General features: G+C 41.5%; 1 protein-coding gene and 1 pseudogene across 2 annotated transcripts; one reads left to right on the top strand and one right to left on the bottom strand.

Moving 5' to 3' along the window:
- The first annotated feature begins 6,551 nt into the window (after positions 1–6,551).
- SERPINB7 (serpin family B member 7) lies at positions 6,552–59,555 on the top strand. 2 transcript variants are annotated; one of them, XM_043559048.1, is made up of 8 exons: positions 6,552–6,641; positions 37,751–37,936; positions 43,909–43,959; positions 44,531–44,647; positions 50,060–50,177; positions 54,027–54,169; positions 55,491–55,637; positions 58,359–59,555. In XM_043559048.1, the coding sequence occupies exons 2-8, from the start codon at positions 37,769–37,771 to the stop codon at positions 58,755–58,757; spliced, it is 1,143 nt and encodes a 380-aa protein (XP_043414983.1). In that variant the 5' UTR covers positions 6,552–6,641; positions 37,751–37,768; the 3' UTR covers positions 58,758–59,555. The 2 variants fall into 2 exon arrangements, with proteins under 2 accessions (XP_043414983.1, XP_043414982.1); XM_043559047.1 differs by lacking the exon at positions 6,552–6,641 and adding an exon at positions 32,742–32,799.
- On the bottom strand, positions 54,112–54,249 carry LOC122471100 (annotated as a pseudogene).
- Positions 59,556–71,600: the final 12,045 nt, after the last annotated feature.

Genomic DNA, 71,600 nt, shown 5'->3' on the forward strand with positions numbered 1-71,600 from the left:
CTTTGTATTACTGAACACCTTTGAGGAGATTTTTTTTGGAGATGATGCAAATCTAGTCTCCCCTCAAGCTTTGCCCACAAATTTTAGCATCTTTTTCTGCTGTACATTGCCGTATGATCCATTTGGCCCATCGCTATACTGTTGGCCTCAGTTTTTATTCTTCTATGACCCTCTAGGTACTTGCACTGGAGTGTGGATAAGAGACAGTAAAGTGTGCATATATTGTACATCTACTACCTATTTGCTGGTTCAGATAAAGATTATTTTACTGACGTGTAATTAAATTCCCCAACTGGATCTCTCTGGACCTCAATTTGGATATTTTTAAAGTAAGAAACTATGCTCTGAAAAAAATATTGGAAGCAAATTTCAACAGTAATGAACGGAATAGGATCCACCCTCTTATATCCATTGAAAATTTAAAGAGACATTGTATTTGCAAAAATTTACCCAGTGTGTAAACATTAGAAATCATAGGTAATCATAAAGAAAAAAAAAACCTCATAAATTCTTCCTTGAACTCTAACCTTTGTTAAGATTATGCCAGTATCCTTTATAATTTTCCTATGTATATATACACATATATTTAAATTTCTGTTTTAAGAAGGCTTATATTGCATATATCATGTTAAACTTGATTTGTGTACTTAAAACATTAAATGATTCTTAAGAGCAGTACAGTATTCATTTACAGGATGCAGCAGGATTTCTATAAATAATTCCTTATTATTGTATATTTTCAGTTGGTTTACTTTTTAAATTTTAAACGTGTCAGATGATAGTTTGCGATAATATTTGAGGGCTACTTGCCCCCTTGATGTCTCAGATCCACCTCTAGGCTTTCTGTGTACATAGGCTTCATGAAGAAAGAGAATGCTCTGGGCAGTGAAGGGGTTCCTCAATGGATTTTCTAGTTAATAGCCTTGAAAGTCAAGCTTTTGTTTGCATATACCTGAATTTGGGAGACCAGGCTTTTTGAATTTCCAAGATTTGGCACTAAAAATGCAGGATGCAAACCATGAGAGAAGCAGAATATGCAGTTAATTTGACACGTGTGTGTGCATTTCTGCTGAGTACGTATATAGTGCTGAAACAGCTTATGCACAGACTTATAATCAGTTTGAGATACTGCCAGAGAGTATCCCAAAGTAGAGTTTGCACCAGCAATGTATGAGAAGTTCTTGTTCAAATCTTTTGCACATTTTTCTATTGGGTTTTCTTTCCTTTTATTACTAATTTGTAGAACACCCTTCATGTATTTGGATAACAGATCTTTGTCATAAATATTTTTTGCAAATATCTTCTATCAGTTTCTGGCTTATGTTTTCACTCTCTTGAAGGTGTCCTTTTGATGACCAGAAAGCTCTTAATTTTAATGGAATCAGTTTATCAATCTTTTCCTTTACGGCTAATGCTTTTTGTTATCTGTTCAAGAAATTTTTGTCTAAACCTAGTTAATGAAGATATTCCCCATTGTTATCTTCTAGAAGTTTTAGTGTTAAATCATTTCCCTTAAGAACTATAATCCATCTGGAATCTATTTTTGTGAAGGCTGTGAAGCATAGGTCAAACTTCATTTGTTTAAAAGAAGTGTGGCTATCCGTATTCCCTCCCTCTTCCGCTACTTAGTGGTGTCTTTGTTTTAAATAAAAATCAAATTGGTTGATCTGTTTCTAGCTTCTCTGTTCTGCTCTATTGGCCTGTTAGTCTGTCCTTCCACCAATACCACTCTTAATTTCTATAGCTTTCTAAGTTTGGCATCTCCTAATGGAAGGCTCCAACTTTGTTTTTATATTTCAAGGTTGTCTTCTTTTATGTATATAAATTTTTACATTTGTATATAAATTTTAGAATTAGCCCATCAGTCAAGGGGAATTAAGGAGGACACTTGTGGGGATGAGCACTGGGTGTTATATGTAAGTGATCAATTACTAAATTCTATTCCTTTTTTTTTTTTTTTAATTTTTTTTTTTCAACGTTTATTTATTTTTGGGACAGAGAGAGACAGAGCATGAACGGGGGAGGGGCAGAGAGAGAGGGAGACACAGAATTGGAAACAGGCTCCAGGCTCCGAGCCATTAGCCCAGAGCCCGACGTGGGACTCGAACTCACGGACCGCGAGATCGTGACCTGGCTGAAGTCGGACGCTTAACCGACTGCGCCACCCAGGCGCCCCACTAAATTCTATTCCTGAAATCATTATTACACTACATGTTAACTAACTTGGATATAAATTTAAAAAAAATAATAAAAAAAATGGGCAGAGGACATGAATAGACATTTTTCCAAAGAAGACATATAGATGGTCAACAGGCACATGAAAAGATGCTCTTTATCACTAATCATCAGGGAAATGGAAATCAAAAGCTCATTGAGATACCACCTCACACCTGTCAGAATAGCTAAAATCAAATACAAAAAAAATAACAAGTGTTGGCAAGGATGTGGAGAAAAAGGAAACACATGTACTGTTGGTAGGAATGCTAGCTGGTGCAGTCACTGTGGAAAACAGTATGGACATTCTCCCCAAAATTAAAGATGAAATTACCATATGGTCCAGTAATTCTGCTACTGGGTATTTACCCAAATAAAAGAGATATTATGTGCCCCTGTGTTTATTTCAGTATTATTTATAATAACCAAGTTATGGAAGCCATCCAAGTGTCCATCAATAGATAAATGGATAAAAAGATGTGGTTTATATATACACATACATACTATGGAATACTAACTACTCAGCCATAAGAAAGAATGAAATCTTGCCCTTTGCAACAACATGGATGGAGCTACAAGATATAATGCTAAGTGAAATAAGTCAGAGGAAGACAAATACCACATGATTTCTTTCATTCATATGTGGAATTTAAAAAACAAAACAAATGAATAAAAGAGAGAGAGAGAAACCAAAAACCAGACTCAAATATAAACAATAAACTGGTGGTTGGTTGCTGAAGGGGAGGCAGGTGGAGGGATGAGTGGAATTGGTAAAAGGACTAAATACACTTATAATGAGCACTAAGTAATATACAGAATTGTTGGAATCATTATATTGTACATATGAAACTAATACAATACTGTATGTTAATTATACTTGATTTAAAAATGTCTAAAAAATTTTTAAAAATCAGCCCATCAGTTTACAAATACATACACATAAGTTACTGGATTTTGGTTGAATAGCAAAAAAAAAAATCTATGAAAAAATTTGGAGGAATTGACATATTTCCAATATTTAGTTTTCCATCCATAAGCATAGTAAGTCCTGCCATTTAGACTTTCTTTCATGTCTCTCAATTACATTCTTTTAATGTTCTGTGAGGAGGTCTTGACCATTCTTGGATTTTGGGATCCCTTTATAAATGTCATCAATATTCATATTTGCTAATTCAGCAAGGAAAATGTCAGGGCAGACGATGAAATTTAGAGTCATGGACAAGCCTGCTAGGGAAGACTCATTTCTGTGCCGTCCTGTCTCTGTTTTGATTTATTTGTTTTGCTTTTTTTCTTGTGGTGGTGGTTGTTTTTCAATGCCTTGAGGTAGGTGTGGGATCCTCTGTGGCCAAGTATCCAATCCATTTTTGAGTAGAAGAACCCTGTTTTATTCACCAGTTCATAACAAAGCCACCCTGGGAATTCACTCTTCGAACACTTTGCCAGTGGTATCTTGGTGTAACTTCTGGTACCCCTGGTTTTTAAGACCTTTTTTTTCATGAAGTTCCTCACTCTAACATGTCTTCTCATCTCAGGAAATCTCCTTCTAGGGGCTTTCTGCCCTTGTATCCATCTGAATTTCTAGGTTCCACTGAAATGCTGCTTTCCAGTTCCACCAGTCTGCAGCAGCAAAAGAGGGTCCCTGTGAAGCCATTCTCCACTGGTCATGTCCCCTGATTCTCTTCCTCCACTTCTTTCTTCTATTTTCATGTCCAGGAGGGGAGTGCAGGGTCCCATCACTTACTCCCTCTGAGTCACTGCTCCTTGTGATAGTGATTTGCAAGTGAACCCTGTTTATCTTTCCCTGGCACTTCTGGTACTTACATAACTCTCTTCCCTGCCATCAATGATGTACTTTTCATCATTACAATTTCTTACAGAATTTCCATTAACATTATATGGGGGATGGGATGCGGGGGTGAGAATTAAATGTATGTTTTCAAATCTCCTCTTTTCCCACAGCTTTAAAACCGTTGTACTAGTTAATACATTAGAATCTGGAGAGGTGTTATCTTCAAAACTCTTCCACCTGCTTCTGATGTTGAAATCTCTTAAGGGATCGGGGCGCCTGGGTGGCTCAGTCGGTTAAGCGGCCGACTTCGGCTCAGGTCACGATCTCGCGGTCCGTGAGTTCGAGCCCCGCGTCGGGCTCTGTGCTGACAGCTCAGAGCCTGGAGCCTGTTTCAGATTCTGTGTCTCCCTCTCTCTGACCCTCCCCCGTTCATGCTCTGTCTCTCTCTGTCTCAAAAATAAATAAACGTTGAAAAAAAAAAAAAGAAATCTCTTAAGGGAAAAACTCTTTCCGCCAAGATTAGAGAGATATCCAAGTACGGGTTTCTTTGGGAAAGTGATTCTGATAAAGGTTCAGATTAAGAAGTAATGGCAAATATCCCTGCTTTTGAGGTAAGAACAGGTTTTGTTACTGGGGAAGGGGTCAAAACCTAAGGGAGATTTGGAGGGCATTGGGCATTTGAATGGGAGGGAATGAGGAAAAGGGATGTACTCATACTTATACCCTAAGTCTAGCCTTGGCAATGGGTCTGACTCTTCCTGTATCCATAGGGGTGGGTGTGTTTGTGGTGAGGGGGTGAGGGGGTACAGGGGATGTTGTTTCTATAAAAGACTAGTGACCTTCAGATAACTTACTGTATTATGCCATGCTTACCCTTTCTAACCTGGAACTTACCCATGGACCAGGGCATCCAGTAAGATGGAGACTGGGTATCCCCAGCCCAAATAAATGGAAATAGAGAACAGAAGTGGTTCCATAAATCAGTGATGCTGGCTGACTTTATTTAACACAAGCAGGGATGTCTCCTTATTTCAGCACACAGACACGACATCTCCATGTTCCACTGTCACAGGGCCATAGCTGTATTTAACGGCAAAGGCAAAATGACAATAATTTTGCGAGGTGGATAGGATTTTTATTTTCCATATAGATCGTGGTGCAATGCAAACATGAAAAGTCTTCTTTCAAAAATAATTTAGGAAATGTGCAGGTGGATATGAAGGATGTTTATAGTCACGGCCAACCAAAAATACTGCTTGGACCACAATTAATTAAGTACATATTTTTCAAATGCTTACCAGGTCTCTTACGTTATATTAAATCTTTGGGATTTTAAAGTAGCATGGCTTGCTTTCTGTGCTCAGGAAAAGATCTTATAGGAGGGACTTAGAACTGACAAGGTAAAATTGTATCTAAAAGGTAGAACATTCAGTAAAATATATGTTGAAAACATATTATCAAGGATGAAAGAAATCAATATGGGTGCATGCTCATATAGAAGATGGTGAAAATGGGGAGACTTGACATGGACCTTGAGTAGTGGGGTAACATGTAGATAGAAGAGTATTATAGGTACAGTTCTCATTATAGATACAGATTTTCCAGGACTGCCTCAATCTGTTATTACGTTAATAACACATTTATTAAATGCCTACTATATACTAAGTACTTTGCGTATGCTACCTATAATGCTCTCAACCATTAATCCTCCCCGTTTTTCCCCATTACCAAAATCTTCCCCATTTTTCAAATAAGCAAAGCAAGACTTAGAGAGCTTGCCAAAGGTCACATGGGTACAAGGTGAGGAGCTGGAATTTCCAGTACACCACACCCTTCTGTATTCTGCTACCAAAAGTGTGCTTCCCAGAAGACATATCCTGACATCTGGTTCGGAGTATATGGTCTCTGCCGTGTATTGGGTCATCAGTGTTTCTCCAGAGTCGCACATTGCTATCTGTCATTGGCAAAAACGATCCATGTGTTGCAAGCTTATCTTGAGATCTGGGACTTGAGTCGTTTCATCTTCCAGGGACACCATTTGAACTCTAGATAGTGAGTGCCCTCGGAATGGTCTCAGTCCTGGGCAGAGGCCAGGACTGTCTGAGTCCTGCACCCGGTGCTTGGCCCCTCTTGGCTCTGGCTTACCCTCATGTGCATCTCTTCTTTGTGTTCTATTCTGCTGGCTCTGATTCTTGGCTCTTGACTGATAACCTGCCCAACATCCAGGTACATACAGTTTAGATGGGGATGTTTTCTTTCTGTGGTTTACTTGCTCATGAACAAATAGTAGAATGAATAACAGACACTATGGCACCACCCTAGGCTTCCTGCTGAGCAGGGGGCTGCCCTGTGCCTTCCTGAGCTGGACAGGGAAGCCTAGTTGGTATGCCTCTTTGGTGTCCCCTCCATGATTTTCGTACTAGTGCCGTCTGGGAGGGGGGAGGGACTTCCGTGCATTGCTGTCACTACTGCTGCTGTAGTCACCGGCCTCTCCCTCAGGGGTTGAGCCAGTGGGAATTCTGGAGAACTTTCCCTGGACCTTGGCAGAGGTGAGGTGGGAGGAGTGAGGAGTCAGGAGGGAGGAGGCAGGCGGAACCTGAGCCCATCAGTGCAGGTGGCAGAACTGCAGTGGGAGGAGGTAAGTGGCGTTCTTATGCATGCTGGGTTATTCTAGAGTATTCTCAGATACCCTAAAATGGATGACAACCCCCAGAGCCTGAGGGCTGTCTGTGTGAGCATTTATCTGCCTTCAGAGGAACAGCTTTGCCTCCAGCATCTGGGTTTCTGGAAGCCAGACAATGACTTGCTTGGTAAACCTGTAGCCTTCTCTTGCTTCCCTGAAGGCATTGTAAACTCCCCTGTCCTTCTGTATTCTCTTCAGGGTTGTTGCAGAGTGATTTTGCGATGAGGATGACAGTGAATGGCAGCCTCTATCCCACTGGCCGACATATTGGATATAGGAAAATCAGCTTTGTTCTTTACTGTGTGTGAAAAATGCCTGCCAATTGCAGAACAAAGCCATGCTTATAAAAGATAACTTATGCACTGAATGAATATACTTAATGCTTGCATCTGGGCTTTCTATCCCCCAGGCGTAACGACATGAATAAATATGTGTGAATGAATGAATGGATATTTACAAGCTAGTGTTTTCTACTTTTTTTTTTAACAGCAAGTGATCTAAAACCCTGATGACAAGTTGCATCCCCCCCCAAAAGTCTGCTATGTGTTAGATGCTCCCTGTTGATGATATTTTCATTATTATCAATGATATTTGGCAACTTCTAGCAACAATGGTGAGAGGCTTGAGCTTGTTGTTGTTGTTTTTAGTAATGTTTGGAGCTTTTGAGTACTTGATAAACTTATTCAGAATCAAAAGTTCTCCAAAAAAAGCCAAAGCTGGGTACAGCTGAGCTTTAGAAGGCCTCTGTACTGTAAATGTTGTCTTCTATAATAATTTATAGCCTGGATATCTCTGCTAGTATTTTTGCATTCGATAAAGATGGACTAGGGAGTGGGCTTCTCATGGGGCCCCCAAACGGCATGACACAAGAGGAGAGGAAGGAAAAGGACTTTTTAATTTGTGAGGCCCTGACATCTGCGGTTAGAGCAGAACTACAACAGGAAACCTTGCATTTAATCAAAGTTGTAGCTGGAAGATTTTGATCCAAAGTCTATGGTAGAGTTTTCAATGCTAACATATTTGAAGGGAAGCTTATATTTATATCGATAAATCAAGTTGCATTTATTCCTTGACAGGGATGAAGTAAAACTATTCTGGAAGTTTATCTTAGAAAAGAGATGTGAAGTCTTTTGTCTGGCTGAAAAGTGCTTGGAGATCCATATAGAGCAGACTGAAAACCTCAGTTTCACACTAGGGAAGTGTGCTATTCTATTCATGTTTCGTGACAGAATATGGGGTCTGGGTTTGCTCCAAAGCAAACACAGATTTCCTCCTTTATTCTTTGAGAAATAATCAGATTATGTTTTCCCGTCTGAACTTGGTAGTGTTGCCATAGGTGATGCTGCCTGGAACACCAGCAAATAGATAAAAAGCTCTACCTGTGACATTTTCTAGGTACAAGCCCTCTAGTCTTAGAATGTTCCCCAGAGGTGCAAAGATGGGATAAGGCTGGTTGTCCGGCCCATCCAGAGAGAAGCTGGAGCTCCAAGGACCGTAGTGCATGAGATTCTCTGTGCCCAAGCCCTTCCCTCCAGCTCAGTCAACCTCACTGGCTTCTCTCCTTCCTTGTTCCAGAAGGAGTTGGAGCATCATCTCTCCTGGAAAGCCTCCTGCAGTTAGTTGCTCTGCCTGCCCCAAAGCTCTTTCCAAGTATCTCCAGCCATCACAGAGCATGGACTGTTGGAAGGAGGCAGGGAAAATGTTAGTAATTTCCTAGTGCCCACAGTGTTTAATCTGAATTGAGGTGGCATTTCAGGCCATAGCTAGAGGCTTCCTGTTTTGTTTTGTTTTTTTTTTTTCCTATTTCTGAAATGAAGAAAAACAATTTTTCTATACTTCTTTTCTTCTCATTTCCCCTCCTCTCCCCCACCTTTTTCCCCCCAATTTTTCTTTTCCTATGCGAAGTTGAGAAATTTTGGGGTTAGAGGAGGCATGAATAGGGACAAAAATCAGGGATAAGATGAGAAGGACCCTGATTTCTTTCTACTGGTCCCCTTGGCATTACAATTAGCCTGTTTTAATGGCAGACACTGGAGTTTGCAGGTTGACTGAACAGAATTCACTTACAATAGTATCATTTTAAAGGTGAGTTAGTGAGGCAGACTTGAAGAATTTTAAAAATCTTTATTCAACTGTGGACAAGAATTGTATCACATCACCAATAAAAAGCCTACAGTTCTCTATATAAGGTCATTGAAATGGTTGACCAATATGTTATTAGCTGTCGCCAAAGGTGGAAACAAATAGCAATAACATTTATTGAGATAAATATTAGGGATTTATACACGAGCCTTTGAAGTTTAAAAGTAGGAAGGTACTCATCTCGGGGCACATGATGTTATGTAATGAGAGCATGCCGTAGGGGATACAAAGTAAAGACCAGAGCTGTTTTCTCACACCTGTTGCTACCTGTTTTCAGGCTCAGATTATGAACTTTGCTGTGTGCCAGGTCTCATAAAATCATTACGCGTAGTGGGTTTATGAAACGTTTCAGCAAAGTGGTTGGGAATGTGTGTTCCTGCACATGGACAGTGACGGGCCATTTCTGTCCGTGGGGCACAGAGCATCCATTTATGAGTGGTTTGCTCCCAGCCACACCCGCAGGACCCGCAGAGGGATCCAGTGACAACACCACAATCTAACAGCAGTCCCAGCCCGGTCTCTTGTTAAAGGTTGTGAAAGCCAGGCAAGCCATTCATCTCATATGACAAAGTGGGTCTGGACCTCCGCTCCATCGCAGTTGGAATCAGGGTGGAGGATAAACAGAGGTTCCTGCTCAGTATTTTGGGGGGAGCTGGTGAAGGAGATTCTGTGAGATTAGAAGGCATCAATTACCTAGGGTGGTCAGGCCTGGCACTCCAAGACTTCCTGGCAGCTTCCTCCAAGACTCCTGTCCTACATTTTAGATTTTGCCAGTTATTTCCAGAGTTTTGGGGGGACTCAGAGTGTTTGTGTGTGTGTGTGTGTGTGTGTGTGTGTGTGTGTGAGAGAGAGAGAGAGAGAGAGAGAGAGAGAGAGAGAGAAGGAGGAGAAAGAGAGATGTGAGGAAATGGAAACACTTACAAGGACTCTGATTTCTTTGTAGTTGTCATAACAGTGAATTAAGTCTTTCTTTTCTCAAATTCTCTACTGCTTCCCAAGTTAGTCACCATTACCATTTTGAAAGTTTCTGTTCCGTGTTTCGAGTTAGAAACATAGAAAGTTTATCTTCCTTGCCTAGGAAATTTAGTTAGCTACAAAACAAAAATTTGGATTCTGGATTTTCTGATTCTTATGGAGTCAAATGATTGTGCATAAATTCTATTTATTACAGCATGTGTACCCTTGGAAAAGCAATTGAATCGCTTGAAATTTTCAGCTGAAAATAGGAATACCAATAGTGACAATAATAAAATAACGATATTGAGGGATATGCTTGTGAGGGTCAAGAGAGAGGCTAATTTGCCGTTGCCTTTTTATAGTTTTAGTTGGTGTAATAGTTTTAAGTTATAAAGTTGGATAGAGGTCTGTCAAGAATCAATTGTGTGGTTTGCCAAAGTCTTTAATCTCATTGATTTCCAGAGGGCCATTTAATGCTTTAGGGTAGGAGTTGGCAGACTTTAGCTCTCAGTCCAAACCTGATTCTGTAAATAAAGTTTTAGTGGAACATAGTCATGTCCATTTGTTTCCTTACTTGCTATGTCTGCTTTCACGCTACAACTGAAACATTGAGCTGTGAAAGATGGCCATATGGCACACAGACCCAAAATATTTACTGTCTGGTCGCTCGTAGAAAAAGTTTGCCAACCTCTGCTCCCAGGAGTTCCTGATGAAATAAACGGTCTCGAAATTTCTGCACTGCAATACTCAGTCTTTCATATAATTGTCAACACTGGACACCACACTTAGCAAAATATCAACAGAGCTCCTCTTCAAGTTCACAGTCTAGTTTGCCTCTCTGGTAAGTTTTAGTTTCTGAGGGGTGCTTTCCTGTTCGCTTGTTTGTCCCTCAACTGCAAGTGGCTTTACCAGGAGGGTGTGTTGCCCACATATTCTAGTAATTACTTCTTCAGACCTTCAGTGTCACATTGTCACATTCTCACAGCACCTGGCCCCGCCCCTGTCATGCACACACTTTGTACAACTGTCATCGCTAACTTTGGCCTACGTGGCAGGCAACAAATGGCACGATTGGTGTGACTTTAAAATATTTACAGATATAAAGCCCCAGAAATCTTTATTAGTATCATGACCACAACTTAGCCCAACTGCCTACCCGTGCCCAGAGCCTGACACACCATCCGTGGAGATGAATTCTTTTTCCTCAGATATTTGTGCATGTCCTGGCTGGTGAAGAGTGGCACATGGGACTTAAATTTTATAATAAACAAATGTTCACTGCCTAGAATGGATTAGTTAATATAAAGTGAAGCAAAAAGTCATGAACTCCTTTCTTAAAGATGCTACCTGATTCACCGAAGCCCTCAGAAATAGAACCACTGTCTAGAAACTGGCTCTAAACACCAATGGCTTGGCTCTTATCATCCAGTCTCAAATCTTCTGTGTCTGGCCCCTGGAGAGACAGTGGTTGACTGTAGAGAGAAGTTTCTGGGACAGTTACAGGGAAAAGATGCTTTAGTGCATGGGCGCGTTTAAACAACCAGATCCTCCTAGCATCTGGATTTTTGGTATATGTGACATACACAAGACTGTCATGGAAACCCTGGTGGCTGTGTGTGATAGGCTTCCCTCCCTGACCCTCCCTCCAAGGTGAACGACCACTATGGGGCCCCTCCTCCCCACCTTTGGCACAGAGCCCAGCTCTTCAAAGGCATTCTCCCAGCATCCAAGTTCACTTAACAGCAAAGAGCAAGAATTTTACCTTTTTGGCCAGGGTCCAGGAGCTTTAGTAAGCCCTAAATATTTAAGAAAGATTTCAAAGGGATGCCAAGACTTGATTGGAATCGTCACTGGACCCACTTCTTGGTGGGTGGTTATTAAGCAATTGTAACTGTTCACATGCATGGGTACCCATGCAATAATACTTGCCCTTCCTATGAACAGTGCTTTATGATCTATTCTATTTGTTTGTTCTCATGTGTCCTATACTATTCTGTCTTATCATGTACCAATGTATTTCTTTTTTTTTTTAATGTTGATGTCCATCCACTAAATTTATTTCATTTTCCCCAGTGGATTATAATCTGCAGTTTGAAAAGCAACGTTCTAGGTACATTACTGACTCTTGCCTACTAAAATTGATGGCTAGGAAACAATATATATTTTCTTTCACACATGACACAGAATGACACAGGGACCTAATGGAGCACTCAGGCCTCTCTGGACATACACAACTTTTTTCCTTCTACAACTGGATGGGTTAATTTAAAATCCCGATTGTCTTTTTAATTTCATTATCTAGCTTTTTTCTCTTCCTTTCTTATTTCCCCTAGTCTGTCTTTTTTTTTTTTCTTTTTTCTTTCTGCCTTTGACCAGTAGTTCCATCGGCCACTTAAAGGGTTGCCATGTTCCCTACCGTCCCTGAACACTTGCATGTGTGGCTCTGGCTTCCTTTCTTCCCCTCCAGACTGGATCAAGTCCACTTGTCTCTGCTGGGTTTCCCTGCTCCCTCTAGTTCTCAATGAACTCTATTTCTTGGTTGTCCAGACAACACCCCCCTGTGGCACTTTTCATGCTGCCTTGTAATTGCTCATCAACTGTCCCCTTTACCAAACTTTGGGCCCATTGAAGGCTGGGACGGTGTTTTAATTTACCTACCACGGCATCCCCACGGTGTGGCACAAGCCTAACATCCAGTTGGCTGGCGCTTGATGAAAATTTGTTGGATCAATGAGTAGATAATTTGGAACTGCTGACTGGAGGGGGAAGAACCACTAGATGAAGGATTCGAATGGGCAACCTTATTAAAATAAGTTCTATGGGGCGCCTGGGTGGCTCCATTGGTTGTGGCTCAGGTTATGATCTCACGGCTTATAGGTTCCATCTCCACGTCTGGCTCTGTGCTGACAGCTCAGAGCCTGGAGCCTGCCTCAGATTCTGTCTCGGTCTCTCTGCCCTTCCCCTGCTCATGCTCATGTTCTGTCTCTCTCTCTCAAATATAAATAAACATTAAAAAAAATTTGGTTCTGTTAATAGTCTTGTTTGGTTTTGTGAATGATGCCAAAATGTCCATAGAATTTCCTCCCAAAATAATACTGTGAGGTTTTTTTCCCTCTTATCTCTGGTGTAGTCTTTGCATCTTCATTCAGGTCATACTTGCCCAAGACATTCTACTACTGCTGAGTCTGACTTAAAGATTGTTATGTGCATTAGTATGTGGATCAGATGGTAGGAGACACAGTGGCCTCCTAGACATGTTTATGGGCTGCAGGGAAGTGGGAAGAGATGATATGCATATTAAGGATCCTAGCTTCAGGCACATTCATGAAAGACTGCATGTGCCAAGGATCTGATCTGCATGGTTTTCATTGGCATGGTTGTTGATTGGGTATCGTGGCTGTCTCAGCCAGTGCACATGGGGGTTGGTGCATGCAAGCAACTGGGCTTGTTCTCCAGCAGATCAGATATCTAAGAGGAAGTATTTTCCCTTGCAGTGGCATTTTCATCTCAGATTTTGTATCGATTCAATTGAATTAATCCTATACCTATGGAATATAAGAATATAATTCATTTTATCAATATTTAGTTAAAATTTAACTTTAATATGGTTGATGGCTTTCAACTAATTCAACGTGGGAAACGCCACTTCTCGGAAAACTCACCAACAAAAGGAGATTGTTTAGTCCTCTCTTCTTTCTGTAATTTCATTTATGGAAGGACTGTTGTTAGTTTCTACTAAGATAGAGGTTATTGTAGTGATACAGCAGACACAGGCATTGCCTTCATGGGGCCTAAAGTATAAAGGAGAGACAGACATTAAACAAATACACATATACATAGTTTTAAGCTCTTATAGCTTAAGAGCTATAGTTGTCAGCTCTAAAGGCATATAAGCAATGATGGTGGTTTGGACTAAGGTAGTCCAGGAAGAGATGATAAGAAGTGGATAGACCTGGGATAGGTTTTGGAGTAGGAATTCACTGTAGGACTTGGCAATGGATTGCATAAGTATGGGGGAGATGGAGAATTCAAAGGTTACCCTCAAAATTGTGTGCTGAACAACTGGACTGATAGAAGTTCCATTTACATAGAGAGAAGGGCTGAAATCGGAAGAACAGGTTTGGGGAAAGATCATGAGGGAAGATCATGAGATGCTTGTGAGATGTCCAGTAGACATTAGAATATAGGAATTAAAGGAGATCTTGGGTCTGGAGATGCAATTTTGGGAGTCCTCGGTGGTAGGTGACCATGGAAGTAATGGGATTGGCTGAGATCTTCCAGAGAGAGGGTGGGAAGAGAGGACCAGAATTTACAGCACGAAGCAAACAGGAAGATCCAGCAGAGGAGACTGAGGATGGGTAGAGGCTCCACTAGGCTTTCATCCACCTCTGAAGATGTCCGAGGGGCAGGAGCACGCGCAGGAGACAGAGTGAGAGGCCTGAGTTTTGTTGATCCATTTGACCCTCACTTGTTGTGTGGTTTTTGAGCATCTTCTCTCTTCACAACCAACTGCTATGAACACTTAACTTTTTAAAACAGATAGGTAAAATAAGGGCTCTATTAAATGTGGCCTCTCCAGGTATGAATATTTAGGAAGAGAAGAGTCACTTAACATAATGACACGTTTCACTATATTCAGTGGCACATTCTAGATTCATTTTTATGTATTTGACCATAAAACAATAACTATGTAAATATCATAACATTTTAAATTAAACATTGAATTACTCTCATGCCTATAATATTAGCAGATAATTGTGAATTAAGAGGCTGATAAGATATGTTTGAGGTTAGGTCATATCCTTACTTTCAGACTCCATCAGAAATAAAGGGAGGGGGGCCCAGCTACTATGGTCTAGTGTTAAACATATTCTATAACCTTGGGAATTGGGTGGATGAGGTTAGCCACAGACTCACTTTGTAATTATGGAAAGGAATAAAAGGATGGATGAAAGTCCAACTCCAGAAAGAGATTGAGCACCCTAACCAATATCACACAAATCTCTGCTTTTCATTATCAAAATATAGACATCATTTTTCTGAACTGCTACAGGGAATTGTTGAAATCTTTATGTCTTCTCTATGTAGCTTTGTGCTACAAACTTCCTTGCTGCTTATGTTTGAGATAGTCTAGTTTCAATATTGAAAAAACTGGTAACTAATCCACTTCAAATTTATTAGTGGGTCTAAAAAAGGCCCACTCATAAATAATTTTATTTTAAAATAATCCTGGGGAAGTTACAGCCAAAACTAAATTTGGTAATGTTCCAATTCATCAGCTGCTTGACCTGAAGGATTATTACTTGTCCACATTTTAAGTAGTTGTTGTTAAGGTGTTAAGGGAATATAAAGCATTTATGTAGAGTACTTTAAATAACAGAAAGTCAGAGAAAGGTTAGGGGCTGGAGCTAGGAGAGTTGCAGGTGTTAGTGATAGCTTTGATTTGGGTTTCGTGAGGCAGAAATTAGTGGCCATTGGGCAAAGAAGACTATAACTAGCTTCCTTTGTTAAAGATCGTGTCCTTGGAACATGCACTAAGTTATTTTACTAACATGCACTAAGTTATTTTACTAATTTTTGGCAGCTTGAATTCTATCATCTCACCATGCCATGCTTTGGGACTTGGGAACATATTCCAGGCCAAGGAACCCAGAAAAGAACAAGTTTGACCTGTGTTTCTAAATGGGTCACTATAAAGAATTGCATTACAAAACAATTACAGTTGTGTAGTATTTCCCAAGTTATGAAAACAGAAACTGCGTGCCATTTACGTGGTATGAACTGAACTGAAGGCAGGCCCAACAGTGAAACTTACCCAACCTTAAGGGTAAAAGAAAATTCTCCCAAGACTTGGACTCTTATGAGTGATGGATGATCTGACACGTTTGGGTGAATTGTTCTCCGTCACTTACAGCCTTGGTCCCAGGATCTGGAGTAGAATAATGTGAAAGCAGATGGGATTTGGTTATCTAACCTACGAAGATGCCACCTCTGTTCTTCTGCAGACTGTACCCCAGTGACACTGTTTTTGGATGTTTCACGAGACCAAATTTGTTTTCTGTCTGATTCATATTCAGGTAAACATGGAGTGACTGAATAGTCTGGCCCTTTGAAGGAAGTCAGGTCTCTGCTTGTTTGAGTTCTGTCTCTATCTCTTTCTACATCCCTTGTATGTTCTTTCCTGCTCCTTCCAAGCTGCTGATGGAAGTGTCCTGAGGAGCCTTCATACTAGTCTTCCAGGAGTGGCTGTCATCAGAGAAACAAGGCTAGTCTCCTTAAGGAACACATGACTCAATGTATTTTTAAAATCACAGACATTAATTCCACTATACTCTGTAATGGGATGTTTTTCTTGAAAAATAAATCTAAAATTCTGTAGAAAATTTAAGTGAATTGAAAATAGTCAAGACTGTTTTGAAAGCGAGGAGCAATTGGAGGGACTTGCCTTAGCAAATACTGAAACACACTTTCATGAAACAGTTTTAATTCACTGCAGAGAAATGGACAGATGAATGGCATGGAATAGAATGCAGAAATAGACTTACATAGTTAAAACTTAGCTTGTGATGAATGGGACTCACCCAGATTTGGAGGGAAGAGCGTTTAAAGGAATACTAGTAGGATAATTGATTATTATCATTATTAAATAGTAGATCTTCATTTCATACCAAAAAATAACAGAAAGAAACAAAACAAACTAGCAGAAGACATGGGCAAGTAGATATTGAATCTCAGAGCACAGAGGGAATTTTTAAACATAAGAGCAGTAGAGGAAATCCTGTATTTTTAATTGCATAAACATTTAAAATAGGAGTGGGGAGGAGGGGAGGGATGTGTAGGCAGAGCACAGAGGATTTTTAGGGCAGTGAAACTGCTCCGTATAATACTATATACTGGTGGCTATGTGTCATTATACATTTGTCCAGCCCACAGAATATATAATAAGAGTGAACTCTAATATCGACTATAAACGTTGGGTGATTATGATGTGTCATTGTAGGTTCATCAGATGTAACAAATGTACCACTTAGGCGGGAGACATTGTTTGTGTGGGAGGCTAGCTATGAATGGGGGCAGGGTGTATACGGGAAATCTGGTTACCTGCCACTCAGTTTTGCCGTGAACCTAAAATTTCTCTTAAAAAAAAGTCCATTAAAAACATTTCTTTTGTGTATGAATTGCCTGGTCACGACTTTTCTACATTTTTTCCATCAAGTTTTTGGTCCTTTGCCCTTCACATTTAAGACTTCTTTACATATTCGAAGTATAGACCTTTTGTCTGTGGTGTATGATGTTAATGTTCCTATAGCTTGACTTGGTTTTTGGTATTTTCTGACACGCATTAATTTTAATTTTTTAGTCACATTTATTAATCTTTTCTTTTACTGTCCCTGGATTTTTACAAAGCCTTTTTCTTCACAGAAGTTAAAGAGCAATTGACCAGTATTTTTTTTTTCTAGTACTTCCATGATTCAGTTTTTTACATTTAGATCCCTATCCATTTGGAGTTTTTTCCCATAGATGGGGTGAGATATGGATCTAATTTTATCTTTTTCTACATGACTACCCAATTGTCCCAGAGTTGCTTATTTAAATGTCCATCTTTATTCCATTGATTTGAGATGCTGCCTTTATCATATTCGGATTTTCCATAGGTATTTGGATGTAACTGTGGACTTTCTTTAATGTTTCTTTTGTGCCTGCTACTTCATTGAATTCTTTAATTGTTTGATTTGCTCTTATTACTGATTACCTATGGCTGTCCAGCTATACTATTATAGCATCTAGAAAATACAGGTGATTTAACTTATTTTTTTCATCCACTCTTATTCTTCTGATTGAGGTCTCTTGTCTAAGGGAATTTGCTTCTACCTTCAGTGCAAAGCTGACTAGTAGCAGAGATAGTGGACATCTTTTTTTTCTTCAGCATTTAAATTATTATTTTTTTTAATCACGAATGGGTATTAAGTTTTGTCAGTGGAGTTTTCATCATATGTCCAGATAATCATAATATTTTTCCTTAGATTTATTAATATGGTATATTATAGCAGTAAAGTTCCTAATATTGAGCTAACCTTGCCTTTCTGTAATAAATTCCACAGGGTATTGGCATATTGTTTTCTTAGTGTCGTATTGGATTCTATTTGCTAATATTTTGTTTAGAATTTCTGCATCAATATTTGTGATGTGTGGTATGTGTCCCCTCCCTGCCCTACTGTCTTCCTCTGGTTTAGGTATCAATGTTACACTTGCTTCAGGGAAGGAATTGGGATGTTTTCTTTCCTTTCAGTGTTCTAGAATAATGAGCACTGGGACTCTGGTCTTTGGAAGTTTGGTAGAATTCTACTGTCAAACCATCTGTACCTGATGTTTTTTTGTGGAGTCGTTCCTTAATAATGCTATTTCTCTAATGGAAATTGGTCTGTTTAAGTTTCTCAGCTCTAATCTGGTTTTAGTAATCTGTATGTCTTTAGGGAATTATCCAATTCATCTGGATTTTCCAGTGTATCTGCATTTATTTGTGTGTTTTCTATTTCTTACAAAAGTGTTTGAAACTGCTAGTTGTAGCATCTTCTAATAGCTGTTTTAAAATCCTCATTTGGGGCACCTGGGTGGCTCATTCAGTTAAGCATCCGACTTCGACTCAGGTCATGATCTCACAGGTCGTGAGTTCGAGCCTCGCGTCGAGCTCTGTGCTGACAGCTCAGAGCCTGGAGCCTGCTTTGGATTTGTGTCTCCCTCTCTCTCTGTCCCTCCCCACTCACACACTCTCTCTCTCTGTCTCTCAAAAATAAATAAATGTAAAAAATATTTAAAAAAAATAAATAAAAATGAAATCCTCGTTAGATAATTCCAACACCTGTATCATCTTGATGTTGAAATCTATTAATTATCCTCTGTCATGTGAATTGGGATTTTCGTGGATTTTGGTATGATGATGAATTTTGAATTGTATCCTAAACATTTTGAGTATTTTGTAAGGAGGCTCTGGTTTCATTTCAGTCTTCTCTTTGGTAGGATTTAACACATTTATTATTACAAAGCACGTCCTGGCTCCCTTCGGTAGGCTGTGGTTTTAGTGTCAATTTAGTTGCCACAATCTTTGCAGTACTATTCTGGTCTGCCCCACTTCTGCATTATCCAGAGGCCTGTGTGAAACTGCACCACAATTCCCTTCTCCCAGTGTTTGCTTTATTGATTCTGTTTGGTTTTACAGATGAGTGGAACAGGGGTGTGTGCCTGGGGCTTCATATACAAATTTGAAGGATCTTTTTTTTCCATCTCGTGCCTTTGTGTGATCCTTCTCAAACTCTCTAGTTGGGAGAGGAGGGGGCTACTTGTTTGTTGGTTATCGTATTCTTCATTTTCCTTCCTTCAGGGTGGTCAGAGTGGACAAGATCCCACCTCAAAGACTGTGTTCTCAGTGGAAATGGGAGGGAGTAGGGTTCTATTTTCTGTGGCTGTAGCCACCGCCAGTGGCCAGACGTGTGACTTGAGGTAGGGTGGGGACGCTCACCGTGGTTTCACCCCACTGTTTCTGCCGCAACCAGGCCAAGGTGAGGGGGAGTTGGGGCGTTGCTTCCTTCATGATAGCTGCCTGTAATTGTTTGGGTGCGGTCTAAAGGGCTCTGTCCTGCCGGGCTACCCTCTTCCTAGACCTCTGGCTGGAGAGAACAGGCTTTCCTTCAAGATTTCTTTCCTGTCCCTGGTAGTACTTCCAAAGTATGGAACACAGGCTGGGATGTATAGGAGGATAAAGACCCAGCTGTGCCTCTAGTCCTGAGGTTCTAGCCTTTCTTCCTCCTTTTTTTCCCACCATTCACAGTCGTCTCATGGCTTTTGTCCAGGGATTTTAGTTGTAATTCATAGGAAAAAATGGGGTGGGATATGTTTTTCCTATTCTGACTAGAACTGAAAACCAGTGTCATTATTATTATTATTATTATTATTATTATTATTGTAATTTCAGTTTCTATTTTCCCTTTCCCCTAGGAGTTAACAGGACGTTTACTATCTATATGGAAGGGTCTTTTTGTGCTCTGTTTTTGTTCGTAAACTCTAGTTGTGCTGCGATGGGATCAGAAGGTGTTGTTTGCAGTATTCCCCTTGTTGAAGCCACTGATGGATGCTTTCTTCGTGAGCCAGTATATGGTCAAGTTCTATGAATTAGCCATGGGCACCTGACAAGAGTGTATTCTCTGTTCTCAGGATATAAAATTCATATAGGTCCATTAGATTTACTCTGATGACTATGCTGTGTAAATATGTTAGCATCTTACCTTATTTTATTGCCATTTCTTTCTCTGTCTCACACACACACACACACACACACACGCCAAAGAATGTTACCACCCTTCACCAGAATAAAGGGGGATGATAGTCTCATGAAATGTAATCAGAGCGGGAGGGAAGCTGAACTTCCAAAAGATGTGCATGCACTTCGCATGGTGGGGAGGAGCGGTGGGTCCCCGCCGTTAGGTGTTCCGTGGGCGGGGATACTGCAATCTTGAGTAAAACAGGAAGGGGTGAATGGAAAGTGGGGCATAATCGTGGTGAGGAAATATGTATTTGTGATACAGGGAAGGATATTTAGCTGCTGCTGTGAGTGAAAGTTTGGGGGTGGGAAGAGAGATCTAAAAAGGATCTAGGAGGGACTTTTTGTGTGGCAGGCTTTGCGAAGTCCTTAGAATGGTCTCTTTAAGGAAGCTAATAAATGGAGTGGGATATGTGTTTTCTTTGAATGTGACTTTTTCTTAGAGTTTATTTATTTTGAGAAAGAGAGGGAGAGAGAGAGCAGGAGCAGGGGAAGGGCATGGAGAGAGGGAAAGAGAGAGAATTGGGGCCCAATGTCACAACCGTGACATCCTGACCTGAGCCAAAATCAAGAGTTGGATGCTTAACCTACAGAGCCGCCCTGGCGCCCCCAGAACCATGATGTTAAAGGATGAGGAAACAAAAGGTTATAGAAAAACTAAATACAAAGGTTTCCCCTGCTATCCTTTTTAAGCTGAAATGGCCTCAAGCGAAGAAGAAGAAGAGGCGATTACTATTAATTTACATGGCAAATATTTGAGTATTCTCTGACCCCAAAATAACCCCTGTTAGGCTTTCCTGGTACCTCAGGACACAGATGCACCAGTAAATGGAGACAAAGCCCAGCTGCTCACACACACAGTTCAAAGGTCTGGGGCTTGCTGCTGAGACGCCTTGTGCGGTTCCCCGGAAGGAGCTGGGCAAGTACCACTCTCGCTGCTAGGTTAGCGCTGCCTCTACAGTGGCTCCTGCAAAACTCATTTTGTACCTTTTCTCATAAAAGAGAAACTCCTCTTTGGAATTATTTCCGTTAGACCTACTGATGCAGGTCTTTCCTTAAAAGCCAAGTGGCTTAACTTGGAGAAGTGGGGGATGTCTGTACATCAGTTATGTTCAACTTGACCACCAAAGTTGTTCAAAGCTTAATGAGTCTGCGGATTTAAAATCTTTATTTTTCATGAAAGATAGGTGATATTCCAGTTGGGGTGAAAATATAATCCAGGAAACCAAATGGGGCCGATTATTGCATTTATTTGGGAAATTGACATTCTGAGATGGAAAAGTGGACTCTAATTTGCTTGTTAAGAAGCTAGAACTAAAAGAGTTCAAATAGGCAAGGTTACTAAGAAGCAACAGTGATGACTCAATTCTTTGGGAACTTGCCGTTTATTATTCTGTTGTTTGTGACCATGACCCCGGTGCAAAATGACATGACAGAAATAAGTGGAAACCAAGAAGGCCTCCACTATTTGAAATTCTCATGGGAAAAGATTGTAGGACGTTCCAATGACTGCATTCATTGAAATGTCGGAGGAGAATGCTCCATCACGGTATTTATGGCCAGGTGAGAGCTAAGCTCGTTCATTTCATAAATAAAAGGGGGAAGAAGAAAGTGGAGGAGGAAGAGCGAGAAGGAAAGATTGGGTAAATACTGACATGTAAATAAGAGATGTAGACTAATGGAATTCTTTTGTGCCCTGCCCGTCTCGCAACAACAGAGAATACAAGAAATAAAAATAGACCTAGCATTCAAAGCATTTAGGATGAATTAACCGTGACGCAATATGATATTAAGCCATGGAACTTGCTGCTGCAAGGTTTTACTCAAATAGATAACTTAGATTAGAGGATTCGATAGGGTACACACAGTTTATAATAAAATTTCAGTGTCTGTAATTCAGAACAAACGAACGAAACACCAAACAAAACAAAACGCAAATGACTTCAGCTTCCAGGGAGGGAGTGTCGTAATCTATTTTAAGATGTGTAGGAAATTTCCCTTAAGTAATGTTTTATTGCTATGCTTTTTGATGGATTTTAATAATAACCTCCAAAACTAGTGCTGCTGAAGAAGAGGCAGAAGCGATGCAGTATGAATTCGTTGCTTTTCAAAGGAAGTGGCCACAACTGTATTGTAACAGTTAAAAATCGTGTAAAGAGAAACTTCAGGGAGAAAAGGTGAAAACATCGTTACGTCAGTAAACAGTTTAGTGTAGTGAGAGGACTAAGCGTTTTGGAGGTCTGCAAACTTCCTCCCAGTTTTCCTCCCACTCTCTCGCCTCTTGCTTCTGCCTTGATTCGATCGAACTGAATCCTACCTAGCCCACCAACGAGAATTCAGCAAGCCCGGGGATTGCAAAACATAAACCTGAAATGACAGGTAGATCTTGATTAGACTATTTGCATACCTCAGAGTGTTCCCTGCCACTCACAGAGGAGCTCACAGGAATATTTGATGCTGAAGAGGGTGACGATGATGGTTGTAGTAGAGGAAACAGTCAAAATACGGCAGCCTAGTCCTCAGGGGTCTCCTACAGGTCTCTGTCCCAGCTCTCAAACTTGACCTACACATGAATGCTGTAAGGGACCCAAACTGGTCTCTTTCCCCTTCAAACAGTGAGGACATGAAATGTGTATTTTATCCTTTTTTTTTTTTTAACTTGATTTAATGGTGTACTATTGTTCTCTTCCTAGACTGTCGTTCCAGTAGACATTTTAAATTGTTGTTGTTGTTGTTTTTAATATTTAAGAGAGACAGAGACAGAATGTGAGTGGTTTAGGGGCAGAGAGAGAGAGAGAGACACTGAATCCGAAGCAGGCTCCAGGCTCCGAGCTGTCGGCATGGAGCCCGACGCGGGGCTCAAACTCACAAGCTGTGAGATCACGACCTGAGTCGAAGTCGGATGCTCAACCGACTGAGCCACCCAGGCACCCCTCCAATAGACATTTTAAAATTACATTTTATTGTTTCTGAAGCACATGCAGAGACAGAGAGAGAGAAAGTAGTCTGAAGCAAACCCTGTATCCACCAACCAGATTCAACAGATTCAACACGTGGCCAGTCTTGTTTCATCCCCATGTCATTCTGCCACATCGTGGAGTTATTTTGAAACAAATCCTTAATAAGGTGTCAATTTTAATGCTCAGGTCAGGTCTTACCGATGCGAAAATCCTCTCCCGGAGTAGCCTTCCTGCTTCTCTTCATTCTAAACACACAAGTTCAAAACCGGCATCGTCCATGCCGCAATCATGACAACTTCAGACTGCGAGGATCTCAGCCTCTGTCCACTTAGACTGTAAACTCTATACACTTAGACTGTGTATTGTCAATGCCACTCTGTATCTCTCCTTCTTTGTGTGCATTTTAATGTCCTTTCACCCTAAGTATACTGAAAAGTCCATGAGGACAGGGACTTCTCTTTTCACTCCCCGTATGTGCTTTTATCATGCCCCTTTTAGAATCTTACTATGGGAGGCACGTAATAAAGAGTTTTTGTTCTGTTCCTTGGGAAAGTCAGCACTAAGCCGTAGGCCAGTCCCCTTTCGGAGCACCCTTCTAGATTTGCACCCTCCAGTATGCCCTCCCCGTTAGTATTCTTTCACCACAGAAACTGTGTCTTCTCAGCCCAACTACAGAGCTCTCTAATCAGAGTTCACAGCCTCCTCAACCCATACCTCATAGAATCCTGAATTTATTCTGAGTACTTGCTACAAATTCTTCTCAATGGAAGCTGTTTACTCCCTATGAACTCCTTATCTGAGGCCAGGAGAAGAAGGTAGGAGGTTTACTCTGGCTCCCCACCATCATTTTCAGAGAATTTTTCTATCTTCTTGTATTGCCCTTTCGCCTTTCTCCCATCTGCCAGATTCTTAGTTACCCCCTTAGAACTCTAGAGGACTTTGGCATCTTAGTTACTGTTTTTGATTTTGCTTCCAAGCGTTCCTGGCTTGAACATTCATGTTGGTATGCCATCTAATATCTAGCTTCCTGTCTTCCTCAGCTGCCCATTTCTCTGAGCACATGTGGACCTTGTTATCTGCTGAAGAGGGTCCACTTCTGAAGTTTTGAGCCCTTTACCCCAGTCACATGTACTGACCTTTGTGTGGCCCACATTCCCAATAAACATGCTTAGTAACATCTTGTCTTCCAGCATAGTGATGTGCATAATCTTATGTTCCATCATTTTCTTAATAAACATTTTAAAAAATGTTTATTTATTTGTGTATTTATTTATTTATTTTGAGAGAGGGAGAGAGCACACCCATGAGTGGGGGAAGAACAGAGAGAGAGGGATAGAGAGACAAGGAGAGAATCGTAAGCAGGCTCCACTCTGTCACTGCAGAGCACAATGCAGGGCTTGATCCCATGAACTGTGAGATCATGACCGGTGCCTTAACCAAGAGTCGGATGCTTAACTGACTGAGCCACCCAGGTGCCCCACATTCCATCTTGTCTGTAGCCCGCCAAGGCTCACCATGCTCAGGGCAGTTACAGGAATTTCGGGTGGGATCTTCATGTGTTGATGTCCATGGTTCTGAAACAGTCTCTGCTCTGGGATATTGTGAAAACGGTCATGCTCTCTCTTTACTACGCTATGTCTAACCTGAACTTTGTGCTCCACCATTTCAACCACACTTTCATCAACACTAACTTTGAATCCACCTCATCTGCATTTAAAATTCAAAACCCAACCATTTTTTTTCTCTGTGCTGCTCTTGGACTTCCTGCTGCTACTGTGGAGAAGTCACGAGACCTTGCTACTTAGCTCCTCTTCGGGTATTTAATTTCTAGCCACAGTTGGTTGCCTGGACTTTGTAAGTCTCATTAGGGGTCTAGATCCTTGCTGTGCCTATCTTGTGAATGGAGAAATGTCTCAGGGATCCTTCCCAATGAGGTTTTAGTCTTCTTGCTCTGGACCCTTTGTCTGGTAATCTCAGTCATGGTTTTAGTTACCATCCCAGTGTCAAAGATTCCTAAATTCGCATCTGCATCGCCAACTGCCTCTTTCATAGACAGACCTGAATTTCCAAGTACTTTTTTTTTTTTCCAGCTGGATGTCCTCTAGGCATCTCAAATTCAACATATCAAAAGCAGACCTTGTTACCTCTTCTTCTCCTGTCCCCTATACTCTTCCTGCTGGGTTCTTTGTCTCTGTTCATGACATCGTCCGTCACCTATCCAGGCCGCAGAGCCTACGGGGCCTCCAGCCCTCCATGCCACCTCACTAGGTACTTGCTGGGCTATTCCGAGAGCACACTGTGTACAGCACTTCCCAGGGGCTTGCACTCCTGCTGTTCTGTCTCCCCGGAATGCCTCTCATTTTCTCCATTTCCCAAGATCCAGCTCAAATGCTTGCTCACTTCTGAGGCCTACTTAAGACTCCTACTTCCGGGGCGCCTGGGTGGCGCAGTCGGTTAAGCGTCTGACTTCAGCCAGGTCATGATCTCGCGGTCCGTGAGTTCAAGCCCCGCGTCAGGCTCTGGGCTGATGGCTCAGAGCCCGGAGCCTGTTTCAGATTCTGTGTCTCCCTCTCTCTCTGCCCCTCCCCCGTTCATGCTCTGTCTCTCTCTGTCCCAAAAATAAATAAACGTTGAAAAAAAATTAAAAAAAAAAAAGACTCCCACTTCCAATTAATTATTCCTTCCGTAGAGCTCTCACTTGTTTGCTTTTCTGTCATAACATTTATTTTACCCTAAGCCCTTTCATTAATTCAATAGTATTTATTAAGGCGGAATGAAATACCAGACGCTGTCATAAACATGAGGGAAGAAAGAGAGATGCCTTTGGGTCTAGATAGACTACTTTGTTTTATTCCCCAGACTTCTGTTGGAAAGAGTGGGCATTTTATTCACTTTATATTATGCCTTTAAAGAGAATATATGCCTAGTGGGCCATTTGAAGATAGTAACAGAAAAACATGCTTCAGATAAAGCCTTTGTATTAAATGTTAAAGATAGAAAGTGCAGTAGTTGGGGTGCCTGGGTGGCGCAGTCGGTTAAGCGTCCGACTTCAGCCAGGTCACGATCTCGCGGTCCGTGAGTTCGAGCCCCGTGTCGGGCTCTGGGCTGATGGCTCAGAGCCTGGAGCCTGTTTCCGATTCTGTGTCTCCCTCTCTCTCTGCCCCTCGCCCGTTCATGCTCTGTCTCTCTCTGTCCCAAAAATAAACAAACGTTGAAAAAAAAATTAAAAAAAAAAAAAAGAAAGTGCAGTAGTTACTTTAAAGAAAATGCAGACATATTTGGGTCATATGATGGCTCGGTAGTCCCCCAAAGTGCCTACTTATTATTGTTTAATTGAGGCAAGGAGCCTATCCAAAGGATGTTCATGCATAGGCATTTATGGGCACCACGGGCGAGTGAGAAAACAAGAACAGAGGAACCTCTGTTATTCGTCTGGTCCTAAGGATAAGCATCAGCCAAAGAAACTGTTAAGATGACAAATCCTGGGAGATGCATCCCTGCTAGGTGCCTGGCAATACAGTATAATATGAGCAGGGAAGGGAACTTCTTCCCATTTCTTCATGAGGCCAAGTGAAGATGTTGAAAACCCCTCCATGACAGTTGTGAGGGCACCAGGAAGGTATTCTTGGTAGGGACACCAGTGCTCCCTCATTGAGCACCAGCAGCAGTAACAAGGGTGAGGGAGCCTCAAGGATCCTGGAGGTTGAGGATGTTGATGAAGGTACCAGAACAGACAAGAAATATGGAAGGCTTATGTGGTGGTTCCAGCTGATGAGCAAATTTGTTTCCTTGGGAACCCTCAAGCATCAAAGCAGGCTTCAGTCCTGGGTAAATAAGTGAGGGCAAGAGACAGTCAAATTTAGCTTATTACAATTTATGAAACCTCATCTGTACTCATGAACTGGCGAGGCCTTTGGAAATTGGGGTTGTTGACATGTGGCAAAGGAGAAGAATTGACGTGATACACCAGTTCCCATGGCTGAACTTCCTTCCCAGACTTACGTCACTTTGGGATTGATTAGTTCTAAATAGCCTATTGCAAATACGGTAGTAAGAGAGTTGCCTGGGTTAAAGTGGAGAAGGAAACAATGATGAGAACTTTAATTATGATTGACTCTTGGTAATTCCAGGAGGATTGGCCAGTTTATGTGTCACTCGAATCTCTTACCTTTTACCTATTGGCTGTTTCACCACTTGGAAGTACTTTCTGCCTACAACAAGTAGATAGATGGTAGGAAGAATTTGGAATTCAACGTATTTCAGCTCTGTGCAATGAGAATACAGAGAACAGGAAATCCATCTGTAACCCTGTCTTCCATATTAACAACAGCCTTCTCCATCAGAAAATTTATTGAAACTGCTAAGTCAAAATCAAGTTTCCCGGATTCATTGTGACTTTATTTTTCTCTACTCTTATATTACTCATAGACCATCATGGAAATAAATGATCCATTTGATTTTGGATAAGCTAGTTGGATCTCCTTCTTCCTGGGAAAGAAACAAGACTAGACAAAATTGACAAGCCACCGTAAGATTATGGCCCCTTCAGATTCCAATAGCTCTTTACAATAGAGGATCCAGTAATTTGGGTAAGCGTTGGCGACTCTTTGGAAAACATTCAGCGAGAAGAACTAGGCTTGTAGTTCCTTTTGTGCACAGCAGACGCGGGTGGATACAGCAAGGAGCTCAACCATGTGATGTTAGCACAGGCACTGGAATGTATGCCCCAGTATGGTATGTTCTGATGGTAAAGGTGTCAGCACCCAGTTGGTCCCAACCTACCTTTGTCTACACGTGGCCACTTAAGCAAGGGGCAAACCCATTTTGATGAACTCTAGCCAGTATTCTAGGAGGGAGAATCTAGGTGTTGTAGATGTGGCTTTCCATTGCCAGATCAGAAGGGTGGAGAAGAGTCTGGCTGAGTGACAATAATGAACTAACACCCCAAGTTTCAGCTTCTACCTGAGGCTGCTGCATTCAGATGTGCATCTAGAGAAGCCAGGTGGGATTACAAACCCAACAGATATGTTTCTGGAAAATTTCGGGCCAGAAAAAAACTGGGATAAAGGGAAAGTAGGGGAAGGATGGAGGACAGGACAAAAAGAAACCAGTGAAAATAGTCTGAGGTCCAGATGAACATCTGAGTCTGAGGAATGATGAAAATATTGTATTAAATTCTATTTTAGGCCCTTAAGCTAAACACATTTACACAGGATAGGGTTGAAAGGAATTAGAGGATTAGAGATCATCGACAAGGTGTGATAAAACTTTGTAGAAAACTCACAGAGTTTCTGCTGTCTTTTTTTAATCTGTTGATGATCCTTCTCACAAAGGATATGTTTTGAGACAGGCTGATAAATACCGTAGATCCTGAATTTCTTTTTTCATGTTTACATTAAAACCATTGGCATTGTAAAGAACAGAGATGGGCAAGTTACACCTTTACATTTTGGGGCACCGGAGTGGCTCAGTAGGTTAGGCGTCCGACTTCAGCTCAGGCCATGATCTCGTGGTCTGTAAGTTTAAGCCCTGTGTTGGGCTCTGTGCTGACAGCTCAGAGCCTGGAGCCTGCTTCAGATTCTGTGTCTCCCTCTCTCTCTCTGCCCCTCCCCCTCCCCCACTCACACTTTCTCTCCCCCCCCCAAAGACAAATAAAAATTAAAAACAATTTTTTAATTTGACTCACATACAAACTGAGTGAATCCCATAATGACCGTCTTTATCCAGAGACTATTCTGAAACCTGGGGCGAAGGTCTAAATGCTTGTTAGCTTCTTTAGAGACAGTGCTTGCTCTGAGTCACAGGGAATCCATCCCAGAAGGTAAGTCTACACATCAATAAGCAGGTGCTTGGGTAGGGAGGGTGTAGACTGCACCCGCAGACAGCCTTTAACACCTAATCCTAAGGTTTTTAGAAAAAAATCTACCTAGGGACGCTTGTTTCTTTTTATTGGCGGGTGGTGACTCAGGCTTTCAGCTTGCCTCTTTCAGCTTTTGTCCTCTTCCTAAGTGCGCAGGGAACACATGGAGGCTGAACAGTCCAGAACAGCATGGAAATATTTCCTTTGTGAGAATGCATCACTTTGAGAAAGGAGATCAGATTCTCATCACTGCATTTGTGCACCGGGGATGTGGGTATGAATATGCATTATTGATTTGCATATTCAAAAGGCTTCTCCCATTTCTGCTGCAGTAGGGAAGAGGAAAGCTCCCTGCTGAATCTCCAGAAAGATGTAGAAAAATGGCCAATGATCTCATGCAGAGGCCTAAAATCTCTCCAGGTCACTTCTCCGGAGGGATTGCTAGGTTTGGGCGTTGCTGGAGGGAACACGGGGACCCCTGGTCTCCATCATGCACTGTGTTGGTCTGGTCTCTTGGCCTTCTCTGACATCCTACTCTTTACCTCATTGCCACTCTGTTTATCTTGGGCTCAGGGTCCCCAGCCCTCCATCAAAATCTGCACTCAGGAATAGACCAATTATCAGTTAATGTACAACGCACTTGCTCCTATTTCGGAGGTATTTTATTTCCTTATGTATTTTGACCGACTTTTTAAAATTATGAAATATAACTTGGATACATACAAGTACATACATACGTTTTATGTATGCATATTTACATATGCAGTTGTATATGTACACAGTTTAACAAATAGGACATTTTCAGAACCTCTGACACCTCCCTCCTCGTTCTTTCACCAACAAAAACTTCCTTCCCCCAAGAGGTAAGTAGAGCTAAGTAAAGGGAATCATTCCCTTAACATACATAGTCTGCCCACCTATGTAGGCATTGTTAAAAATGCAATTTTTCTTGGCCGGATCTTTTCATAAAGGGAATCGTAATGTGTGTAGTCTTTTGTGCCTTACTTCTGACTGTGGCTTGGGACCCCACCAGTCACGGTGATTTCAGGCATCAGTGAGCAGATGAGGACATATTCTTAGCGTCAGGAATACATGTCTGTCTCAAGACAGTTTGAGTTGAATGACCATGACCTGCTGTGGAGCACAGTTTTGGGGTGGGCTAGATGAGCAACGGTCTGGGAACTGTTCTTGCATCCAACCAGGACTGAGGGGGGTCCCAGGATGTGGGACTTTCAGGCAAACTGGAACCAATTGAATACTCAGTTCTTTTGCCCACATATCAAGCTCCATGCCAACAATGGTCCCTTCCCCCACTCTTAACTCTCAGCTTTCACTCCCAACTGCCCACTAGTCCTAAAAGCCTTCCCCATTCCTCCTATGAAGGAGGATGAAAATCTCTCAAATATTTTGAGAGAGAGAGAGAGAGTGAGAGCAGGGGAGGGGCAGAAGGAGAAGGAGAAAGAGAATCCCAAGCAGGCTCCAGGCCCAGCAGAGCCTGACTTGGGGCTTGTTCCCACGAGACCATGAAATCATGACCTGAGCTGAAATCAAGAGTCGGATGCTTAACTGACTTAGCCACCCAGGTGCCCCCCCAAATCTCCATATATTATGTATCACTGTATTATTTCAGAGGGATGGAACTATAACACTAGAGGGATAGTAGCAGTAAAACTCCAGATTCTGGAAGGCAGAATGCTACATAAAAAGAGTTGAAGCGATCCAACTTCTTTTTTTTTTTTTTTTTTTTAAATTTTCTTTTCAACATTTATTTATTTTTGGGACAGAGAGAGACAGAGCATGAACGGGGGAGGGGCAGAGAGAGGGGGACACAGAATCGGAAACAGGCTCCAGGCTCTGAGCCATCAGCCCAGAGCCTGACGCGGGGCTCGAACTCACGGACCGTGAGATCGTGACCTGGCTGAAGTCGCACGCTTAACCGACTGCGCCACCCAGGCGCCCCGCGATCCAACTTCTTATACTGTGTGTAATCACAGCTAATACGATATAGCAAAGGCAAAGTGAGCATTGAGGAGGATTAACATTTTCGAGGGCCCATCCTGCAGCCAACGCTGTACTGGTGTATATAGTATCTACGTATGTGCACATGCATTCATATGTTTTCAAATAAAAATAAAAATAGAACTGATCTGAATTCTTATTTTACAGATGGGAAAATGGGGGGCTCAGAGAAATGAAGTTATTTGCTCAAGGTCACACAGCTAGTTGAGTTGCCTGGCTGGAATGGATTCCTAGATCTAGTATTTTATCCATCTATTTGCCAAGTTCATATAGGATCTAAGCAGTGAATGGTCTCTAAAGGAGACCAAGGAGACCTCAGAGCTGATGGAGTAGACCAGCAGTGCCCTCCTCCCTCCCCCTCTCACCCTGCTTCTCCCATAACAGGAAAAACAACTCTCAATGCTTCTGTTTTTAAAACCACTTCATTAAAGTATGATTGATTGTGGTGGTGATTTCATGGGTGTATACTTATCTCCAATCTCAAGTGCTTGTATCTTTCTCCAGACATCTCAATACCATGCTAATGTTGCTTGGTTTTTTGTTTTTTGTTTTTGGTTTTTTGGGTTTGTTGTTGTTGTTGTTGTTTTATTTTGTTTTACATTTTACTCTTATGGATTATCTGTAGACTTCGTTTTATGGAAGAAAGATATGCTTCCTGGATTCCCCATTCCCCACCCACCCCCTACAATTTCCTCCCAGCATCCTTAGAAATCATGAGTCTTGTTTAGATCAGTACTTGGTTGTTTAAATCATTACAACTAAGAGAATATTATCCACAGCTGAACTATAAAGTGCAGTAGTGGGGGGTGCCTGGGTGGCTCAGTTGGTTAAGCATCTGACTTCAGCTCAGGTCATGATCTCACTGTTTGTGAGTTCGAACCCCATGTCGGGCTCTGTGCTGACAGCTCAGGGCCTTGAGCCTGCTTCAGATTCTGTGTCTCCCTCTGTCTCTGCCCCTTCCCCACTCACTCTGTCTCTGTCTCTCTCTCTCTAAAAAATAAATAAACATTAAAAAAAAGTGTAGTGGGATATATGTTGCATTGTGGAATCTGTGCTTTCTCACTAATTAACAATTATATCCCCCCCCCCTTTTTTGTTATTTGTTTAGTTTCCAGGGTTCCTATCACCAGTTCATTCCTCTCTGGTGGAGATAGGTATTACGCCATGTTTTATATACGTTCTAACACATCTATCCCTCTGATGGGATATTCACCTTAGAGAACTTTCAACTTTCAATGATCAGGAGATCAGGATATTCCCTTTTAGCATTAAAACATACAACTAAATGAAGGCAGGGTGGGAGAACGCTTGTAGGAATAGCGTGTAAGGCAAAATGAGAAACACTATCTATGTGAAGTAAAACCTGACGACTCCTGAAAGACTGAGCTCCCCTGCTCTCCCAAAAACAGAAATCCCCAGTCTTGGGGCCAGAGCAGTGCCTCCCCGCACTCTGTCCTCCAGCTCTTTGCTCTCTGCCCTCCTCTAGGGAGGAAGCCTTTCCACATGGAAAAATACCAGGTGTCCCACGATACATGAATATTTACATATACTACATAAAAATACGATGTGATGTTAATATCAAATTAGATAAAATTCCATGCTAAAATTTGACTATTAAAACCTATCTGTTTTGACTACTTTGAATTGGATCTGTAGGACCTATGTGACACATTTCTCTTCATTTGCTTTATAAAGGGCCTTAACATAATTGCATTTTAATGCCATTATTTAAAATTTCCATGGTCATCACAAAAGGAAGCAGGGAGTGTCTGAGTCAGAGGCTTTATATTTCAGAGTAATGCAAGGAACTCTTTCAGACTCACCCAACCAGCTGCTAACTTCCTCTATGAAGAGAGTAAGGTAAATATTTCTGAAGCCCACAACTTAAAGTCTGGCAGACACTTTGAATGAGAGTCAAAGAGGTTAAGAGAGAAAGGTAGAGAGAGAGTGCGAGAGAGAACAGTGGCTGTTTCACTGTACCTGAGGGTCTGAACTCATCAAACAACATCAAAGTCATTGTCTAGTTCTGTCGTCAGCTTCTCTGTCTTCTGGCTTGTCTATGGCTGAGTGTATGTGGTGTCGTGGGGAGGATGGCAGGCACCATCATGCAGGGGATCAGCGACAAGTTGAATACCTCATATTCCATTTTGGAATAGAGAAACAAATAGCAAGTGGGGAATTCTGTACAAATCTAGATTCTGTATTCCAATGTTTTTCTCCAAGGCATTATGGGTTGGAATATACTAAGTTTTGAGATGAGAACTGAACTTTAAAAATCACTCAGCAAGGTTTTTGATGACAGAGTTATCAAAATTTGAAACCATATTCTGAAAGAAATAGATTTGAAAATACTTGGGTAGAAAAGTAACTACTGATAGCCTTACATCTGATTTCTATGATAGGAATAAAAATTAAGCATGCTCAATAGTAGTTTTTACCTACTGCTTCCCCCCCCCCCCGTATGTGTATTCTAATTCAGTAACTATAGGAGTTTTTATTTTCTTCAACAATGTACCATGAAGTAAGATTGCTTTTCCTTGTATAAACAAAATTATCCTGAGATCAGGTAATATTTTGATCAATCATTTAAGGCACATTATTTATCAATCAAGTATAGTAAGTTTGGGTCCATAAAATATCACTATAATTTCATGGGGTTTTTTAGTGTGTTTTGTCCCTAGTTTTTCCTATGCTTTATTTAAAAATTATTTTTCTTGCCTTTTATTAGACTTAAAAAACTTCAGTGAGAACATTTGTATCCTTTTGTTTTGACATGAAAAATGTAGTTAAGAAGGATAGCACATTTCTTGGATTGAAATATACCATTAAGTAAGCGAATGGGCTTTGGGCTCCTGTGGACTTTTAGATCCTTAACTTGGATGTTTGGGATTTAAAAACCATCATGAGTCTTTGTTAGTTTGTGTTAACCTGTAAATTGTAAATTTCATGTCTGTACATTAAACTAAAATGTTTGTGTAAAGAATGTAAGAATACAGTATATCTTTAGTGGAATGAAAAATTAATCTGAAGCCAGATTCTGTCATGATTTGGAAAGAATATTCCTTCGTTGCTATGTCGGGACCATGGCCTAATGGGTAGAGTCATGCTGACATTTTCTGTGGTTTCACGTAACTTATTTTCTTCCTCAACTTCCTTCAGTTATTTAACTGGGACCCAAATCACTGGATACTTGTGCGTATTAACTTATTTCTGTTGGTGCTTGTTTATTTCTTTAAAAGATGCTATGCAAAGTAATTATAGGAGAAAGGAAAATCACACTTTTCCTTATAATAATAAGGAAATAATACTCCAATAAATACTAATGCTAGTATTTATTCATGTCACCAGATGGAATCTGGGGAGTGTATAAAAAGTAATTTGACCTTAAATATAGTTATCTATTTGCCAATGGGATTTAGACTTTATATCAAAAGAGAAGGAAAGAATCTTGTTTTCATTCCTGGAAACTAACCGTGCACCTGCATAGAGAAAGATAAAAACAAGTATGTGAAGTGGAAACATACTATTGGCATTTATTTTCAAAATGCATAAACATGTCTGTACAGGAATGTTTAAGGATAAGTGATCTGGTACCATTAATTAATTAATTTTGAAGTTTATATATATTTGAGAGAGAGAGAGAGAGAGAGAATGAGTGGGGTAAGGGCAGAAAGAGAGGGAGACACAGAATCCAAAGCAGGCTCCAGGCTCTGAGCTGTCAGCACAAAGCCTGATGAGGGGCTTGAACACACAAACTGTGAGATCATGACCTGAGCCGAAGTCAGTCGCTTAACTGACTGAGCCACTCAGGTGCCCCACCGTTTATCATTTTAAAAGTCATTGCTTGAAAATTTAGAACTCGGAAAGTCTGAATTCATTTTTAAGTATTTATCTAGGATGGTTATTCTCTGCCATAAAATTTATCTAACTCATAAAAATGTGTACTCAGTTGCCTCAGTGAACACATTCCTTGTAGCTTCTCTTCAATATGGTGATAGCTTTGTGAAAAGTCACCAGGATGATTAAAAAATCAGAAAATGAATATTCATGGTTATTGCTTAGAAAATAATTTAAGAAATGATTTTTAAAAACACGAAAAGTTCTCCCCTCACCCCCTCACCCTTTACTTTTATAAAGCCTCGAGAAGAATCGGGGCTTGACCAAAGAAAAGAGCACTGAAATTTTGTTCTACGTTAGTATATACCACCAAGTAGCTTCCAGACCCCATTTGGACACACGGGCGGGTCCCCAAACAGGGCCATTTTTAAATCTTTCAATTTATCAGGTCTTAAAGATTCAAATTATATTGAATATACCAAATATATTCTTTAGAATGTATCAAAATGAACCCACAATCCTCTAATTTTCACTGTGAATATTTGGAAATGATTATTATAATTTTGCTTTTTTTAAAAAAAATTTTTTTTCAACGTTTATTTATTTTTGGGACAGAGAGAGACAGAGAGAGACAGAGCATGAATGGGGGAGGGGCAGAGAGAGAGGGAGACACAGAATCTGAAACATGCTCCAGGCTCTGAGCCATCAGCCCAGAGCCCGACGCGGGGCTCGAACTCACGGACCGCGAGATCGTGACCTGGCCGAAGTCGGACGCTTAACCGACTGCGCCACCCAGGCACCCCTATAATTTTGCTTTTAAAATTACTTTCCTAAGAGTGAATAATTTCATTTACTGTGCTTTTCAGCAATCGACCTGAAGTCTTGGAAATAGTTTAAAGAGAGAGCCCAGCACACCGTTTCTCTCTAACATTAAAGAACTTCTTATGAGTAAAAAATTTAATATAGAAACCAACTTATGTTTCAATTTAAGGATATTTACCTGTATATTCATTAATTTCAATTTTGTCATTTTTAAAAGTATTTTAGAAACAATACTTACCTTTCGATGTAAAATGTGACTTTGAGTCCCTGAAAAGTCGGGGGGCTTAGTCCCTGCCAGTGCTGCTCATTAGATAAAGCTGTCCAACATGTCTCATCCCATGTCCTCTCCTTTTTCTGGTTCCTTCTCTCTTTTGCTAGAAGGAAGGGGTTTCTTCTGTTCTTAAAGTCACAGCTGCCACTGCTCTTCTCCCTAGTTTACATGGATGTGATGTGAAATCATTACATTTTCTGGATAGCTATTGAAAAACATAGATGTTCTTTCTTGGAGTGAAGAGTGTTTGAGTGTGAATGATTTTTTCACCCTGTATTTCTGGGGGCATAACTGAGGAGTGGAGACCTATTATGAAAGCTGAAGTTGACCTTGCAAAACAGCATCATATATGGCCTTGTGCCTCAGTGATGTTCTCTTGAAACTATGAAGTGTTGAATATGGGTTCCTCAGGAACACTCTGGAAATGTCCAATTTGTGGTCTTTTAGGAAGAAAAAAAATCATTTATTGATTTATTTTAAAAAAACTTTTTAAATGTGTATTCTGAGAGAGAAAGAGAGAGAGAGACAGAGCACAAGCAGGGAACAGGGAGAAAGAGAGAGAGAGAGAGAGAGAGAGAGAGAGAGAGAGAGAGAGAGAGAATCCAAAGCAGGCTCCAGGCTCTGAGCTGTCAGCACACAGCCCAACGCCGGGCTCGAACTCACGAACCACGAGATCATGACCTGAGCCAAAGTTGGACACTTAACCGACGGGGCCACCCAGGCAACCCTGAATAAGATGAAATTTAGAAGGTTACGGAAGTGAAAGACTTGACCCAGGTCATACATCTGTTAGTAACAAGTTTGGGATTAGCAGTGGGTCCCTTAAGGGACTCTTGGAACCTACCACACCATTAGGTGTAATGTCACAGAATATTCAAGGAGAGTAATTTGGAGGATCCATGTTAATCCATTTAGTCAGGGCAACCCCACCTGTGGGACTGGGGATCAGTTTGAGCATTGTGGAAAAAGTCTGCAAAGAAATGCCAGAGCAGATACCTGAAGAATTCCATGCCGGTGGCTGCCTTCTATATTTCGGAAACATTATCAAGAATTTGAAGACAGCCTCATTTTCATCCTAGATTCTAAATTAGCTGTTATACCTTAGGTTCTCGGGTAAGAGATAGACCTCTGTGTTGGAAGGTCATGTGCATGTTTGTGATTCATAATATGGTTAATAGCATTTCCATTCCCCCTAAATTAGAAAAAGGTGTGAAAATAACAACTACAGGATTAAGGATGCATAATATTTGAAATTGGGGAAGTCCTGAAAAGAGTTAGGATATAGGATCACTCTAAGCACATGTATGGTGGCTATACTGGAGAGTAGGAAATTATGTGTTCAATCTCCAAATGTTAACCTTTTTCAAAACTACAGATTTAGAAAGCAAGGACTATAGCTTCTTTAATAGACTGTCTAATGTCCTAATATTTGTTTTACTGCAAAGAGCACTTTTGCTCTATTTCAGCTTAGGAAGTTGAGGTGATTCACTAAACGGCCCCAGGAGGGGGTCTGCTTAGGAGGTGAGAACAGAACTGTCTGAGGCCACCGGTGCTAGAAATGCCCCATCGAGGACAAGTGGGAATCCGTCCTGGATGTGAGTAGGAGAGCAGAGGCAGAGACATGGAGACACTGCACTAACGTGTGTTCGTGTAAAAAAGGTGAATGTATCATGATGTTGCCAGGAGGGATCGTTTTAGAGTTGTTGGTAACAAGGACACTGGACCAGAGGAAGTCGTTTTCTTTTTGTTCTAAGTTATTTGATGGTTACCTCCAAGGCTGAAGAAATGAAGCTTCAGATCTAATACAACAGATGAATATAAAAACCTTCTTACGTCCAGAGGGTGTACTTGGAACTCATCCCGTTTCTCTGCCTTCTCTAGGCTGCACACCGTTCCGCAATGGCCTCCCTTGCTGCAGCAAATGCAGAGTTTTGCATCAACCTGTTCAGAGAGATGGATAACAGTCAAGGGAATGGAAATGTGTTCTTTTCTTCTCTGAGCATCTTCACTGCCCTGGCCCTGGTCCGTTTGGGTGCACGAGGTGACTGTGCTTCTCAGATTGATAAGGTCAGTCTCGGGTTGTGCCACTGCCCGTGGTTGCGGCGATGAATCTTTTAGGGTAGATTGTTTTCTGCAAGAGCATATTTTACTGCAATGGTCCCATGTAAATGAGGCCATCTCAAGGAGGCGAAGGACACACACTGGTCCTAGCGCTTGGGTTTGAGATGAGAGACAACAGGAATATTCTCAGAACTGTCGCTTTGATTCTTTACCTTGGTCAAGTGGTTCTCCCAAGTGTGTTTCCTAGACCAGCTGCATCAGCATCACCTGGAGAACTTGTTAGTGTTTATTTATTTTTGAGAGAGAGAGAGAGAGACAGAGACAGAGCGCAAGCAGGGGAGGGGCAGAGAGAGAGGGAGACACAGAATCCTAAGCAGGCTCCAGGCTCTGAGCTGTCAGCACGGAGCCCGACGCAGGGCTCGAACTCACGAACCGCGAGATCATGACCTGAGCCGAAGTCAGACGCCTAACCGACTGAGCCACCCAGGTGCCCCCTGGAGAATTTGTTAGGAATGCAAATGCTTGGACCCCACCTGAGACCTAGTGAATCAGAGATTATGGGGATGGAGCCCAGCAATCTGTGGTTTAATAAACTCTGCAGGTGCACGCGAAGGCTTGGGAGCCAGTGCCTGAGTAGAAGTAGATGAGAAAGAAGCACAACCAGAAGATGCCAGAGTCCCAACTTAAACATGAATGACCTGGGCACAAATGATGCAATAGTACATTCCAGGTAACAGCAGCCTACCTGAGTGGTTTTCACATTGTCACCAACAGCCGTAGAAAGCGCTTTTTACGTTACCCTTCGTACACTACCCCGAACCAGGCTGGACGGGGAAGTGAAACGATCATGGTTTCCCTCTCCTCTCGGGAGTTGTAGGAGCTCGATGGCAGGTGAGACAGCAGGTCCACGCTGCACGTGGAGGTCTTTGTCATCCCTTTCTGCCCCCTCGTTCCCCCCATTATTTTCGTTCATAAATTGGAGCTAGAGGAAGCTGGTCCGTGTTGTAACCTTTCACAACTAAGCACTTGTTAAAGAGTGTTTGTGCAGGTAATTTAGAATTACTCATTAGAATAATTCATTTCTCTCTCCCGATAGCTCAGTGAATATTTGCTGCTAGGGAATAACCAGGATGGCCTCAGAATGCCATTTTTTTCCAAGAGCCGGAGTGAGTCCCAGCCAAGTACACTGAGCAGCTTTAATGCGATGACAGCAGCTATAACTGCTGAGAACTTCGTCAGTGTCAGGCTCTGGGCTGGGCTCTACAGATATCTTATTTGCTGCTCGCAATGACATCAGAGTAGGTAATATTACCTTGATTTTGTGTGTTCCCGTGCCATCTTGACTAGCAAGTGGCAGAGCTATGATTCAAATTCAGGGTGACCTTCTAAATCAGGGTTTCAAAACCTTGGACATTTTGGGCCAGATAGTTCTTCATTGTGAGGGGCTTTGCCCACTAGATACCCTTCGGGTACCTCTTTCCAGTAGTGAGAAGCAAAAATGTCTCCACATATTGCCAGATATCCCCCAGGAGGCAGAATCAAAAGAGTCGAGAACCATTCTCCCTAAAGCCACCGAACTGAAATGCAGCCCGAAGTACATTATTACAAAGCCTCAGTTTTTATGAAGTTAGTGCTTTGATAAATATAAAGCCCTTGGCGGGGGGTGGGGGGGAACCTAGCCACTAATAAAAATGTATTCATTCATTAGTATAAGTACATAATGCTTTAGAACCAAGGAAGGCAACTTGGTCTTGGAGTTAGAAAATTAGATCCAAATTCTGGTTTGGGAAAATTAGTTCATCTGTGTTAGCCTCAGTATCCTTACCTGTAAACTATAGGGTGGTGGGGGGGGGGGAGGGGGGGCTTGTTGGTATCCACTTAAAAAATAGCTTAAAAGGTGTTTCTATTCCAAAGACGTGGAGACTTCACACGTATGATGAAACACCATGCTTTTAACACGACAGAAGACACAGTTACTTGTTATTGTATGATGTCAGGTTAGGAACTTTCTTGGGCTATTGCCTGATTCATTTCCTGAGGTCTCTTTGCGAGCCCCTCTCCTGCCCCCCTCCCAAGCTGCCTGGCGGGACCAGTCAACCCTTGGGTGGTGGGTCACAGTGAATTCAAAGAGCCTGTATTGCTGGGGTCTGCTCTTTTATAGTCACTGATGGGATCAGTGCCTTTCCTGAATTACTTTTTATAGCCCCTGCTCTTACAACCTCTTATAAGAAACAGGTAAGAGGACCCTCTCTCCCTCTCTGCCCTTCCCCTGCTCTCTCTCTCTCTGTCAAAATAAATTTAAAAAATAAAAAAAAAAGAAGTATGTAAGAGGAAAAAAATGACAACTGTAGGCACAAAACCATTCACATAACTCATTTGTACAAATATTTAGTCCTCTGCAGTATACCTCCTTGGAAATCGATTGTTTAGCTTCCCCCTCTCGCCCCCACAACCCTGGCCCAGTTAGTTTCTTGTCGCAGTGCCCGACACTTGGTACTGTGTGTCACATATGTATATTTGATCAGTTTAGTCTCTGTGGAATCCATTTATCTGTCTCTCTTAAGCATTGCCATGGACCAGTGGTCATTCTTATTTTTTATTTTTGATGCTCGGATGGTCACAGTTGGGCCAGGAGAAATCCCTTTAAACTTGTCCCTTTTTTTGTTTTTAAAATTTATTTTTATTTGAGAGACAGCGAGTGAGCAGGGGAGTGGCAGAAAGAGAGAGAGAGAAAGAGAGAGAGAGAGAGAGAGAGAGAGAGAGAGAGAGAGGATCTCAAGCACGCTTCTCACTGTCAGCACAGAGCCCAACATGGGACTCAATCCCGGGACCTGTGAGGTCATGACCCGAGCCAAAATCAAGAGTCAGACACTAAACCGACTGAGCCACCCAGGTGTCCCCTAAACTTGTCCTTTTTAAACAGTCCTTTGAGATGACTCTAAATCTTTGCTACCTGACCTGGTGTTCTGGGCCTGTCCTGAATTTCCTTGGTTCAAGACTGGTCAGCTACTCTCAGCAAAGATGTGATTCCTTTAGTGGATAACAGTACTGAAACGCAGAATCGGCATGAAATCTGCAATCAATTCAGTGGAGTTCAGGTGACATAGCAGGCTGATTCCCATTTGAGTGAAAAAGCAGAAAAGTACATTTATTTACAAGATCATGTGTTCAGGTTCATATTTTTTCATTTAGCTCTGATATTACTGTGTTTTTTAAATACAATGGGTTCTAAAATTTAGTTTTGTTTTCTTTGAGATGCCTACTTCCTCTCCTTTCTCTCATATAACATTTCATTGAAATAAAGTATGTCATAAATTTTTGTCTTAAATCATGTCTTTATATCACAGTGTTTTTTAAAAGTTAGGCAAATTTGAAGTTTCTAAAACAATTGGGTTTTACCAAAAACATTTCAAAAATAATCACTGTAATATGTTACTTATTCTGCCACTTCTGTGAGAAGACATAATAGTTTTATCATTTGGCAAGAATACACAGGTAGAAAGAAGTCCGTTGGGATGCAGATAATTCATAGTCTTTTTTTTGTTTGTTTGGAAAAAAAATTTTTTAATGTTTATTTATTTTTGAGAGACAGAGCGTGAGGTGGGGGAAGGGCAGAGAGAGAAGGAGACACAGAACCTGAAGCAGCCTTCAGGCTCTGAGCTGTCAACCCAGAGCCCAAAGCGGGGCCCGAACTCCCGAACTGCAAGATAAGGACCTGACCCGAAGTCAGATGCTTAACTGACTGAGCCACCCAGGCGCCCCAGTCTTTTTTTTTTTTTTTTTACCCTCAATCCAAAGATCCTGAAATATCTTACGTTGTATAGATCCAGGATTTTCCTTGTTTGTCGTTATCTGAATATGTTACCGGTTATGAACGTGAAAAAGAAATTTTGATTTTCCTACATGGGTCAGTCAGGGAATATGAGACCACAGGACTGCTAGCATGTTGGATTGTGATATCTATGCCCTTTGATATTTTATTTCATATTTATTACACTTGACTATTTACTAGTGTCCCTGTTCATCTTTAGTCATGGCAGTTTTATTGTTGAATGTACAATTTCTTAGAGTTTTTGAAAATGTAAAAACATGTACGTATCACCTCAATATTGTACCAGTCAGGTTTACTAAAAGCCAGTTGGGAATATCAGAAGAGATGGCCAGATCATTATCAAAATAGGTTAAAATTAGAAATGATGAAAGAATGATGTTAAATGTGCTTGTTAAAGCTTCATTCAAAAACTTAACAAGGATGACTTCTAGGGATTCAGACACCTTTTATAACATTGCTTGGGTTCCACAAAAGTTAGTTCAGGAAAGACGTTTGCATTTTTGAGTCCTGACCCTGTCCCACGATAGTTTATGTTTCTGGTACATCCATATATTCCCAAATACCCGTCTATCCAATGTCAAGGCAAAATGAGAAAGGAGGCTGATAGTTTTCATGCTCCACAATGGCACAGTCCTGGGGGGTGAGGGATGGCGGGATGATCCCCTCGTCGCCAGGCATGGTGCCTTGATGCCTGCAAAGACCCCGCTAGTGAATTTTAAACTGACTACCAATTTGTGTATTGAATGTGCCTTGTTACCTGTGCCTTATCTCTCACTCCATCTCATTAATTATTCTTCCAGATTAAGAGGATGTAGAAATTGAGGTAGGCTCCAATTCTCCATGACCTGTTGAGACTAACAGTGACACTCATAGCCTTCATACGTTTTCATATATTTTACTGAGCTGTTCCATTTTCTCCTACCCAGTAAGATGGTGCTATTGATTAGGGCTCTGAAGCCTTGAAGTTGAAAGCCTGCACAGAGGCACTGATAGCAGCACTGACTTAATTAAATTCCCATGCGTAATTTCTAATGGACTTCACCCCTTCTCCCTCCCTCCACCTCCCACTAGGGATATTGTTCAAATGTAGCACATATGAGCCCTTCAGGAAAAACCTACATCTTTCTTACAGAAAATCTTAGCTGTTTCTGTGTATCATCCACCCACGCCTGGGAGGCAGAACACATTCGGTTTGCTCCCGACAGTTGCATAAATGAATATCATATGCGTAGAACACTTTATGAGAAGCTGTTTTGCATTTCAGATCCTGTGGACATAAGGGCCTGGGGAAATTCGGATAAAGTGCAACAGAACATTAAAGCTTGGGCAGAATAGCAATTATGAGAGCACTGGGATTATAAGAGCCACACTGGAAAAGTAAACACCTAAAATGATTTAATTCCAAATAATTGCAGAAGCTGAAATTACATCTCTCAAGTCCCAATTTCGCTTCGCATTTAGGATTTCCTAGATGTTCAGTAACTACTTCTCCCTTTTCCGTCTTGGTGCCTACGTAATTAGCCATAATCTTGGCCGCCACGTAGGTAAATAAAGTTTCCATTTTTTTTAATGTCTGTTTATTTTTGAGAGAGAGAGAGAGGGAGGGAGAAGGAGAGCATGAGCAGGGTAAGGGCAGAGAGAGAGAGAGGGAGACACAGAATCCGAAGCAGGCTTCAGACTTGGAGTTGTCAGCACAGAGCCCGACGCGGGGCTCAAACTCGTGAACCACGAGATCGTGACCTGAGCCGAAGTCAGACACTTAACCCACTGAGCCACCCAGGCGCCCCAAAGTTTTTTATTTGATTTCAGTTTTTTATGTGATTCGTTTTGATCCTTGTCTACGTTTAGTCAGTGAGTAATTGTAAGATTGTTCCACCAGAATGAGCAAACCAAAATAGTTATCAAACACATTTCATTTTGTAGCCATCAATTTATTAACTCTGCCGGCTGGTGGCACTTGCCCCGAGTAATCTGTGTTCTAACCATGTCAGTAGGGTGGCTGCACCTGTCCCTGCTGCCCGGTGTGCTAATAAGCACACACACAGATACAGCCGTTAACAATGAAGTATCTTCCTTGCTTGGTTCTGTGGGGTCTCTTCTCGTTCATCGGGACCTGGTAACCGCTTTTCTCCTTTCCTGTCTGCAGATACTTCACTTCCACAGGGTCTCAGGACGGGGAAACTCTTCTAACACTCAGGTAAAGACAATACGTTCTTCTAGGGAAGGGGAATGTGGGGCTAAAATTCGAGAAATTACTGTCTCGCCGATGTATTTAATTATGCTCGCTGTCTCCTCAAAGCAGAAGAGTGTGTCTCACTCGGATTGCCATATTGTGGTATCTCAGGAACAAGTTTTGATAATTTACTTGTTAATTGGTAATTTCCCAATATTTCACCATGTGTTGGCTGGATTTTGGCAAGACAGTATGGAACTAAATGTTTTGCTTTTATCCTTCGATATCCATGGCCAACTTAGAGAGGTAAAATGAATTATTTAGCACACATATGAGGCAGATTCATTATCTGCTGTTAAGAATTTTATTCTGAGGTTAATTATTTTAGTAAAACTTTTAATTAACTTTGATCACAGATACTATTCTGAGAAGGGCAAGAAATCGTAAATTTCTGTGGCATTGCTGCTTTTATGAGCATCATTCTTTTTCAGTTCTTTTATAGCACAATATACATGTTTTATTTCATGTGTAAATGAGAGCGTGGATATATTTGCCATCCCATAACACATTTTTTTATAAATCTTTTCAATAACAGCCAGGACTTCAGTCTCAACTGAAGAGAGTTCTCTCCGACATAAACACATCCCATAGGGACTATGAGCTCAGCATTGCCAATGGTCTTTTTGCAGAAAAAGTGTTTGACTTTCACAAGGTAAGTGCAGCTTCCCATGTCACAAGGTTATTTCCACTCTGGATCCTAGTCTTGTTCGATCCATCATCTGTAAAAGGGCTTGTGTCTTTCTACAGAGCCAGACAATGGTGATTTTTTTTGTTTCTTATAGCGGCTAATCATGTTCCCAGATATCTTTGAAATATCATCACTGTGTTTCCAGAGTACAGCTTTACTTCTTTAGCTGAGGGATCCCCACGTTCAGGGTCACCAGACTGAGAGGCTCCAAAACCAGAAGAGACAGTGCTCTCTGGCAGTGAGGCAGATCTATAATCGGGTGGAAGGAGAAGGCAGCTCATTTAGGGTTGTCCGTGGGCAGCGGAAAAAGTCTACCCACTTTTCCTCTAAGCTCTGTGATCCTGGGATCGCTGTGCATCCCCACAGCTGAGTTCACCTCCTCTGTTCTCAGCTGTGCCCCGTGATCTCTCCTGCCAGCAGTAGCTTTGCAGGGCGATCACTTACAAGAGCCCCTTGTGGGGGACTTAGGCAGGTAAGGACCCTGGCAGGGGGGCAGATCGGGCTGGATAGAGGCAGGGATATGGTTCACTCGAGGTCAGCAGGTGAATTGCTCATACTGCTCGTGAAGTCTGAGCAGTTGCTGTGGCATCCCACTCACCCAAGGACCAGGGAGACCCACACTGTGTTCTCTGTGCCACTGTGCTCGATCCATGCCTTCGAGCCATCGCTGCTGTGACCACCGGAAGCTGGTTAGTAGATGCATTCAAGCAGATGCAGTGCCCATGATTTTCAGGGCGTGTGTGTTCTCCCTTTTAATTCTCCACTTGTCAGACAACCGTAAAGCTTTGCTTCCATGCCCTCTCCGGGCTAATCTCCACTTGTATCTTTGCCAGCATTCTGTGTTCCACCCAACCATCATCGTCTCCTCTGTCTGTCACCCACACGGATTCTTTGCCCCCTTCTGACGCCACTCCCAACCCTTTGGCAGCCTGCCAATTATGAGGCATGAAGCCACTTTGTTTTTTAATCTTTCCAAGAAGAAGCCCACACAAGCTTTACAGGGGCCACCCTGTATGTTCAGATCCACATTTTGTGTCTCTTTTCCCACACATACTGCCGAGTTCCTGAGGGACTGCCAACTCTGTTGAACAGGAAGTTGAAGTGTCTATCATGTTACTATTCACAGCACACATCCGGGTTCCCTTATCCAGCACTTAGTGTGTGTAGGGAGCAGGGCACCCAGAAGCACTGTGAACGCGAGATCTGACCATGAACATGGAAAATAGACACACTGCCATCTTTTCCCTCCCAGACATTTACAAGTAGAGGTAGTTATTCTAAAGAGTCCTTTTTGGGGGTGCCTGGATGGCTTAGTTGGTTAAGTGTCTGGCTCTTGATTTCAGCTCAGGTCATGATCTCACGGTTCAGGAGACTGAGTCCCAAACTGGGCTCCTCGCAGAGTGTGGAGCCTGCTTAAGATTCTCTCTCTCTCTCTCTCTCTCTCTCTCTCTCTGTCTCTCTCTCCTCTCTCTCTCCCTCTGACCTTCCCCTGCTTGTGTTCACGCTCTCTCTCAAAAATAAAAAATAAAATAAAATGAGAACTTTTAAAAAGTTTCTCTATTTTGAGAGAGGGACAGAGCATGAGTAGGGGAGGGGCAGAGAGAGAGAATTCCAAGAAGGCTCGATGCTGTCAGCACAGAGCCCAATGCAGGGCTTGAACTCACAAACCATGCATGAGATGACCTGAGCCGATACCAAGAATCGGATGCTTAATTGACTGAGCCATCCAGGCGCCCCATAAAAACTAGTTTTGATTAATGATGTAACTATTGTTAACTTTCAGTTGTCCGATCAGTACAAAGATAGATCATCTCCAATTTTTTTACATTTTGTTTGACAACAGTTTTTTTTTACTCATATCTGAATATGGATGAGTCTATGAGAATTGATGAAGATAATAATAATGTATAAATTATCTTTACAAAAAGTAAGGTAGCATAGAAGACCTAACCACCATCTCTGATACTTTCTCCCTCCTCCCCAAATCCATGCTAAATGTCTCTTGGTCAGACCTCTGAGGATGTCATTCCATTACTCCCCCAAGCTCTGCTATCATTTTGGGTAAGTTCAGTGTCCTGTGACACCCAGCTGTGAGGTCACCTTCCCTCCTTATAGTCTCCTGACCCTCTCTCTCTCCCATTACAGTAACAAATGCTCAAGCCACACCCTGAAACTCATCAACGCCCGGAATGTTGCACTCCTGAAATCTACAACTTGAGTTTCCCCTTAGTGGCCACATCATCCCATACTTCTCAGTCTTTCATTATTTCATGCACACTCTACCTGTTCTTCAACTTGCGCTGACCGAGTTCTGCAATTTTTCCCTCTCTGCATCGGCTCTCAACATATCAGCTCTCTCTTTCCCCCAACAGAACCCCACCTGGATCAACCGCATGACTTCTCTCAGCAGGTGCACCTCAGCTCCTACGTGACACTTGTGCCACGCCTGGATATGTGGTCACCACCGCAACACCCTGGGCTCCCAGCCTAGCTAGGTGTTCTCAGTGCGGACCGACAGCTGTGTGCTCATGGTCATTTCTTTCTCCCATTCCTCACAACAGTTATTGAAATCTCTTCTGCTTCTCTCAATTTCCCAACAACCTCTTATTGCCACCATCAGTTTCAACTAGGTCTGTGCCATGAGCTCCAGGTCTCTGATGCCTTAGATTTTTCTAGTTGGCCCTGGAGCAGAAGGGCCCAGTGCTGTGGGAGCCCATGTGAGGACAGGAAGTCGTGGGATTTAGTGGAAAAAAGCCTGGGCTTTCTTCAGTATACTTGCTGCCTCCCCTGGTCAGAGAATCACCACAGTAACAGGATTTCAACCACTGCCTTTGGGTGGGTGGATGTCTGGATCATGAGGGGTTGCCCGAGACCTCAGGGTGACACCCCTTTGCTCCTTGGAGCGGCCGCTCTGGGCTCCTGGAATGACCAGCCAGAGGGAAGGGATGGCTCTGCTCGCCCCCCCTCTCACCCCCACCACCCCACTGCTCTCCACCTGGTCATGACCACAGACTGGGACTTGATCCTAAATCTTCCAATCGTTTACCATGTACCCAAAAATAGTTTCCATACCTGACACAAGCACTTTCAACTTTCAAATGTCTTTTTCTTTAAGAGAAAATTAATTTAATACTGAAATGAAATATATGTTGTAATATACACAGGATGAATATTTTGTCCTAGATAGGCAATGTGATCTTAAAGTTAATGGAGGAATTTTCAAGAGACAAAGCAACAGTATGACTTTTTCTTAAAGATGTACACATTATATACGTTCATGGAACAAATTGTATATGGAGGCAAAGGATTGGACATGAGTTGTCTTACGTTTCAACTTCTCTTCTACAGGTAGAAGCACATCCACCTCAGAATAATGTGTTTTCACTTTTTTTTTTTAATTTTTTTTCAACGTTTTTTTTTTTATTTATTTTTGGGACAGAGAGAGACAGAGCATGAACGGGGGAGGGGCAGAGAGAGAGGGAGACACAGAATCGGAAACAGGCTCCAGGCTCAGAGCCATCAGCCCAGAGCCTGACGCGGGGCTTGAACTCACAGACCGCGAGATCGTGACCTGGCTGAAGTCGGACGCTTAACCGACTGCGCCACCCAGGCGCCCCTGTGTTTTCACTTTTAAGCAATAAATTCCCATCCTCACTTGTCTTTTACTTGACAAAGAAAATAGAGGCCATCGGGGGGATCCACATCTAACTCACACCCTGCCCCCTTTCCCCTTCCCTTCATTTTCAGAGGGGATACTTTGTTTAATGGATAATTCATCCATTTCTTTTTGCCTCTTCACCCCCAGTTGCTTGGTGACATGTTTCTAGCAGTATTTTTCTGGAATCTCTTCACTCTACTGTCTTCTTCCTCATAGCATGTAAATGTGCTCCAGGTACACATCTTCTAAATTTTTCTCTCCTTTTCTTTTTTTAAAGCTACCCCATGATTCTCTTCCCTTTTCTGTACATCTCACTCTGTCAATCTAAGCTTGAAAAATCAAGCTTCTCCAATCAAGCTTCTGTATAGGCAGAATCCGTTTTCCACCCTCTCTCACTGCTCTCTCTATTGCAATACACCTTCTACCTTCTACTTCTCCTGAAGCTTCTCTTACCAAGGTGACTAATGGCTTCCAGTGGACACCGGGCTATGGGCTCTTGGCAAAGTTTTGATCTTATCTGCCTCCTTAGTGTTCCACACTACTGTAGCAACCCCGAAAACTTTCCCCTTTCGTGGTTTCTGTGGCATTGATTTCTCCTGTTTTTCTATCTTCTCCTTTATCTCCATTTCCTTTGTTTATCTTTATTTGTCTACTCATCTCTGAAATAGGAGTGTTCTCTAGAGTTTTGCCCTCAGGCAACTTCCAATTTGAGTCTACTCGCTGCCTCAATTCAGGACCTTTCTATATCCCTCGGGATAAACTCTAAGGACATTTTAACAGGTTCCTCCTTCTCCAATCCATTGTTTTTCCTAGGCTGATTTCAGAGTCACCTTTACAAAATGCACATTTAATTACATTACTCTCCTCTTTACATCCTTTCAATAACTCTCCCTAAAATAAAACAAAAGCTCCTTATCCAAGGAGACAAGACATGCTCTTCCTCTGTCCTGGCTTGTGCCTCCATCTGCCCCATTCACCATAGGCTTCAGGCATCACAAGCTCCTGCTGGGCTCCTGAGTGTGCAAAGATCCTCTTACTCCCCTGAGGGTACTGCTGCCTGGAGGGCTCGCCTTTTCTGCTCTTCCTCCTCAACTTCACGTCTTCCTTTCTTTCTTTCTTTCTTTCTTTCTTTCTTTCTTTCTTTCTTTCTTTCAGTTTTATTTATTTAAATAAGCTCTATACCCAATGTGGGGCTCAAGAGTCACATGCTCCTCTGACTAAGCCAGCCAGGCGCCCCAACTCCGTTTCTTTCAAGTACAGGCAAGTCTAGGGGCTTGGGCTGTATCTTAAGTGCAGGAAGTAACCCGGAAGCCTTCCTACTGCTTTCAGTATGAAGGGGGTGGTGCGAGCAAGGGAGGCAAGCTAGGAGGCTGTTGAAGTGTTTGCGATGAGAAAGCAGTGGTAAAGCCAAGGGAGTGGGCTTTAGTCGTAGTGGCTGTTAGCCTCCCCTAATCCATTTCAGATAAACTTCCGTTCAAATAGCGTGCTTGCTGTGCAAATTCAGTTGCAGGCTTTCCAGCTCCCCTTCCAGCCATATTTTCATATTTCTAGCCATGTTTCCTCCTCTTTGAGTGAGGAATGAGTCCTCGAGTAAGATGGTGGAAATAAAGAGACGAGTTCAAAAACAGATTTGTTATATGCTTAGTTAATGGTGTAAATGCAAGAGCTGTGTATTGCTTAGAGACTTACTTATTACTGTGATTATTTATGTTTTTTAGAACTATATTGAGTGTGCTGAAAAATTATACAATGCCAGAGTGGAACGAGTTGACTTTACAAATGATGTAGAAGATACCAGATATAAAATTAATAAATGGATTGAAAATGAGACACATGGTGAGTGCAACCCTATTTTTCTAAAAGATTTGTCAGTGGTATGTGAATCCTGAGAATGGCCAACTTTAGAGCTGGAAGTCTTTTGTAAGACGTGAAAGGAAACAGTTCGTCCTAATCCAATGTAATGATTGCTGTTATTGAAAATTGCTCGTGCAGGGGCGCCTGGGTGGCGCAGTCGGTTAAGCGTCCGACTTCAGCCAGGTCACAATCTCGCGGTCCGTGAGTTCGAGCCCCGCGTCGGGCTCTGGGCTGATGGCTCAGAGCCTGGAGCCTGTTTCTGATTCTGTGTCTCCCTCTCTCTCTGCCCCTCCCTCGTTCATGCTCTGTCTCTCTCTGTCCCAAAAATAAATAAAAAACGTTGAAAAAAAATTTTTTTAAAAAAGAAAATTGCTCGTGCACTGTTGGTGGGAAGCAAATTGGTGCAGCCACTGTGGAAAACAGCATGGAGGTTCTTCAAAAAGTTAAAAACAGAATTATCAATATGACCCAGTAATTCCACTCACTCCTGGGTATTTACCCAAAGAAAACAAAAACACTAATTTGAAAAGATATATGCACGCCTGTGGTTACTGCAGCATTATTAACAGTAGCCAAGTTATGGAAGCAGCCCATGTGCCCATCAGGAGATTAATAAAGAATCTGTGGTATATGTATCTATATCTAGATAGAGATACTAGATAGAGAGATAGATAGATAGATAGATAGATAAGAGTATTACTAAGCTATAAAAAAGAATGAGATCTTACCATTTGCACCAATGTGGGTGAACCTAGCGGGTATTATGCTAACTGAAATAAGTGAGACAGAGAAAGACAAATATTATGATTTCACTCATATGTTGAATTTAAAAAACAAAACAAATAAAGAAAAAAGATACAAACAAACGACCAGACTTTTAACTACAGTGAACAAACTAATGGTTGCCAGAGGGGAGGCAGGTGTGAGTATGAAATAGGTGGAGGGAGTTAAGATACACTTATCTTGATGAGCACTGAGTAATGCGTAGACTTGTTGAATCATTATATTGTATACCTGAAAGGAATAAAACACTGTATGTTAGTTATACTTCAATTAAAAAAAAAATAGAATGGTGGTTACCAAGGGCTGGGGGTTGGTGCTTAAAGGGGAGTTGTTCGGTGCATTTAGAGTTTCAGTTTTGTGAGATGAGTTCTGAATATGTGGTATACAACAAAATGTTTACCATTAATGCCACTGACCTGTTAGATGATAAATTTTATGTTTTTTTCACTCACATTAAAAAATGGGGAGCAAAAATTCCTCACAATCCTAGCACCTCAACAAATCACTGGCTTCATTTTCCCATGTTCTATTCTAGTCCTTGGCCTTATGCATAAGGAATAGGTTGACCTAGTTATGTTCATAGTTTATGTTCACATCTGTGTCTAGATTTTCTTCTTCACATTCTATCTCTGACATTTTTACAGGCGACTTTGCAATTTTTCATAACCATTTAATTGCATAGACCAAGTATGAAATAAAGAATGTAAACATAACCCTTAATAATTTTTCTACTTCTTATATGGTGGAATGATAATATTTGAGACATACTGGTTAAATACAATATATTATTAAATAAAAAAGAAAGAAAATTGCTTTAGTATTTGTCCACAATGTGGTTTTGAGTAATTTTAATAATGGGAATGCTTTATACTTTTCAGAAATCTTATCTATTATTACATTATCTCATTGGATTGAGAAAGAATCCTGTGAGACAAATACTGATTTTATTATGACCATTTCAAAAATTAGCGACAAGCTGAATTAATATACTCAATTATCCTCATTATCTTACACCTGGTTAGTGAACAAAGACTAAAAGGGGTTTATAGGATATTATTTTCAATGACCACAGCATTATATTTCATTCTAATGATTAATCCAGTATCTTTCTGTTTTCTTCTTGGGTTGAAGAATCGCATTAAAATTATGACATCCTACTGTGAAATGTATTTTTATATGATTGCTTCTCCTACAAGATGCGTAGTTTATCTTTCATTTTAAAATTCTCTTCATTTATCAAAATAATATATGTGTCAAAGGTAGTATCTTCCCGAAAAAGTACATTGCTTAATTGGTTGGTAAGTGTCTTGCACAGCTAAAAACTGAATTCCTGCAAATGTTCTGGTTTAGTTCAAAACAAATAAGGAAATGTATTCACTGCTATTTTGCTAATCAGTTGATTCCAAACCGAGTCATTTCTTTACCAAAGGCTGACCTTGGTTTATACTCTGAAAAACACCCATGTATTTGCTGAGTCTGGTTCTGTTTCAAAAATATGAGACATGACTTGCATTCTTCAATGCAAACATACTATAATTAGCCCTGGGAATAAGAGTGCGGTGTCTCAATTTGCTTTTTGTTCATTGGTCATTACCTCAGTAGAGGGTTACTTTGACCATTAGCCATCCCATGTTTCAAATACACTACTCTCAAACCAAGAAAAAATATGCAATTGCTTTTTATTTCTTTTAAGTTTATTTCTTTATTTTTGAGAGAGAGAGAGAGGGAGACAGAGGATCTGAAGTGTCTCTGTGCTGGCAGCAGAGAGCCTGATGAGAGCTCAAACTCACGAACCATAAGACCACGACCTGAGCTGAAGTCAGAAGCTTAACTGACTGGGCCACCCAGGCGCCCCTGCAATTGCTTTTTCTAATAACTGAGTGGGACTCTATTTAGTGTTTAGTGTTTAAGGGTATCAGATTGCTAATACGTTTTTCCATCTGGACCAATGATTAATTTCTCTTCCTTTTTTATTCAAATCTATCCGAAAATTATTCTCATTTTGGTAAGCATTGGTTCTTAATGCTGAATACTTCAGAATGCTGCCAACATTTCACCAAACTCACCCAAGTCTTGTTGCCCCTTGCCCATCCTCCGCACACTACCAGAGCACCCCTTTTGGAAGGTAAATCTGACCCATCATGACCTTGTCCTTTCTTATCTTCCAATGGATCCTCAGCAATCATTTTCCATTGCCTTCAGGATAATCCAAAATTACTGCCAGACATTCAAGGCTCTTCATTGTTGGCCCCTCCCTCTAACCTTTCCAACCCTCCTTTCCCTAATGCATCAGAATGTGCTAGGCTTTCCCCAAACACACCGTGCTTTTCCAGGCTTCCATGTCTTCGTATAAAGAGCTTCTGCTATACGCAATTTCTCTCCACCTCGCGCCTCACCCTCAGCTCAAGCAGAGGGCCGAGCCAGAGAGGGCAGCCCTTGTCTGTGCTCCCACAGCACACTGAGCACATGACTATGGTACCAGTGTGGGCAGCTCCCTGAACTGGGCTGTGAGTCCAATGTTGGCAAAGACTATGTCTTTCATGGTTGTGATTCAAGCATCAAGAATAGGGTTGACGTCGAGCAAAAATCTTGTTATGTGGAATGAAGGAAGTAATTAGCCCTCTCAACAGAATGGAGTTCAGTTATATCTGGAATGCTGTGGCCTCGTCCAGGTGGTAAAGGTAGTTTGGGCTTACCAGCAAGGAGGGGCTTCGGGAATCCTCTTTCTGGGTTGGAATCCTGTTGCCGTAACTTTCTTGTTGTGTGATGTAAAAATTACTTACTCTCTCTGTGCTCCAGCATCCTCAACAGGAAATGGAAACAATCATAGTGCCTACCCCACAGAGACTTTTGTGAGGATTAAACCAAATCTTGCACACAAAGTATTTAGAGAGTTCTGGACAGAGTGATTGATTGCTCATAGGCTATGACAAATATCATTGTTATTATTCTAATTATGTCATAAGGAAGAATATCATGTTCATCTTGTCTTTTTAGACAAATTACATTAAAACTTAACATTTTTTTCCTCCACTTGTTTTTCAAAAGGCAAAATCAAGAACATCTTTCAAGAAGGTAGCATAAGTTCTTCCGCTGTCATGGTGCTGGTGAACGCTGTGTACTTCAAGGGCAAGTGGGAGTCGGCCTTCTCCAAGAACGAAACCCTAAATTGCCGTTTCAGATCTCCCAAGGTATGGAAATCTATTCAATTAAGATTCTTTTGCCAATACTATTCCTACACTTGATCTTAGCCAAAAGGCTGAGAAGCGATTGCCAATAGTATTCCTTTGCACAAATTATGATATTTACATAGACAAAGGATGGACTCATCATTTCTTTGCTCCTTTCTTCCACAGCTCACCAATGCTTTGTGGTGGATTGCTTATAAAACACACTTTCTATTCTCCTGATAATGCAGGTTATGGATCACAATTGGAGGTATCCCAGAAATTGACATTTCTTAAAATATATTCAAAATTGAGAAAGGTAATAAAGTACGAATTCATTTTTAAGATATTCTAGTTGGATGCCTGTAAGAAGAAAATGGGACAAAAGTGTGTCCCGTATTTTTCTTCTGATTCTAACTGTGGGTGGGGTGTACGGTTCTAGTAATTTAATATCGATGATTTTTCCCAAGTCAAAGTGAGGGTGCATTTGTTTCCTTTTACAGAGGAAGAAGTTATGTTTAGTAACGTTATACATTTCCAAGTGTCAGTCCTAATCAACTTTTGTAAAATATATATTCTTGTGTTTTTTGTTTGCTTTTTGTTTTTACCAATTTGTACACAATAATCTTAGAGTATAGTAGAAACATCAAGGCTTTGGAGTCGGAAGTACTGTGTTAGGGTCCCTGCCTCGTGTCACAGAATCTGCGTTGTCCTAGGCAAGTCAGCTTAACCACCGTAGACCTTCCTACCCTCACAAATAAGGCGATTCCGCTAACTGACCTGTAAAGTTTTTTTCAATCATTCAGCCTTTTGTGTTCATGCAGAGAAGGCTAAACTTGATAAATATTGCTATGAATACTGAAAATGTTTTCTTTCATTGGAGGTAAAATATAGACCAGTACAATCAAAATCACACAATTTTAGATGAGGTCTTATTAAAAAACCTATAGCATTCATTTTAAATTATAATTCTATTTAATAATTATTCATTACTTATTATATAGACATTTTCAGGTAAAACACTAGGTGCAAGGCCATGTACCAAGTTCTAGGTATATTAAGTCACATCATTTCTACAATGGTCCTATGCAGTAGAGACTATTTTTACCCGCATTATATGGATGAGGAAATGGAAGCACAGAGAGGTGCTAGCCCAAAGCTATACATCTGGGAGTTTTAAACCCAGGCAGTTAATCCCAAAGCTGGGAACCAATGCAATGCAATCACTATTGGCAACAGGTCAGGAAGAATCTACTGAATCGACTGGACAAAGACTAAAGACTATTCTTATTTTATTGTGAAATAAGGTGGGCTTATAAAATGTTTTTTGTGACTTGACTTTCAGTGTCCTGGGAAAGCAATCACCATGATGCACCAAGAACGGAAGTTCAATTTGTCTGTCATTAGGGACCCGCCCATGCAAGTTGTTGAGCTCAAGTATCATGGCGGCATAAGCATGTACATAATGCTGCCCGAGAATGACCTGTCCCAAGTAAGTTACTACTGCCACTTTCACTACTGGGGACTTAGAAGATTTTTAAGATATTATTGATTGTGTTTTTATGCATCCACTTGATGATTTCAGGCTGTAAGAATCAGAGATTTGCCTGCTGATTCCTTTATTTGACAAATATTTAAGGAGTACCTACTCTGTGCCTGACACCATTATAGATAGATGCTGAGATTGACTTACTTCAGTTTAGCCAAATTTTAGTTGAATAGCTATGAAATTGGCACCCTCTCAAACCTCAGCATTGGAGGGAAAAGGGTATGAGTTTAGGTCTTTGCACTTGACCATCAAAACAGTCTTGCATGTGTTATTAGAACTTTGATAGACTGACCATTTTAGGCAGGAATGATACAGTGGGGTTTTGGGCTTTTGAGCATCAAAATGTACGGTCTCACCGAGTTTCTGTGTCTCTGCGAAAAGCGTAGGTTAGGGACTGCCCTGTGACTGATGTAGCCAGGGCAACAGACCAGCACAGTGCAAGGGACAAAAAGAGGCATCCCAGGGGCCCCACAAGGCCACATGGCATCACCATGTCTCAGATCCTGATTTTCTTCCTGTCCTTCTTTCTCGTTTCCTCCCTGTGAATTTGGCCTCCTAAGCCTGTGACCTGAAATCCCAGAAGCCTGGATCTTTGGTTGCTCTCTGTACTTCCAATCAGAAGGAATAATAGACGCCATTCAGTGAGCACCTACTGTGTGCCGGGCGTGTGCTCTGAGCCTCATTCATGTTGTCTTATTTGGTCCACACAGCAACCATGTGGGATAGGGAAAGGAGGCTCATGGGATTTGGTCAATTTGTCTGATAAATTCCTATGTACAAATGTGTGTGTGTGTGTGTATGCACATATATCAACTACCCTAAAAAGTTACATCTAAAGTTTAAAATATTTTTGTGTTTTGATTCGTAAAATAATGAATGTTGCTTGTAAGTAAAAAGAATATGGAGAAATGCTCCTCCTACCCAGAGGCATTATTTTCCATTCCATCTTTTTCCTATGATTTAGAAACTTTGCACTTTAAAACTTGGGACATGTAATTTCTACAGGGACAAAACCACCCAATCATTTTAATGATTTTCATTTAGCTTCATTTTAATTACCTTTTTGGACATGGACAGCAAGAAGAATGCCATAAAGTTGCTATTATTAAATCTAAAGTTGACAATATAAAATATTGGTATTCCTATGAAATCAATAATTCACTCGATAATCTTTATCAACATTTTAGCACACATCAATTATTTTAACTTCAAATAATCTACAGTAATAGAGAAAGTAGCCCATATAAAACAAACAGTAGATAACTCAAAAGATAGATTTGTTCTTACACTTATTGTCTGAGTTTTTCTTTTCTGTCATGGATTTTCCTAATGATGTTTCAATCAGACTAATATAAATCCACTATATACCTACATTATCCTACATAATGGAATAATGAGGAAGTTGGCTTTACAGTGAGCCATCAAATGAGGAAAAAATTCTAAGTCAGAATGAGACATTATTACCGACTAACCATGAACTGGATAATTTACGCACATAAAATTTAAATTAGGCTAAATTTGATTATATAAGTTTAGGTTCTTGATAAGGATAGCTGTGAAAGGCTGTTTAGGATTCTAGTGAGCCTGAATTTGAGAACAAATGTCTATATATAAGATTTGTAATCAGTGTGCGTGTGACTAGTCTCTGATCAGTTCTCTGTATTCAGGAGTTGGTGAATTCCACTCATGAATCATCTGGGGCAACAGTGGTGCTGGAGAGAGAGCCGTGGGCTCCTAGCTGTGTAACTGAGGTGCCCACCTATGCAGTTCAGCACATTTCCTTACAATGTCTTGAACTTCAGTTGTCAAGTTGGGTAGGAGAGTGGGTTTGGATCCAAGCCGCCCAGATGGTGTAGGTGATGGTGCTGGAAGGTAGTGATCACCTAAACCCTCGAAGCTAGAGCTCTGGGCTCCTGCCTTGGGCCACCTGGGGTCCATTGGTTCTTCCCGCAAGCTGTGCAAACATGATCATTTTCTATGTCTTTAGTGATGGGAAATGGTCGAGAAATGCTGACTTAATTGACCACTGATTTCCTTTCTCCCTCTGATGATCTCTGATACCCTAATTGCTTCACTTGCCCATTGTTCCACTTTGGCTGTATTTGTGGCTATATTTGTTTGTATGGGGGCAGAGAACAGAAATGCCTGGAAATACAAGTCACACCTTGTCACAGCAGAGCAAATTAAACAAGTGATTTAATAGAATGCTTGAACTGTTTGTGTTAATAGTTTCCCATTTTCAGACTCTCCAAAATCCATTCACATACTTACATGCAAATATCTAGGAGAGGATAATTATGGAAAACTGTCTTTGTAGTTGATGATGTTTTATCTCTCTCTTAAGCATATGGTTCTTTTTTTTTGAGAGAGAGAGAGAGAGAGTGTGTGGGAGAGCAGGGGAGGGGCAGAGAGAGGGGGAGAGCACTAGCAGGCGAGAGGGGCAGAGGGAGAGAGAGAGAGAGAGAGAGAGAGAGAGAGAGAGAGAGAGAGAGAATGAATATCAAGCAGGCTCCATGCTCAGTGCAGAGCCTGATGTCGGGCTCGATCCCACAACCCTGGGATCATGACCTGAGTCAAAATCAAGATTCCCATGCTCAGCCAGCTGGGCCACCCAGATGTGCCTTAAGCATATGATTCTAAATTGCCTTTTCAACATTCCTACAGATTGAAAACAAGCTGACCTTTCGGAATCTAATGCAGTGGACCGATCCGAGAAAAATGAGCTCTCAGTATGTCGAGGTGTTTCTCCCTCGGTTCAAGATAGAGAAGAATTATGAAATCAAGCATCATTTAAGAGCCCTGGGGCTGAAGGACATCTTTGATGAATCCAGAGCTGATCTCTCCGGTGTAGCTGCTGGAGGTCGTCTGTATGTGTCCAAAATGATGCACAAGTCATACATAGAGGTTGCTGAGGAGGGCACGGAGGCGGCCGCCGCCACAGGGAATAACATAGTAGAAAAGCAGCTCCCTGAGTCCAGGGTGTTCAGAGCTGATCACCCGTTCCTCTTTGTCATCAGGAAGGATGACATCATCTTGTTTAGCGGCAAAGTCTCTTGCCCTTGAAAATCCAGTTGGTTTCTATTACAGTAGTTCCCTGCAACATCAAGGAACCACCACAAGGGAATAGATTTGAGTGTGACGGAAGCACGTGGTGTTTCCCTTGCATTTGCTTCCTTCTAATATTGGTCGGGCAGATGATTTGGGTGTCTTGACCCTTCGCAGACACCTGGTTGCTTGTCCTGATCCCGCTTTAGCCTTTCTACTACCGTGTGCCTCGCCCATTTCTAAGTTCACTCTCTTTTTACCCCCACTCATTCCCGCCATTCTCCCCTGGAGCCCCTTGCACCCAGAGCTGGGCCCCGTCTGGGAACTGTGGAGTTGCTCTGCTGGCAGTGACGATGCAGAAGCGGCCCTCGGATCTTGTCTGAAACTCTGTAGTTATCCCAGCTACTGGATATGGATATCCCAGCTACTCCGGTTTCATGGTTAATGAGCTTGGAAGGAAGCCCACCTACTGAACCTGGGTGTGAGGGATAACCTTTCCTTGCCGACCTAAGAAGACAGTAGAGCTTACTTTCACACATCTGATTTGAAATCAGTGTCTAATTTAGATGCTAAAAACTATAGATTTGGGATTAGGGGACAACGAAAATATTTCGTCAATAACTTCAAGTTGATGTCTTTTGGTCTTTCCTTGATACAGACTTTTTTTTTCCTTGATAGAGACTTAATATGTACATAGTTTTTCAAATATTAAATATCTTTTCACTACTGCCATTTGTTATTTACAGTAGATATCTCATGTGCTGTGTAGTTTACAAGTTTTTCCTCTTATTTATCAGAATAAATAAATACAACAGAGCTGGACAGTGTGATTGTTCTCTTCTAACCAATGGTGAGACTACCAGCACTTTCTTTATCTGGTAGGCCAAGCAAACAAGCAACAAGCGGAAAGAATGCTTTTTAAGTATAACTCTGATTTGGTTCAATGTTGCTAATTTATTACACACGAAAGTTACTTTTACAGACACATAGGCTGATAAGGTAATTTTAAATACTAAGATTGAAGTTCATTAGGAAAAGGATTTGCATATGTGAATATTTATAATAAGACATAAGTAGCTTTACAAAACAGATCAAAAATAAGTTGAGAAACAGATCAAAAATAAGTAACTTTACAAAACAGATCAAAAAATAAGCTGAACTCATTTAGAATTTTATAAACAGGAACAGCTTATTGACTTATGTTTTTATCACAGAAGACTTTCACCTGAATAGAAACTAAATAAATCTGGATAGTCTATAGCATGGCATTGTGGTGCATAAAACTAGCCCTGGCAGCTATTTGATTTTCAACCATTATTTTGGAGTCCGTGAATACAGCACGAATGAGTTAATGTGACATGATTTGACAGATGTAGAAAAACCCTCGACCGAATAATCACTAACCTGCCACACCTGAAATAACTATTGTGTCTTTAAGAGATATTTATGGTGGGGGGTGGGGGGAGTGAAATTAACTGGTATGCATCGGTATCTTTTTTTTTTTCAGGAACTAATTTTTCTGATTAACCCCATTCCCACCTATTGCCATTCAAAAATGACATACTTCTAGATTCTGCTCTTAGATGATAAAGATACAGGATGAGGGTACAGGAGCATGAGTGGTGACAGTAGCCATAATGTTCAGAAGCATGGACGCTCCTCTCTGCTGATAGCATTTTCTGTGGGACTCGAAGCTACTGAGGTTTGAAGCAAGCATCAGGAAGACTTTGGTCAGGTCTGTAAGGAGATAGTTTGGAAAAACTCGTAGAAGCTTGCCCTACAATTTCGGTTGGTTGGTCCTGCCCATATGGCCACCTCACGGTTAAGGACCCTAGCTCACACAGAGAAGGTCTACCTTGTCTAGTCATGATCTAGGCTTAGTTTGGTGTTACTTTCACAAGTCTGTAACTGTTGTCAGTACACCCCTGGCTCAGTGACAGCAAAGGTAACAGCTGTTGAATTTCGTGTTTAGCATTGAACTTCATGCTTCTTGAGGCAGGAGCCATGCCTGATTTATTTCTATAACCAACACCTCTAGAAAAATGCTTAATATATAACAGTCACTCATTGTGTCTTTAAAATAAGTGTAGTTGTGAGTCCCAAGGGTGTGATTTGAGACGGAAATGAGACCTCAGGGACCACTTTGGTATAAGATCAAGTCATTGATCTTGTAATTGATTTCTTTTTATACAAAGACTACTTTTTATCTTTTAAGGTCATATTTTTTTTCAATCTGCTTATTTATCCATAAGTATTTCCAAATCTCTTCTTCACTTACTCAAAATTCTCTCTCTGTATGATCCCATCTAAACATGTGGCTTCTGTAATAGCTGATGACACCTATCTCTATGTGTAACTTCACCCAAATTCACTACTGCCTCCTGAAACGTCCACCTGAATTTCCTAGAGTAAAACTAAACATGTCTCAGCTAAAACACATCACCATCCCCCACATGATCTTCTTGGGAACCCACCTTTAGTTAAGGACAAATGATTTCTAAAACTCCAAGCTCAAAACATCAAGATTATCTTCGTGTATTCCTTCTTTTTCACACTGGAACTGTTCGCTGGTCTTACTACTAAAACGTCTCTTGAATTTATCTCTTTTTCTTTCTTCCCATGAGCACTGCTTGAGTTTAGGCAAATTCAAACTACTTCTGTAGTTTGTTGCTTATCTTTTCTTCCTGCTTCTTGTGACTTGTATTTCCCTTTCACGCTTAAGCCCAAAGTTGTGAAGATATCTGTTTCCTTCTTAAGAACAAAATTTTAATGTTTATTTATTTTTGAGAGAGAGAGAGAGAGAGAGAGAGAGAGAGAGAATGAATGGGGGAGGGGCAGAGAGACAGGGAGTCACAGAATCCAAAGCAGGCTCCAGACTCTGACCTGTCAGCACAGAGCCCAATGTGGGGCTCAAACCCATGAACCTCAAGATCATGACCTGAACCAAAGTTGGACCCTTAACTGACTGAGCCACCCAGGTGCCCCAGAGATTTCTGTTTTCATCTGTAGATGCCAGTTATCTTCCTGAAACACAGATGGGAAGACTGTCTTATAAAAGACTTGATTCCTCTTCACCACCTAAAGACAGAGTCTAAACTCCTGCATGGCACTGCAGGCCTTCCCCAATTTTCCTTATCCTCCTCTTTACCTCATTTAGCCACTTAGCCACTCTCCGACAAGACTCTGAACTCAACACACCTTGGACTAATTGAAAACCAAATCCAATATTTCATGTTGTTCAACCTGTCCCTTCTGAGTGACATACTCTCCCCATCTTCGCTTAATATCCATCCGGTTGTTCAAACATCTGACCACGTTCATATTCCCTGGGAAGATCTCTATTCGAGTAGACTCAAAAAACATATCTTGCCTCCTTTTACAAGAGCTACGCTCACATTTCTTGCTATGTTCTGTTAGTGGGTGTGTGTGCGCGCACGTGGCTAGGTTATAAGCTCTTTAAAGGCAGGGTATGGCATATGGTTGGTATGGTGAGTGTCCCTTCCTCATCTCAAATCAATAGGTCCTCTAAAGGACCCAAGAAAAGACAAAACTCAGAGAGCGTGGTATAGATGGAGGCTCTGGCCAGATAGTGGGAACCCTTGCCAGCACCTTGTCAGTGCCTCCTTGAGGGCGTGCCGCGCAAGTCAGGTGCCAAAGCCAATCTAAAGGCAAGCTCTCAAAGGTGGGTGAGAACACTGTTGGATCTTCTATGTTTGCAGGAACGGGAAGAAGCTGTTTTCCACCCATTCTTCAATGAAGAGGAAGAGCAACATTGTCGTCGTCCTTACCCACCGTCACTGCTTCATCATTTCCAAAATGTTTTCGCGGACCCCATCTCGATTCTGCTCACAGTCCTGTAAGGTGGAACCTATTATGATTCTTAATGTTATTTATTTTTATTTCATCAGGAAAATGGGAGTCAGAGAAGCTGGGCAATTGCCTGACATCACGTGTGCTCTTTCCATCGTAACACACTGCCTCGGACGTCCTTCCGAATCTCACTAGCACCTTGGTTCTGCTCAGGATCCTCCCATCTTGTGCTCCAACACCTCACATGGCTCACTCCTTCTTTGGCATGCCTACCGACTGACACCACATGTCTCGGATGACCTCAGGCTTTCCTGAAACACCGCACCTCTTATAAATTTGGGCAAATCCAAAATTACATGACTCTGTGTTCTTACATTTGGGCCATTTACACTTTTATGATTTAGGTGATTAACTTGACTCTGTATCATTTGTCTTACTAATACACTTTTTGAGAGTCTATATAGGAATTATAATGATATTACAGACTTCCAATCGTAAACCCTCCTAAGTATAAACTCTCTGAGACAAGAGACAATTATCTTCTGCTTGCTTTGTAATTTCTCTTCTGCACGTTCTACACCCCTTCACTGACTGACAGGTTCTAGTCATCAACAGAGAAAGGCAGCATATGTGTCTGTAATCTGGTTATCATCTGACACTAACATTTTATTTCTGTCCTGACCGACAAACCTAGAATTTGTAAAGAGCCATGACTAGAACAGCCTTCATAAGCTTAATCTTCCCTGTAGATGCCAGCAGCACCTTGAAGAAGAGAAAGCCACAGTGAGTTTACCTCCAAGTGGTAAATGTTGGCTGTTAGAACTTAATTGTGTTATGAGACATTTCTCTGATATTCTTCATACTTCTTGTTTCTTGCCTGTGGCACGGTGAACCAAAAACAAGAATGCCATTGTACTTGAAACTTGAAAGTCATTTAGTGAAACTAAGGTGACTAATCTTTTCTAAATATTAAGTTTTATGATTGGCTTGTAATTTGAACGACGAAAAATAATGTGCTTGGGTATACTCAGTGCATTGGGAGGGAGAGAAAAGGGAGCAGAATGGAAAGAGAGTGTGGAGGGAAGAGAAGACAGACGAATACTTTCTAGATATTTTTAAAACATTTCATTTTTAAATGTAAAATTTCTCTCCAAGTGTGTCTCTTCAGAAAGGACTTGTTGACGCTGCTATGAGTTTGAGTCTTAGGCCGGACAGAACTATCACAATTTTTGCAAACCGTAGCAGTGTGATGAGTTCTGTGAATGAGGCAGAGATGCTGTGGAAGCATGCGGCAGGGGCTTCTCAACCAGCCTTTGAAGAACAGGAGGGCTTCCTGGAGGAAGGAACCTTGTAGCTCAAACCAGAAGGAGGAGTAGGTAAAGGGACAAGGAGGAGAGGGGAGGAGGGGTCCAGTAGAGGTGCCAGCATGTTCAAGGCCCACCAGCGAAAGACCCTGGGCTCCTCTGATCGCTGCAGGGGTGACCGCAGAATGTGAGGGCAGGGGGCTGTGAAAAGTAGACTGGTAGGAGCTGGAGCAGGGCCCCGGGCACTACTATGTGGGGTTTGCGTTATTCTAAGTTTGGTGCAAAGGCAGCAAAGGCTTCAAGGAGGAGAGCGACGGCTTTCGAGTCTGCATTTTGAATGATTGTGTTTGCTGCGTGGACGCTGATATGGTGCTACAAGACTGTTAGCAGGGAGAAGTGGGAAGTGGTCCAGCTGGGAGGCAATGATGGTCTGGACCAGAATGCAGGTCTTAAGGGTAGTCAGGTGACAGGTGTCGTATGTAGCCTTTGGTTGAATGAATGTGGGGTCAGGACTTCGTGACTGAGCGAATTTGGGGGCAAAAGATAAGGACTTCTCAAGATTCAATTTAGCACTCTTTAAATGACGGTGACATCAGGCAGCCAGAGCACAGAGGGTGGACACCAGAGATGGGGAAGGCTGAAGCACAGGGGCACCAGTGTGAGGTCACTAGGAGCTTTGATTGTCATGCTCCTTTATTTTTTAAGTAAATGCTCCCTTTAAGAATCAGATTAAAATATCAAAACAAGCACATATATAAGAATTTACATGTATAAATGTAAGTTCAAAGACTGCTTGACTCTCATCTGCTGGATTAAAAATCATTGTTATGTATACCTCAGGGGTGCCTGGGTGGCTTATGTGGTTAAGCGTCCAATTTCGGCTCAGGTCACAATCTCATGGTTCATGGGTTTGTACCCTGCATTGGGCTCTGTGCTGACAGCTCAGAGCCTGGAGCCTGCTTCAGATTCTGTGTCTCCCTCTCTCTCTGCCCCTCCCTTGCTTGTGCTCTATGTCTCTCAAAAATGAATAAATGTTAAAAAAAATTTTAAGGAGAATCACTGTTACATATATACATCAGTTAATGAATTCTGGGTGGAAGCCATCCATTGTAACACAGAGAAAATTAAATACAAGAGCCATGGTCCACTAAATGGGTACAGTTTCTATGAAATTAGGGTTCCAGGGGTGACTATATACAATGATCTGTCCATTTAACCATCTAGGACAATAGGCAGGAACACACAGCCTCACTCCTATCTGTTAATCAGACTCTTTATAGAGAAGAGGCTTTATATGCAAGAGAAACCAGTACATGCCCTTTTGTTAGTAGTGTTTATAGCTGACAACAGCACAGGAAGTCATTGAACACGCCCAGCCAACTCTTTGCAAAGAGCCCCATGGTTCTGTGACTACCCAACCAGTGAATAATTTACTTTTTCTTTTAAAGTATCTGTTCAGCAGATGCTTTATCTGAACATCATCTATAGATGATGAAAGTCTTGTGAAGTTGATAGACTTCTTTATTCACTGGGACCCCTTCTCCTCCTTGAATCCAAATCCTTCTACATGAGAGAAGTCAAGTTCTCTGTATTGGCAGACAAAATATTTCAAGATGTATTTCTTTGAGAGACTGAAGAAGATTTTAAGAGTCATTTGGAAGCTCATTTCTCTCCAGAGCATGAATATTGACCCTTTTCTCTTTCTCAAGAGTCCCTATGCCCTTCTCCACTCCTCAACAAGGGACACCACATCTCCTGCATCCCTTTTAAATGAGTCTTTACCCTGAAGGGAGGATTGCAGCCTGGAGTGCTTTGGGGAGGTGAGTGGACTCTTGAGAATACTGTCTGAGCATCCAGGATGCCTCATCTGTCATAAGTCATTAAGTTGCTTCATTTCTTCCCTTTACCTTCTGAGAATCTGAGAACCCAAGGGAACAAAGGGGTGTTTCCTACTGGCTTGTGTGCCATTTTCTTTTCCCACTCATTAGGGTGAAGCCAAACACACTAATCTAATATGGTGGGTGTTTGACAATTCAGTTTTGTGAAGACACTAATCCAAGTTTTTATTCCTGGATGTGCCATGATTTTATAAAATTTTCTATCAGTTCACTATAAAGTTGTAGAAAGGGAACTATTGGATTTGTTTCCTGTTACAACTCTAATTTGTGTCTATTTTTATGTTACCTGCACAAATCAGGGGTCATGTGATGGAAATACAAAGGACCTAAATCCTGCTCCCCATCCCCCCCTTTTTTTCTTTTTCTTTTCCTTTTTTTTTTTCTTTTCCTTTTTCTTTTTCATTGCCTTGAACTTGAATCTTTTTCTTCCATGAGTTATATTCTTCTTCCTCTGGACATATTTGTAGTTTGGATATCATTTTTAAAAAGCAGAAGCTTTTCTATGTATGTATATATGTGTGTGATTTGATAAAAGGAATTGGTACAAATGGCTGGATCTGACTCTAATTGCACCTAATTAGTGTGAGATAATAATTTATTGCGGTGATTCTTTATGAAAAAGGCAAAAATGTATGCCTTATTTTTAGCAAAGAATGCATTTATACTATAGTGGTTTAATTTGTAGGGGTAAAATCAAAGCCAAAAGGTGTTAGGGAATTTAGATGAAATGAATGAACTCAACCGGGAAGCCTAGTACTAATATATAGGTAAAATCTGCAGTTGAATGCAAACACCCAGAATTAGCATCTTTTATTTAAGTTACTTCCCTCTACTAAACAATTTGAAAACACTAATTCATTCTAGTCTAAGCACTGTATTAAATGCATACTTAGTTATATTAAACTTATCTAGGGCTTTATTTCCTCTTGTGCAAGATGAGACAGTTGGGCTAGATCAGCATTTTCCAACTGTGGGATGGGACCAATTAGTGGGTTGCAAAAACAATTTAGTGAATTGCTACCAGTGTTTAAAACATCAAAAAGGAAAGGATAGAAAAGAAAATATCAGAATGAGTCATTAGTCCTAAGGGGAAGTATTTTTTGCGCAATTCTTGTTTCCATTTTGAATACCTATTCTGGATCACAGTGTAAGGAGTATTTCTTCATTGGGGTTTAAAAGTCTCTGAAGAAACCCTGTTTAAGTTCCCTTCATGTCTCACATTCTGATTTTACACCATATTGGTCTTCCTCTGAGTTGGAGCTATAGTTGATCTGTAACTTTCTCCCTGTGGGAATCCTGGCTACATTTGCCATGAGAAGTCTGAAATATTCAACAAGGGTTACTTCATCCTTGGATGCCTCTGTTTCAGAGAGAACAACATTTCCTTCATCATGTCTCATCTTAGGAGTCAAGGAAAGAAATGTGTTTCCAGTTCCCAAGACAAAAATGCCTCCACTCTGCCTTTTAAACATCAATAATTTATCGTCATAGCCAGAGGGTGCTATGTAATAAATACACGCACATTACATTTAATTTTTGAACATCTAATATATTCTGTAATTATAAAATAGCACCCAATTTATTGTATAAAATCCATGGCATTAAATGTTTCATTAAGATTTTCCACATCTTGGGGCACCGTGGTGACTCAGTCAGTTGAACATTTGACTTCAGCTCAGGTCATGATCTCATGGTTCGTGAGTTCAAGCCCTGCATTGGGCTCCGTGCTGACAGCTCAGAGCCTGGAGCCTGCTTCAGATTCTGTGTCTCCTTCTCTCTCTTCCCCTCCACCTCCTCCTTCTCTCTCTCTCTCTCTCTTTCTCTCTCTCCCTGTCTCTCTCTCTGTCTCTCTCTCTCTCCCTCTCTCAAAAATAAATAAACATTAAAAATGTTTTTTTAAATAATAAAAAAAGATTTTCCATATCTCTTGAGTCACTACATTGACCAGAGAAGCAGTGTGTTTTACATTGCATACATCAGCTGGCTTATTCTCTACTCCTTCGCATAAATACTTTAAATCACTTCACAATGCAAAGAAAAATGACTTGTGCAACCAAATTCTGAGAAGACTTTGGGTGGTGAGTACTGGAGTACTGTGTTTGTCTCTGTGTTGTAGACACAGCTGTGGGCACACAGAACAGAATTTCAGCCCACCTGAAGACAAGGTATAAGTGCAAAGTAAACCATAGCTTCTTTGACACGATGTTTATAACTGCTGATGAGTCGTCTGAGAAACTACAGGAGAATGTATTTGGTTATAATCAAAGGACAGTGAGAAGCACCATGGTTTGAGGGGCAGGGGGTGGGTGGAAGGGAGGCACAAATGTAAAACAAGGCATTGTGGTTCTGTTTTCCACTATTCACACTCACTGAGGGAGCTTTTTGATGTCATGTTTTCCAACACTGGCGAGAGCCATTCCTGTCACCCATCTTTATTCCCACGTTAAGGTAAGGACTTTCATGGTGACTGAACTCAGGCTGAGTGACGAATTTGCTCCTAGATGGCTACAACACCTACGAAGAAACTGTGCTCTGTGGTGCCAACGTTAGATCTTCTTTTTCTACGTTGTGTACCTATCTGGTAAATTAGAGGGCAAGATGCTGGCCAGTGTGTCGGGAAAACTGGGTGTTGTGGTGAATTGGATGTTTTCTAGCTGTGTGGACTTGAGTAAATTATGCAGCCCCGCTAGGCTCACTTCAGTTTCCCCATTTGTAGAATTAATTTGGGGACCTGATACTTTCCTTCTCAAATCTATGACTCTTCCTTGAGTTAAATCCATAATCCTTAGAAGGGGGGAGGGAGATAAGAGTATTGAATAATGTTTCTATTCAGAGGCTTTATCTATATTTCACACTCACCACAACCTGGTCAGATGACTCCTATTTTACACTCAGAGATTTATTTTATGGGTAGGTTCAGAGAAGTTAAGTAAGTTACTCACATGTGTAGCAGAAGGCAAAGTTCATATTAGAACTCAAGTTTGTCAGATTTAAAGGCTCTCTGTTATCAAGACCCGTGATTGGCCATTTCAGCTAATTGTCCCTTTAGCAATCATATTTCTCAGTTTCTGTGGATCCAGTTAGAATTAACTGGTATAGCCAGAGGACTGTTTTTGCTTGTAGGGTGGCCATGAAAGGTTACCAGGAGGTAGATTTCTCAAACAGTTGAATGAGGGAGGAAAAAAACCCAATGGGTCAGTGTCTCACAAACTCTGAGAAACAGATCTTAGCCTGTACATCTGTTTCTATTTTCTTGTAAACTTGAACCCCATCTGACCCATATTTTCCTCCCCCCACTCGATCCCCAGAATATACAGAAATATACTGGTGTCTTAGAGGATTTTACATCCCTGTTGATGGGAAGAGAGTGGTAACTTTTAAGCAAGTCGTAACATTTCTGGTCCCTATGAAATGTCAGCTTCCTAGCTAGCCAAATTGTTTAAACTTGATCCTCTTTGTGTAGGAACTCTTAAGGCTGTTTTATTGGAACCACACCCCTGGGTTGGGAAAATTGCTTCTGGGCCCCCGGATATTGGCAAGACGATGTTGTGTAAGTTAAATACTTTGGTGGAAAATATAAAGATATTTATATCTTTACTCAAACTCAGCAACTATATTTTTTCTTTTTCAGATGTTTTTTAAGGAAATGTACCACGTTGAGTTTTTTCCCCTTTATTTTTTTTTTAATTTTTTTTTCAACGTTTATTTATTTTTGGGACATAGAGAGACAGAGCATGAACGGGGGAGGGGCAGAGAGAGAGGGAGACACAGAATCAGAAACAGCCTCCAGGCTCCGAGCCATCAGCCCAGAGCCCGATGCGGGGCTCGAACTCACGGACCGCGAGATCGTGACCTGGCTGAAGTCGGACGCTTAACCGACTGCGCCACCCAGGCGCCCCAAAGTTTTTTCCCCTTTAAAATGTGCAGGAAAAAGAAGGCATTTTCCTAAAACACTTTGACTTTCCTAAGGGTAAGATACTCCATTGACATCAACAGCAGACAACGGGAGAATTTCACTCTGATTCCGATATCTTAATGGAAACCCTTTAAGGTGTCTGTAGTATAATAGAACAGTACAGCCACCAGAAACACAGACCTGCAGCCTCCTGTATCCAAAACCCTGACCTGGTGTCCCAAGCAGGGCCAGGAGCAAGGACAGGCAAGCAAGGTTCCCAAAGGAGCAAAATTTAAGGAAGCACTCATTCTTAGGTGCAGGCCCTGCGACTTTATGACCCTGAGTGCCTGTGCCTCCTGAAATTTTGCTCAGTGGGTGGCTCATTCTTAAGGACGTACTCACTGCCAGGGACAGGGCCACATAAGCAGAGGGTCAACACAGTAAAGTGAGTGCTTCCTAAAATTTTGCACCCTCGGGTCTTCATTCATCCTTGTCCCAACACTGATCCCAGGGGGCCCAGACTCCAAGTGGTTCTTCAGAATAGCCCCACACAGTACATGGGGTCCCATTATCTGATTCCACCAAGCACCAATAGAAGCAAAACTCCTGAGCCTCCCCATTGTTCTTTAACCTCATTTCTCTAGACATTGCCCAGGGGAAGGGAGAATTTAGTGAATGAAGAAGGAATGACAGACTGTCCTTCATCTAAGAGTGCTCCATTTACTTGACTTTGCATAACTCCCTTGGAGAGATTCAGAGCTTTGAAGCCCTGCTGTGGTTGTGAGTGGCCACATGAAAGCGTCAAGTCAAAGTAAGGTCTTCCAGCCCGACAGCCTAGAGCAGGGAGCTCCGTCTTTCTCAAATATTTGAGGATTGAAAAAACAAATTTTATTATTATTTTTTTATTTTAGAGAGAGCACACGAGCAAGGGAGAGGGTCAAAGAGAGAGAGAATGAGAAAGAGACAGAATCCTAAGCAGGCTCCACACTCACCACAGAGCCCAACGTGGGGCTTGATCCTGGGATCAGGACCCTGGGATCAGGACCTGAGCTGAAATCCCACTGTGGGAGGTGTGCACTTTGAGATGTTTTTCCAGTGAGGTAAATGGGTTTTTGGTGGTGTGTCCTTACCCTCTCAGCCAGTCCCTTTTGTGCACTTTTGAAACACTCAGTGAGGTCATGTGTCTGCTGGGATCAAAGCTATAACTTTGTCCTGTTTGTCATTACCCTAACCAAATGAACTACACTAAACTAAGGGCAACAACAATAATGACAATAGTCACTGACATATCTGACCACCCACTATCTGCAGGCACAGTCCTGGCTACTTTACAGCTATTACATAATTTAATCCTCACAAGAATCCTGCGAGAAAGCGGTCACTTAGCCACTGCCAGAGTGAAAGGAGAGACCAGGAGAACTGAAGTAACTCTCCTAGGGTCATGAGGCTAGATCGTGGCAGAGATGGAAAGGCATTTTGTTCCAAATCTGTGTTCTTTTTGCTTCCATAAAGCCCCTCTTAGAGCATTTTGATTTCACGAGATAGAAGTAACTCTTTGCCTAACGTGAAATAAACTGCTAAATAGTGCCGGTTGCATGTGCATTTTCGTGGTGTGTGCACTTGTATTCCAGAACTCAGTGAAGGAATGATCGGTTCTGCTTTGATGTCTTTTTTTTTTTTAAGGTTTATTTATTTATCTTGAGAGAGAGAGTGTGTGTGAGAGAGAGCAGGGGACGTACACACACACACAGAGAGAATTCCAGCAGGCTCCGTGCTGCCAGTGCAGAACCCGATGCAGGGCTCGAACTCACGAACTGTGAGATCATGACCTGAGCTGAAATTGAGAGTTGGACACTTAACCGACTGAGCCACCCGGGCCCCCCCTTCTGCTTTGATGTCTTTAACAAGATGAGCTATGACCTCACCATGCCATCGTCTTCTTTTCTCCCTTGAG

This window comes from Prionailurus bengalensis, chromosome D3 (genome assembly GCF_016509475.1).
Source record: "Prionailurus bengalensis isolate Pbe53 chromosome D3, Fcat_Pben_1.1_paternal_pri, whole genome shotgun sequence".
Taxonomy (NCBI): domain Eukaryota; kingdom Metazoa; phylum Chordata; class Mammalia; order Carnivora; family Felidae; genus Prionailurus; species Prionailurus bengalensis.

Coding starts and splice junctions, on each gene's coding strand:
- SERPINB7 (XM_043559048.1), top strand. CDS start 37,769: ATGGCCTCCCTTGCTGCAGCAAATGCAGAGTTTTGCATCAACCTGTTC. Junction 43,960..44,530: donor GAAACTCTTCTAACACTCAG/GTAAAGACAATA, acceptor TTTCAATAACAG/CCAGGACTTCAGTCTCAACT. Junction 50,178..54,026: donor GATTGAAAATGAGACACATG/GTGAGTGCAACC, acceptor GTTTTTCAAAAG/GCAAAATCAAGAACATCTTT.